The sequence below is a fragment of the Anabrus simplex genome, chromosome 9 (assembly GCF_040414725.1).
Source record: "Anabrus simplex isolate iqAnaSimp1 chromosome 9, ASM4041472v1, whole genome shotgun sequence".
Lineage (NCBI taxonomy): Eukaryota > Metazoa > Arthropoda > Insecta > Orthoptera > Tettigoniidae > Anabrus > Anabrus simplex.
In genome coordinates, this window is record NC_090273.1 from 33,170,727 (window position 1) to 33,242,815 (window position 72,089).

A 72,089-nucleotide genomic window follows, 5' to 3' on the forward strand; every position below is an offset into this window, starting at 1 on the left:
GGATGCCAGGAATACATTCTCTCAGTTTCTCAGTAATAGACATACTGTATAACGTGGAAAAAAAGCCCCAAATTCTGCAAACCAACATTCCTAAAAGGCACTATCATGCAAGTTAGCATTACATATGCGCCAAAGTCACAAGAAAAGTCATATTATGCAATATTAAACGTCCAAATATTCGCTATTAAATCCAAAATCTTCAAAATATGCATTATGCATGAATTTTGTCCTAAAAAGGCCAAAACATGCAAACATGCACGGAAAAGAACGGTTATTTGGAATCGTTAAGTCATAAAACAAATATTTGCGAAGTTTGAGAATTGTAACCAGCTTATTTAAAAACATGCATTTTCATGGAAATCCGGGCTCTACTCATAAGATTTGTACTACTTTAAAAACTTTGGCTGCACATACTGAATTTCTACCAGCCCTTAGATCGCGACTGCTCTACGGAACGTAAACGGCATGCCTGAAGACGGTTCAAGTAAGCGTGCACATATTGTTGCCATCAACCGCAGAAAGACATGTTTTCTATTGAATCTCACAATGCACTGTGAGAACACACAGCAGGCGTCACTGGTGGACGAGGAGAAGAAAGGTAATTTAGCCCACGTGTTCTCCACTGAATAAAATACTAATTTAATCTCGGATGATCCAATTAGTACACACACAGTTATACTTGAAAGTAAATAACAATACTTAACTAATTATCGGTTATATACAAACATGCCTCGTCCTCAAAGCAGGCCTGCACCTTGCTGGTATTTACCTGAAACGGGCGATACTTGAATGAAGGCTCTCATCTTTCACTTGGCCCGCATCACCGTCACTTCACCCAGCACCTACAAGCACACAGGTTAGAACACAACTCTGTTGACTATCACAACACACGACTGCTATACACTTGGCTCGACTCCAGACAAGACCGCTAACTCGCTACGTGACTGTTACCGGGCGAGTTGGCCGTGCGGTTAGAGTCGCGCGGCTGTGAGCTTGCATCCGGAGGACAGTGGGTTCGAATCGCACTCTCGGCAGCCCTGAAGATGTTTTTCCGTGGTTTCCCATTTTCACACCAGGCAAATGCTGGAGCTGTACCTTAATTAAGGCCACGGCCGCTTCCTTCCCACTCCTAGGCCTTCCCTATCCCATCGTCGCCATAAGACTTATCTGTGTCGGTACGACGTAAAGCCACTATCTACTTGACTGTTCCACACACACACTGAACACATATCATTCGGCAACACAACAACCAAGACAACAGGTGATACTACTACAACTCTCCGCCACGACGACACCTTCTCATCATTCACTCCGTCTGTGGCGAACCTGCCTTTGTATCCCTGCTGGTAAAATGTTAATACACCCAGGGTGCGGCCGGACTAGTAAAGTTCAAAATTCGAATTTCAGAAATTCCAAGGGAACGACAGACGAAAAGCACAATCCAAGGATAGGCCATCACATGCTCTTACGCCGGCTGGGAGGTCTACACCCTGACTCACTCATTCCTACAACAGGCTACAACAGGACTGACAATGGTATGGGTACGTAACAGTACTATTGGGAACAATTAGGAAGGGAATAGCGTTATTTTTGGAGCCAGAGGAACGTCCTTTAAAAAGACTCTTTTCTGTAGATGTTAGGATTCATACTCAAGAACTTACAATCTATTTCTAATAATTTTGAAGTGTTATTGAATTATTTTATCAACTCATGTGTATTTTTATTATTTTAATGTTACAGCCATTAGTGTCTTGTACCTTACCATTATTGAGAAACATTTTCTGAAGGAAAATCGTAAGTTGTTTTAAAGTTCTTTGGACGCATGTGGTCGTTCACTCGCAAGTGGTATCGGACAGAAGAGAATGACCGCTGTTTGCAATTTTTCCGTATCCAATGATAATCTTTTTTTACAAGTTGCTTTTACGCCGCACCGGTAGAGATAGGTTTGTTGTTGCTAGTTACTTTACGTAGCACCGACACAGACAGGTCTTATGGCGACGATGGGACAAGGAAGGGCTAGGAGTGGGAAGGAAGCGGCCGTGGCCTTAATTAAGTTACAGCCCCAGCATTTGGCTGATGTGAAAATGGGAAACCACGGAAAACCATTTTCAGGGCTGCCGACAGTGGGGTTCGAACCTACTATCTCCTGAATACTGGATACTGGCCGCACTTAAGCGACTGCAGCTATCGAGCTCGGTAAAGATAGGTTTTATGGCGACGATGGGACAGGAAAGAACTACGAGTGGGAAGGAAACGGCCGTGGCCTCAATTAAGGTACAGCCCCATCATTTGCCTCGTGTGAAAATGGAAAACGACGGAAAAACATCTTCAGGGCTGCCGACAGTGGGGTTCGAACCCACTATCTCCTGAACAGTGGATACCGGATATAACTGTACTTTGCATGAGATTTGCAACATGTTAGTTTACTGAAAATGATGGTGCTTACAGGTAGAGTGCGTTTGCTTGTTTCTAGTTGCTTCAGTGTGTTAACGACAAGCTGACCTGATAGCTGCCTCTGTGGATCAGTAGTAGACAATCTGACTCACGGATCTTGAGTTCGTGGGTTCATTTCCGGCTAAGATAGTCGATCTTTTTGAAGACAGGTCAAGAATATTAGAACTCCCAATGTACTCTTGAGGGTGTCGGGTAGCACAGTCAGAGTCACCAGATAACATTAAATTAACGCAGGTATAGAAACCGTCCAGTAGAATTCCACTTTCGTTGCTAGATAGCAGCCCAAATTGGCAGGCAGGCTGTCTAGATTGCATCACTTCAGAAGGCCTACAGCTCGGTAGCTGAATTATTATTATTATTATTATTATTATTATTATTATTATTATTATTATTATTATTATTATTATTATTATTATTATTATGTCCGACTAAGAGGCACAGTTGAACTCATTTAGCTGATTTTTTTGCTCTTTTTATCCAAAAATCTCCCCATCCTCTCGCTAATTTTTTTCCTGACTTCTCCTGTCCAAGTGTTAGTTTAATCTGCAAATTGGTCATTACAGACTAGTGTTCGGAATTTACATCTCTCTCATATAATTTCACCGGTAAAATTGACTTCTTGGAGATCTTTTTTAATTTCACGAAGTCAGTTGTTTTTGGTTTTTAATGAAAGGGCCAGGTTGAACATACTTAGTCATTCTATCCTCACTCAATCTGAGAATATGCCCATATAATGTCCATCCCCCGTTCATGAAGATGTGTAAGCTTTTTTCAGCATGACAATATATTTCCTGAGATTTCATTTTCATCCACATTCTATCTCTACAAACTGGGCCGATTATTATTATTATTATTATTATTATTATTATTATTATTATTATTATTATTATTATTATTAATATCGACTTCATGTGGAGAATTTCCATATTCGTATTGGTTCCATAAGTTAGTGCCTTATGCGGGAAACTGTGTGGTGAAACCAGATTGCGTGTTTTACATCGGTGATCTGAAGTGTTCCTTGCAAAGTGTTTTGAGGTTAAAGGCATTCACTGTAATTTAGTTAGTAAAAACCTGTTAACTTGTATAAGCCCACCATAACTGTCATATTTTGATGTTTAGAAAAGCGAAGTAAAGTCATCTGCGTGCAGACTTTGAAGGCCTTTATATTGGTGGAAGGCAACGGCTACCACTGTCCAAAACCTGGGCACTTAATGGGGTAAAGTGATTAACATTACCCCCAGCCGCCTTTGCCCTCAGGAATTAACGTGGTATTCATCTTTTGTGTAGGCTGAGTGAACCTCAGGGTCACGTGCTCCTCCGGAAGTGGGAAATCTCGTCTCTTAATTTTTCCGATTTCCTGATGGGGAATCGAACCCATGTCCTTTCGTATGAACAGAGCACGGCTTTACCGTCTCGGCCAGACAGCCACTTATTTTGCTGTATAGTGTAAGGAACTGTACATTAATCCATCAGATCCAGATTTATATGTTTCTTGCAAGTTTGTTTTGCACTCTTACAGTGTTTCTAAATCCTACAAACCACCAAACGTCTTCTCTAAACCCAGGACGTAAAGTTTCTCTTTTTGTCTGAGTTCTGAATCATTCACAACCCCGTCCTGACCTTATGTTGTTGGGGGAGAGCTATTTCATCGTCTTCTTGGAACGTCACGCAGAGTTTGTAAGACAAGAGTAGTTGAGGGGAGTCAATTTTATGTGGCTCAGACGAATTAACCAGATGAACAAAATTATTAATCCACACAGTACGCCGAAAATACAAGGATCATTATTCAGTAATTAGCTGCGCTGTGGAAGCTTAGGTCTATCTCTGGGGAGGAATAATGTTTACAAAGCACTATACTTTCTTGTATGCGCTAGAACAAGTGGATTATTTCCATCCAACAAGTTGAAGGGGAGAATTCCGAGGGTCACAACTCGTGCTCCCACTCGTTAACTTATATAGGAAACAGCATAATTGCTCCTGACAGATCCAATGTTATGAAAGAGCATACTTGCATATATTAGTAAAACCCAAATTATGAACGGTGATATGATGAACTGGGTTCTACGTTTCAGAACTGCATTTTCAAAAAAAAATTATTGAAATATTATTCTCTCAAGTGTCTCTGTACCTATTGTTATAATTTTTTTTCACAACGTTGAGACTAACTAAAGAGCGCGATTGAACTTATTTAGCAGAATATTTATTTTGTTCTTTCCCCAGAATCTCTTCATCCTCTCGAAGTATTCTTTCTTCCGTTCTTCCGCCCATTCAGACAAGCCAGAAAATATCTCTAGGCAATCTCCAAGGCTAAATAACTTAGTTATGCTACTGCGATATATTAAAATCGATATCTCCCCTATCTTCAAGTTACTAGCATGATGGACTATTATTATTATTATTATTATTATTATTATTATTATTATTATTATTATTATTATTATTATTATTATTATTATTATTACCGAGATTCCGTGGTTCACAGAGGAACAGCGCCCGAGTTGAATGGCTGGACAGGTGATCACTTAGAACAAACAGTTACTTTAACAAAATTGGAAATTTTATTTCTTTCCTTTTTTAAAATTCAGAGAGTGTAATTTAATGACATAACAAGGAACAGTTGAAAAATAGGTTGGGCATATTTACTTTAACAACAAGCTCGTCTGCTCCAACAATGCACTGGGCTTAGAAGTCCATAATCAGGTACAAAATTAAATGGAAGAACTCCAAGCCGTTAACTTACATATGAAAGAGCATAATTGCTCCTGACAGGTCCAATGTTATGATATTATTATTATTTTGTTCAGGCACAGCCCCAGCATTTGTCTGGTGTGAACATGGGAAACCATCTTGAGGGCTGCCGACAGTGGGGGTCGGTTACACTCAGTAACACCTAGTGTGATCCCACTCTGTAGTGATCATACACCGATGGTTACAAATCAGTTTTAAATTCTGTTCCTTAAGGGAACCAAAACGTAGACACGGTTAGCCGAAGAACCATGAAGAATATACAGGGTCATAATTACCCATACTACAAGGCATTAAGAGTAAAAAGAAAAGGTTACATTGAACAGGCCACAAACAAAAGACAAGGAGGCAAAATACCAGCACTCCTTAACGAACAATCGGGAAGAGACAAGAACCTAAGTGGGCGTAAGGTGCCATGATGCAGGGGCTAATCCCATACTAAAACGGGTGACTAAAGGGGGAGAATTTTAAAGCCGAGACAAGAATTTCAAAATTTACAGATTGAGAACTTTAGTCACCCAGCACCAAGTTGAAGGGGAGAGATCCGAGGGTCACAACTCGTGCTCCCTTATATTAAATGTTTTACCAGTAGAGTGTATGAATAGATCCCGAAGACTGCGCAGAAGGTTCTACATTTCAGCCCAAAAGGAAAATATTACATATTAAGAAAACTGCTTAAACCTTTTCCTCGAAATACCTGCCTGCAGAGTCATATGTTTAGGTAAATTCTACCATTGACTTATAACGCTGTATATTTCTCAAGCCGGTGGCACCCTGCCTCCTGACTCTCTAACCTCTGGCAAGTCACACTCTCAATATCCGGAGCAAATCAGAAAAGACGGCACTAAAGTGCTCTCCATAAATCGTTCCGTAGGGAAAGTTCCAGATTAAATTAAAATACAGAGCACTGACAGGCTAAATTTCCATACACACCCCGAGCATGACTGGCTAGAGAACACATTTACAGGTATGTGATAGGCGGATTACATTAGAGGAAGAACATAAAATAATAGTCATCAGAAGAAATCAACTACAACAACAAAAATATCTTCAGCAATTAGTTTGAGTTTAGCCATCAAAGGTCGCTAGAAAATAGATAGCAGAACCATCTAACCGTTGGAATAGACGATTAATGACTGACAGATAAAATGAAATGTTACTGGAGAGTGTTGCTGGAATGAAAGATGAAAGGGAAAAGTGGAGTACCCGGAGAAAAATCTGTCCTGCCTCCGGTTTGTTCAGTACAAATTTCACATGGGATTTGAACCACGGAACCCAGCCGTGAGAGGTCGGCGCGCTGCCGCCTGAGCCACGGAGGCTTCGATGAATAAGAAAAGGACTGCAATTTTTAGGAGTACATAAATAATATATTCTTATTCTTTATTATATTTTATTTGCCGTGCCTATAATTCGTAGTTCATATCCCTAGAATATTTTAAACATTGATTTGCTTGCCTGAAGAGCTAGAACTGTGCATTTTTGGAACATATTAGGCCATAAAAATCTGGGCCTTGGTAAGGACACATTAGAACACGATATGAAATCATATATGATAAAGTGACAGTGACTGTCCTCTAACTTAGGAGACCAAGATTCGAATCCTCGCTAACCCATTTTTCAAATGAAGATTCACGGCTCATAATACTAGAAGTCTCGCGGCTATGGTCAGGATAAGAACAGTGGCGTAAATGCTTGTTTCCCTCATTGATATACTAAAGCCTCTGGAAGGAAATAAGCTCATTAATGTTACGATCGCATCAAAGATTCGAACTTAACCTCCAAACAAACGGTCGAGCATCGAAAGTTTTGTTGGGCGCTGTTGCTTGCGATGTCGTACACAGTCTTTCTAACTGCACACAGTGCTAGACATTGATTGTTATTTCAAATGTTCTTAGAATACAATACACTTTACTGTAATTCAGTAAGCTATTGTTCTTTGATGGGCAGGCTCTGCGGGAACCGGAAGCAATCGAGAACGTTTCAATCTGGTAGACAGTGAGAGACAAGACGAGCGGATCGAAGAGTCGGTGAAGTAGACTGGGGGGAACACATAGAGACGGTGAACAGTGAAAACAGGAAGCCGATGCGGCAGGTACTTACTCAGGGCGAGAGGATGTGAAGGTGGCCACGAGCTGTGCATTATGACGACCTGTTATGTTCTATGCACGCAGACAACCAACGGGCAAGGCGGATGTAACTATCGCTGTATCCACACACAGAATGACTGTCATGATTAGAGTCCGGATTATTACGTGCTGATAGGTTAGAATGCAAACTTACTTAAGCCAGTAACCAAGTATACCCTACACTGTACAACGGTTATGCTGTGACGCTTGCATAGATATTAGGGGTACAGCCTATAGAACTCCTTGAATTATTCTACTCTTCCTACATTATGGTACAACGGGTTGCACGACACTTCCTATAAACCAAATTACTTTGCATTGTAACCTATTACCACCTAAAAATCCGAGGTATAGTCATGATGCATACTGGCATGACTGGGCCCACGGCCGGTGACAAGGGGGGCAGAGGGTGCGTATGCCCAGGGCCCCGAGCCCGCAGGCGGCCGGGGTCAAAAAAGAATTAAATATAAACATTTAAAGTTAAAATAAGTGTAAATGCCAATAAGAATACAAACAATTTTATTTAAAAAGTGAAAAAATAAACCAAGATAGAGCGTGGGGCAGTGTACGACAGAGAAATATGACCTTAGCATTGTTCTTGTTGTTGTTATCAATTTTATTTCTTGAAGTAAATGCGAAAGTATATGCACTAATTTTGCAGCAAAGTGGCACAAAGGTTACTCCACAAATGAACCACAATGCTTGCTACGAAAATACATCAGCTTCACCAAGATTACACCAAATTTGAACCATTGTATTTGTGGGGTAAATATGAAGAAAATTGCACAAATTTTGCACTAAAATGACACCAAGGTGATTCCATAAATAACCCCAAATCCTCGGTGTAACTTTGGAGCAGTTTTGAAGCAACAGCGGTGTTGAAAATAAAGAAGGCTGAAAGAAAAAAATTGCTGTATATTTGATGCAAAATTGGTGTAGAAATAGTCTGATTAATGTACTTCAGTTTTTGTGGCTATGATGTAAAATGTCACTTCCCTTGCACCAACTTCGTTGGTATAAAAATAGTCACCGGGCGAGTTGGCCGTGCGGTTAGGAACGCGCAGCTGTGAGCTCGCATTCGGGAGATAGTGGGTTCGAACCCCACTGTCGGCAGAACTAAAGATAGTTTGCCGTGGTTTCCCATTTTCACACCAGGCAAATGCTGGGACTGTACCGTAATTAAGGCCACGGCCGCTTCCTTCCCATTCCTAGGCCTTTCCTGTCCCATTGTCGCCATAAGACCTATCTGTGTCGGTGCGACGTAAAATAAATAGCAAAAAAAAAATGGCCTAAATTAATGTCCAAAAAATGTGGTGTAATTATGTTGAACTCTGGTGCATTTTCATTGGTGTTAAATCGGTTCATCCATTGTCGCTTTCGCACTAAATTAGCACCACAATACATAAAGTTTGCACCGATAAAAATTTAGCACACCATTTGCCTATTACAGCAATTTTTGGTGCAAACTCCGCCTGCAGGGGCTGATAATCAGGTAAGTATTGGTTATAAGATACGCGCAAGTTCGCAGTTCTGGTCCAAATTAAAAGAGGGGAACCGCGATTTAGGGGCCCGGACCCCTCAGTGGCCCAGGGGTCCGAGAATCCTGTCACCGGGCCTGACCGGGGCAACTCAACATAACGTGCCCTAGAAATAATACTCACTTTAACGGATGTTACGTTTCACTGCCCGCCTGGCAGCCGTGATCCTTAAGGCGTGAAATCTGTATGGTCTGACAGCGTCGTTAGTCGGTTCGAGTCCCGGTGGTCGAAACAATTCTCACCATCAGAATAATAATATAAATAATAAGAGGAAAACTCTTCTAGACCTTAGTAAGGCCTTCGACTGCGTCGACACGGATATACTAATAGCAAAATTACGTGGTCTTAATTTCTCACAAAGCACACTATCATGGATGTATTCCTATCTCTCTGATCGCCGGCAGTGTGTATCTACATGTGAAAATTTCTCTTCATGGCAATCTGTAGAGGCTGGAATACAACAGGGGTCAGTGCTAGCGCCACTCCTATTTTCGATCTTCATTTCAGGGCTAACACAAGTAATTAAACATTGTCAATATCATGTGTACGCAGACGACATACAGATATATACACATGCACATCCTCGTGACTTACCGACTGCAATAAATGATATGAATGACGACCTAGGAAGAATATGTAGGTGGACCGATGACCATACACTAAAAATCAATGCCCAAAAATCGCAGTGTATTCTTTTAGCTACCCAAAAAACCCACGCACGACTTACAAACGTCCATACACACTCAGTAACATTAAGAGGCTCTCAGTTACAATTCAAAGACACAGTTAAAAACTTATGGATGATGATGGATAAAAACCTTAGTTGGAACGATCATGTAACAGGTATATGTCAGCGAGTTTTATTCCTTACATTCTCTTAAAAAACTCAGATATTTACTCCCCCAAAATGTAAGAAAACTGCTTAACCAAAGTATGGTAATGCCAATATTCGACTACTGTGACGTAGTATACAGTAACCCGAACGCCTCACATTCCATCAAGCTCCAAAAGGCACATAACGCATGCGTTCGATTTATTTCAGATATACCAAGATTTAGCAATATTTCCCCCGTATTTGGTAGGCTTTCATGGCTACGCTTAAGAGAGCGACGAAATTTACGAGGTACACACTCTTTTCCTGTTACATCGTATACTGAACCTTAACACACCTGAATACCTTGCCACACAATTCCATTACCTAGTATCACCTTCTAGTATTCCTACCAGATCATCATCCACCGCAGTACTAAGCATTCCCATTCACCGCTCAACTGGCTACAGTAGATCATTTGTAGTCGCCGCCAGCCAAATTTGGAATTCCCTACCTGCTGAAATTAGGAGCGTGTCAAACCACCTCCGCTTTAAGAAACTCTGTCAAACCTGGTTAATAAATAATAATGATTTCTTATAACATAATAGGATTAGATCATAGGTAAGTTATTAGGTTAATTAAAACATTTAATTGATATCGTAAGATATTAAACTGTAGATAATTTAGTGTGTATTTAACTCTTCATGTAGGTGTATGTATGGTCGGACAGAATAGCAGGCTTCATAGCCTGAGTCCCGCCATATAAAACAAGGCAATAAATAAAGTAGAGGTCTGGAGGCTGAAATACAGCACAGGGTAAATAATGGATGGATGAACTGGAAGAAATTGAGTGGAGTACTGTGTAATAAGAAGGTCAGTTGCAGGATGAAAGGAAAGCTCTATAAATCTGTGGTGAGACCTGCGATGCTTTATAGTGCATAAACTTGGTCGATCACAGAAGCCCAGTAGAGAAAGGTGGAAGTGGCAGAAATGAGAATGTTAAAATGGATGACTGGAGTTACAAGAAAGGATAGAGTAAGGAATGATTACATCGGAGGATCAGTAAAAGTGGGATCCATAGGAAAGAAGGTTCAAGTAAGTAGACTAATACGGTATGGACGTGTGCAGAGAAGAGGGGAAACTACGTGGGGAAAAGAATTGGAAACCTCGAAATTGAAGGGTCAAGGAAGAGGGGAAGGCCAAAACTGAGGTAGAAAGACAAGGTAGAAGGGGATCTAAGTGAAAAAGTTTGGAAGAGAGAAGAAGCATTGGATGGACATTTATGGAAGTGAAGAATCCACCAAACCAACGCTGACCCTTCGCGATGTGGGAAAAGGCGAAGTAGGAGAAGAAGAAGAACAACAACAACGTATCTTTCGTAACACCAAACTGAGGCACTACCAGAGAGTAATCCGCCCGGAAGCCCTATACTCCACAGAAAGCTTGATACTGAACACGAAAGGATTGTTGGACAATTTGGAGGTCCAGGTGAGGAAGATCTTGAGGAAGATACTAGGGCCGATCAAAGTAGATGGCGAGTACAGAAGGCGACCAAACCAGGAGCTATACAGTTATACTGAAAAAATCACAGACGTAGCCATGAAGAGGCGTCTGATTGTCTGTGGACATATCACGGGGATGAACCCAACTAGGATGACCTACCGACTTCTCAACTACTGGAAGAACAGGAAGGTAGGGACACCATGGCTATCAGAAGTGAAGAGAGAGACATACAGGAATTGGAAGTAACTGACAACGACATCAGAAACCCAGCACCTCTCAAAACAAAATAGGTTTCAGGACAGATCACCTCTGGACAAAGGAAAGAAGGGAGAAACATAGCCAGAGGTTGCACGAGTATTGCGCAAACATCAAGTCCCTCTCTAAGCGGAAAAGTTGAACAGCGTGGTACTCTGGTTGTCGATTCTAAAGAAGAAGAAGAAAAAGAAGAATGGCAAGTAAAGAATTTCCCTTCAATCACCCAATTGCCGCAATTTTTCCCTGAAAACGGGTTCATTGACGAACTAACAAATCTACTGATACAGTCTCTTGCATTCAGGATCTTTCAAATTAAAACTGTCTGCAGAAGGATTTGATACCGAATTTTTTTAGTACAGAATGACAGCATCCAACCGGTTGTGCTACGAAGCCACCCTAAATAAATAAATAAATAAATAAATAAATAAATAAATAAATAAATAAATAAATAAATAAATAAATAAATAAATAAATAAATATTCGTGAGTTATTGTGCGAGTCGATGTATTGTAGTAGTAGACTTGAGTTTCAGAACGCATCCTGCAAATCAATATTCCAGACAGTCTGATTTTACAGGGAGAGCCGCACATTTGGAAGAAGCAACATTTTATGAGGCGTATAAAACAGTGTTGCTTATCTCTTTAGCTTCGGGGATGATTTTAATACTCGGCGGCATCAGTACGGCATTGTGCGGCACGCTGGCATATCACTAAATGCAATTCAAATCAACTCGTGGCTGGAAGGGTAAAGGCAAGCTTCCTGTCAAACAGTTTGACTTACAGTCTTTGGAATACATCCAGCACGCAGCAGCTATTTCTGTAACATAGGGAGTGATGCATGCCACAACCTTTTAGCAGCACCACATTTATCTTCGCAGTCAAATAAACCGTGAAAATCGTTACCTCTTGTGTGGATATTGGCAGTATGTGGACAATAATAGATAACACACGATACCTTGTTTGGGCAAACATGGGCATAGAGAGAGAGAGATCTTTAGTGACTGAACTACGCCAGGGGGGAGCAGTGGGCGAAAATAAAATTATAAAAAAAAGTTTTCCCCGACAGAAAGGGAGAGTGAGGTTGATACATACATAACAATAGAAACTCCCGTGAAATTTTCCCTCTCTCCTAATCCATCACAGACCATTACGGGCATTAATCACAGGCTGTAACAATGGAAGCGCTCTGCAGTCCAACACCCTTCCTCCCCATTGGCTGGGGCACGAGAGAAGGGAGGTCTGCATTAGCTTCGTGTCTTGTTAAAAGTTACCCCACTGATGACTGGAACACTGCCACCTAGATGATATCATTAAGGGCTGATCCCACAAATCTTGTGTACAATGACAACGCTTCGTCCAGCCTGTGAGGACAGAATTATATTAAAAATACAAAAGAATGATTTATCCATATTTGTAAAGGGGAAAGACAACCCTAATGTACTCGTTATACTGTACAGTGCAGACCGAGCAGTCACGCCGTACTTGGATCGACAAAAATATTACAAATAACTGAAAACATAAAGAAAAAGTAGTTGCCTTCACCAATTACATTTTTTTTTTTGCTAGGGGCTTTACGTCGCACCGACACAGATAGGTCTTATGGCGACGATGGGACAGGGAAGGGCTAGGAGTGGGAAGGAATCGGCCGTGGCCTTAATTACGGTACAGCCCCAGCATTTGCCTGGTGTGAAAATGGGAAACCACGGAAAACCATTTTCAGGGCTGCCGATAGTGGGATTCGAACCTACTATCTCCCGGATGCAAGCTCACAGCCGCGCGCCTCTACGCGCACGGCCAACTCGCCCGGTCAATTACAATTTAGCAGGCGGTAAGTGAAAATGCCGTTCCTTAAATTTTTCGACTTCCTGACTGGGAATCGAATCCACGTACTTCCAGGTGAACCGAACATGCTTTTACCCCGGACAACATGACCCCGGCAGATGGTTTCCCGTGGTTTCAAATGTTCACAGCAGGCAAAGGCTGGGGCCGTAACTTAATTAAGGCCACGGCCGCTTCCTTGCAACTCCTAGGCCTTTCCTATTCTTCGTCGCCGTAAGACCTATCTGTGTCGGTGCGACGTAAAGCAACTTGTTAAAAACAAAAAAAGCATGATCATGCTAAATGCATTCCCAAACCACAACAGCGGTCCGACCACTGCAGCGGAATAATGTTTCGAAGGAGAAGAAGAAAAAGAATCGAATTGGCTTTGAGACCTAATTTGAAACCCGCCTTCCTTAGATCGATCTCCTCGAAGAGATTTAGCAATTTTCAGCCTTCAAAGGATGTCTGTGATATGAGTTGGTCTGGTTTTCTGGTATCAAGTTTCAAGTTTCTATTTGTATAGACTACTGGATGACAGTCATGTCTTAAAGGTCTAACACCATAGTTAACTGTTGCGAGTCCCGTTGGAGGAAAAAATATCACCGTCAGAATGTTGGCCGGCGGGGTAGGAGAGGCAGTGGTATGCAAATTGTAATCACTAGCCTACGCTGCGGGCCAGAAGCCTGGGTATAGTTCCCAACCTCTCCTCGGTGTTCCTATGGAGTGATTCGTTCGTCGAATGAATATGTTAAGCTTTGAGGAGAACCCTGGGAGTTATTCATCATCTTCATCTCGCACACGCACACACACACACACACACACACACACACACACAGAGAGAGAGAGAGAGAGAGAGAGAGAGAGAGAGGGATATGCAGGTCGCTCACGGGAGTCAAATAGAAAGACGTGCACTACGCCTCTCCGGAGGCCATACGATGTAAGCCAATAGACTACAGACTTCGACTTTTATTTTATTAGCACAGATAAGTGAGAAGAGGTTGTTAATAAAGGTTACAGATCTCATCGTATAGTTTTAAGGATATTATTAGGTGTTGTTATAAGGATAATGCAAGGAAAACAAACACCATGACAATATGTAAGTCCATGGAAACACCTGTAACACACACAAAAACTGGCCCTGATAAAATTGAACAAGTGAAATGTTGGCAACATCATTGTACAGCATATCCGTCGGTATGGTGAGAAATTGCCTAGACCTAGGGAATGTTTTCATTCCCCTCCCCAAAGAGGAGGAGGGGGGGTATCTAGAAGGTGACGCCTTCCGTCTGAAAGAAGAAGGAGATGGGTAAACGTCGATGTGTTTATGAAGGGGAGATGTAGGAGAATTAGCCTCTTGGGTAAGGGAGGTGTAGTTAGTCGGTGCTTTATTAAGACATAAATACATAGATACATAGATTTAAATACATGTGTGTTTATAACAAAGATATGAACGGAGATGCGAAGAAGGGAAGGTTCAGACGAGGTTGCAAGGGGAAAGGTGAAGTGCGATGATATGGAATAGGGATGGGAAGTTTACCAGAGAAGGTCAGATGGAGGCGGTGGTGGTGGAAAGTTTCTGGGTAGGGGTGATGGAAAAACGGATATGTGCACTAGGTGGTTAAAGAAGGGAAGCAGGCCGGGGACGTAGACGGCGGTGGGGTGATTTAGGTCGGGTAATAATTTGGGGAGGAGAGCGGGATGGTTATACCCGGCGGTGGCGGCTGTAGAGATGTATACCGTGAGCGATGAGGCGTTGGGCGTCTTCGCGCGCCGGCAAGTGGAGGCGTACTAAATATGTTGGTTCATCAGCGTTATGTATCCTGAATGCTCTTCGCACTGAGAATCCTGCATGGCGGAGTTCCTGGACGATGACATCTGCTGGTAAATTGGGATCCACGCCGCAAGCCGTCGGATGTTGTCTTTTAGCATCCCTAATGAGGTGAGACGATCGCGGTAGACTTGCGACTTCAGGTAACCCCGCAACCAATAATCAAACGGATTAAGGTCGGGGGCCCGTGGAGGCAAAGCATGACATGCCGCGATTGCAGGTGAATCTGACGCCCTCTCTCACGACCGCTTCTTTTATACCGTACACGGGTCTATCCAGCGTCATCTGTTGGTCATTTTGCGAACTTTATTTTGATGTCAGTAAAACCCCATGGTATGCCAGTCATGTGTGTCAATTATTACCCCTCCACCTCCAATATTTCGTGAGGTATTGCCTCGTCAAATGTTAATGGACTTTTGGGTCTCACCGTAGATTGGTGGTAATTGTTTTATTTATTGAGAATACATTGCCTTTACCAGTATTGCCTTTGCTGACTCGAGATTTGCGTTTTAAACTCCCCACAGCCTTCTGGCATGAAATAAGACCTACTTATTGTTGTGGTGTCGGTAATCGAATCCCGCGCGCAGCGCGGCTTGTATCCATTTCTCACCGACAGAGCGGGCCAGGCCACCAGCTGACACTCCACGTCACCGCTCGAGAACCTATATAAGCGAGTGAGCCGGGAAGGAAGGCAGTCAGTCGTCCCACGGCTAGCTACTAGAGATGGGCGCTATCGACTGAATAGTCGAATGTTTTCAGTCGAACAAAAGTATTCATTACCTCCTGTCGAGAAGACTGAACATTCGAATGAAAGTATTCATATAACGCAAGGAGTCAGTCCATGAAAAACATTCGAATGTTTCCAGTCGAAACTTCCCGTATCAAAAGAGGAGAGTCGTACTTTTACGAATTCGACTCATTTTAACGCAATTTTTTACCAATAATTAGAAATCACTTGCATAGACACCCATTAGAACAAAATTGATGTCATATTGAGTGACTTACAAATTTATTCAGAGGGACCCACGTTCGCAGCCGAGGAGTCCACTCCGCTCCACATTAGGCTTAAAAAGCTGCACCACCCGGATATCCCAGGTTCGTATTCCATTCACTGACAGCGGATACCATATCCTTAATGCAGTTTTCCATGGGGTTTTCTACATTCGTTCCTGGCAAATGCCACAATAGTACTGTACCTTGGACGCATACCCCAATCCCGGATTATATAATCACACTATCGAGGAATTCACAGTTGCACAGGTTAAAATCCGATTTACGCACTCGTCCGTACACGGGACTAATAAATAGAGAGATGCCCTTAATACGAACCAACATAATACGAATGGCTTTTCTTGATAATCACACTATCGAGGAATTCACAGTTGCACAGGTTAAAATCCGATTTACGCACTCGTCCGTACACGGGACTAATAAATAGAGAGATGCCCTTAATACGAACCAACATAATACGAATGGCTTTTCTTGGTGCTAAATGCACAGTGAAACGTAGAAAGACGACAACAAGGCTCTATTCCCGAACAATGCTAACAATAATAATATGTAAAACTTGTTGCAGTAGTACACAATCAAGATATATATGAGAATAGCCAAACACAGTACTACTGTATTTTCTATATTATTATAATTATGCAGATTATTTTATAGTTATGCCTTATTTTCGAATAACGTAATTATTATAAACAAATATGTAAGGAAATAAAGAGCACATAAACGACAAGAAAAGATCGCCATATTAAGTAGGTACATATAAAGTGAACATATATATTACATATCCGATGTGACCATAAACCGATAGTTGCATTCGCTTCCGCGTCGCTGTGACGGGAGTTCGACTGAATTCAGTCGACTTGATTTGTGTTGACTGGACAGTGAAACGTGGAGATATGTATGACGGGGACTGCGACTGAATTCAGTCGACTTGATTTGTGTTGACTGGACAGTGAAACGTGGAGAGATCCGTGACGGGAATGCGACTGAATTCAGTCGACTTATTTTCTGCTGACTGGACAGTGAATCGTGGAGATATGTATGACGGGGACTGCGACTGAATTCAGTCGACTTGTTTTTTAAAGTAGTCGACTGTTACGATAGTTTAAACTATCGACTAGTTCGATAGTTATCAATCGATAGTGCCCATGCGTACTAGCTACACCTTACTTCAGATGAGCAGAGGATGCTCTGTATAAGCAGCTTACTGAACAGGTGGACTGAAGCTAGCTCGTGAGGTTTCTACCTCTGGACTCGCTGACAACCCTCCAAACTTTACATTCTTCAGCTCTTGAATGAACACTTCGACATTGCAAGTCAGTTGCTATGCAACATTTCTCTCACAGCGAGTCTTCAGTTAGTTTGTGCACTGGCAACGTGTAAATATTGTATATATGTCAAGTGGGGTATAGTGAGCATTGGTATCACCCAAATATCACTATAAAATTTGTCACAAATGGAACATAATAATTGCTTTTACACATATCAAGTGAAAAATCCCTGGCAAATTAAGAAATATATGTTTTTTGGAGAATATTATGTATACGTACTTTACCACTTTACAAGTACATTTGGTGTTGCGCTCACAGTAACACACGTATGTCTTTTGTCTTACACTTTGAACAATTTCGTGTGTGATATCTGTGTTCACTGAAGTTCTTTGCTTTCGTTTCATTCTTCACTTGTCAATGACATCATTTCATGAATTGTATCGCGATATGCAATATTTAATAGGCGACAAAATGGTATGGCAATGTACATAAGAAAAATTCAGTGGACTAGTGATTTATTGGTCCAGGGATCGAGCTACTTTCGTTCGAACAGAAATAAAAATATTTATTGGTCCAGGGATCATGCTATTTTTCTTTTGACCTCCATTTTGCTGTTTGTACTGGCCAAATATAATGAGAATCTACAGACATAGCACTCCCATTCCACGGTGCTAGCCCTGGACCTGTAGAAAGTAACAAAAGACGGCACCAGCAGCGCAGTACGTCATAAACCAGTCCTGTCTACAAGCCTTAAGTATGTTTTCATATTTCTCAAATAACGACGGTATTTCTTAATTTGCCAGGGATTTTTCACTTGATATGTGTAAAAGCAATTATTATGTTCCATTTGTGACAAATTTTATAGTTATATTTGGGTGATACCTATGAGCATTATACCCTGTCAGGTGTTGTAGTAATATGTTTATGTGACAAAACCGTCCGTTCTGTGAAAATCATTTTTCTTCAGGAGAAGGTGGACTTTGAGTTTAATGCGCAAGTGGCACATATTTCGCGATACTGTATCACTGCAATTCTCCTTTAATGAAATTTTGTTTCGTGTGTGTGAAATAACTCTATTAGTATACAACACTTATATCAACAATGGATTAGCGTATGTAACAGCACAATGGAATTGGTGTCCTCTCGTGTTATTTTATAGGCAAAATAAGTTTCCTTGAGCTGAAATTCATCCGACGATACCAGACGCAAAGAATCTAGAACGATATGAAATCTACTTTAAAAAATAAAGTACAAATATTTTCAATGAATTAAATATACGAATGTCTTCCTTACCACAATATTCGTAATGAGCGCAAGACTCGTACTTATATCCTGGGAGAAAATTACTGTGTATGACAATTCAAAAATATTTAAAAGCTCCCCAATGAGACAATTATTTTAATTTTAATTCATGCTATTGTAATTTTTATCACCATTATATAATTGATTCAACACAATGAGGAAGTTCATTTCAATCTCGCATAAAAATGAAGTTACATTTTAAAAGTCCTCGAGGACGGCAGTGTGCAGAATTTCTTAAAATCAGGAAAATGAGTAGCTAAATAAGAGTTCGTGTACTGAAGGGAAGCTAGTGGGTTGATTCGTTGTTATATTTCTTGCGCAGTGCTGTGTAATTAGAGAATTGTTATCATTTCGTCTTACGGTAGCTGATGAAGTAGTCTGTCTTGTGTAATCACAGGGTTTCTCGTCCCTTAGTTTGATACCAAGACGTCGACAGAGCTGAACAAATACGTGGGCTGTAATGACATGTCTCAGCTCGTGTAATATTAACGGGAGTACAGAAGATTCTTTCATGCTCACAACGCAGTTTCAACTAAGCAATATCACGTGTTAAGTACATCGTTACATCAGCAGAGCGACAGTACGTTCATTAATATACCTTATGAAGTCAGAGACATCGAAGGAAATTGGTCTGGATTTCTTGAACAACTGCACACCTCAGTTGTTGAGCAGCAGAGCTGGAAAACTGCAAGATTCGAAGATCCGAAAATGTGATACTCGAAATCCTTGTTCTGAAAAATAATGGAGTCATGGATATTTTTTTGGGCTTAGGTCACGAGACAGCCAGTAATTTGTAAACTGCAGCAAATTTGGAACGGTACGGAATGAGTTGGCCGACATGCATTTGGCGTACCGGGCAGCATATGGTTTTGGTCGTGCGGTTCAGAGGCTTTACCAGAACGGTTTCCAAACCGATGAGTTCCTCACCACAGTACATTTGTCTTGAAGTCGATAGACGCGTGTTCCACCTCTTGTTTTGATGAAACAGTAAAGTTACCGCTAATTTAACACTGACGTGGGTGTATTGCTTTTTCCTTCGGTGTATGTTTGACATAAATCTGTCTTATGACTTCAGTTAATCTGAATATCTGCGTCACGAAATTATCGATACAAATTTTGAGACACGGTGTTACCTAGCAACCGTGCAGGCTGTGATGTGAAGCATTAACGGATGGCCTTGACTGAGACACATATTATCAAATTTGGGGCGTTAGAGTACAGATAGTTGATGATGTAGACTGTGATGTGAAGTACTGATGGATGGCCATGACAGAGACATACAGAAGGCTCTTTTATCAGAGAGGCCTCATCTCATCGAACTCTAGAGAACTAATTATTTCATTCATGGTAGTTTCATTTGCCCAGAGTGAGTTTCGATGCACTGAATTCTACACTTGTCCACTCCCAATTTCATATAGATGACTCTGGAAAACTATGCGTTATAGATAAAAATAGTTAATGATTTTAATAAGAATAACTTAAATAGAATAACAATGATTAGATCATAGGATCAGTGAAAGTGGGACCGATAAGAAGGAAGGTTCAAGAAAGTGGACTAAGATGGTACAGGCATGTGCAGAGAAGAGCGGAGGACTACGTGGGTGAAAAGTTGAAAATGTGGAAACTGAAGGGTCGAGTAAGAGAGGAGATCAGAAATGAGATGGAAAGAGACGGTAAAGGGAGATCGAAAATGAAACGGTTGGAAGAGGTAAGAAGCATTGGGTAAACTTCCACCAAAGCAACGCTGGCTCTACGTGACGTGGGAAAAGGATGAGGTAAATAATAATAATAATAATAATAATAATAATAATAATAATAATAATAATAATAATAATAATAATAATAATAATAATAATAATAATAAGAAGAAGAAGAAGAAGAAGAAGAAGAGGAAGAAGAAGAAGAAGAAGAATTTGACTTTAATTTATTGAAATACTCATTTCTTATCATCATTTAATTTTACGAAATGGAAATTTAACACCTTTTCTTGCGCTCTTTTGTATGTTTGGGTCAATAAATACCTGTAACATTAATGATTATTTTTGAGTTTTCACATAGAAAAATCACTTAAATCCCTTCCTGTAAGATCGTACTTTTTTTCACAATTGGCTTTACGTCGCACCGACACAGACAGGTTTCATTGCGACGATGGGAGAGGAAAGGCCTAGGAGTGGGTAGGAAGCGGCCGTGGCCTTATTTAAGGTATAGCCCCAGTATTTGTCTGGTGTGAAAATAGGAAACCACGGAAAACCGTCTTCAGGGCTGCCGATAGTAGGGTTCGAACCCACTATCTCCCGGATGCACGCTTACAGCAGCGCGCGCCTAACCGCACGGCCAACTCACCCGGTAAGAAGTGTCTGAAAGAATGTCATCTATCCGATCCCAAAGTTGGGCGGTCTAACTTAGACACAACCCGTCTTACTAATAAACGGTGTATAACTTTTATACAAGATTTATACACCGTTTATGTGAAATTCGTTACTAATAAACCGTGTATAAGCCTCCTGTGTATACATCTGTTATAGTTATTCATTGAATTGCTTATACAGACCAGGACCCTTGTATAAGCGTTGTATAGCAGCGAGTAGCGGAGAAAGAAACGAGTGAGCAGTTTATTTTCGTGGTATTTATTGTCTACAGTAATATAATCGTCGTGAAATATTCGACTTTTCCATTTAACATTGAACACACATTGAAAGAATGGACGATAACGTTGATGATATTCACGATATTTTAAACATAGAAGACATACACCATTCAGAGGTTAGGGAGGCTAGACATCTTCGTAAAGTAAAACACTTTAAAGAGACGGAATGACAATGTATAACTATAAAAGAAATGATGGTTGGGCGTATTTTTGTGTAATAATGTGTTACTGCTTAATTAGACTTTTGATATTGCGAGTTTATTATATACATTATCTGCCCCTACAAAGATCTTTCTCAAATTTGAGTACCTGTAAAAGGGGACATATTCCTCGAGATAAAAAATGGCATAACTTGAAAACCATACGTAATATGATTTCTATACTTTGTAGTTGAATATGCAGAAATATGATGTATAAATGCCTAATATAATATTTTTTGATCAAACCTTTCTTTCAAGCTACAAAACAGTTTTTCCTTTCTCCTGAAAAGTAAGGATTTTGGAATGTGTACCCTTTTCAATTCGCCGATTCAATTACAATTGCTTGCGTTTTCCGTACAACTTTTGATCTTTTCTTAGCTTTTCTATTTTATTTTTTTTATTTTTTTGGTGTTCATTACACAAGCAAGCTGAAGAAATGATGATATCAGTATAAACTAATTTCCAGCTGTCTCACTTAGTGTTGCCACTGTCTTTTCGATATGCCGTGCTACTGCGCGACTTTCCGGAAAGTTCTGCTCGTAGATAACCAGCAGAAGCGATCATAAAGGCGGTGAACGTGCGAGATACGTCAGTGAGCTGCAGGAAGAGATTCCTATGCCTTGGAACGAGTGTATACATGCTGTATAGTAATACAATGCGTATACCTCGTTTATTAGTAAGAAAAATGTATTACGCTTATACAGGGTTTATTCACTGTATAACTAAACAAGAGTTAAACAACTGTATAAGGACTTTTTATTAGTAAGACGGAACGTGTATATCAGTAAGGATCTATTCCTGAAACTGACCCCGTTTATTTGTTACACCCTGTAGACTATAATGAGGTTGGCTAAGTGAAGGGAAGTGGCGAGGGAGGCTAGCGGCTTACAATGCGTGTTATAGCCCACAGGTGTGTGTAATGTGTTCCTTCCTTCTACTCCAACCAAATGAGTTTCCTCTGCGGCAGGTCGCACATTTCCACATTATCAGATGTCGTGAAGGATTAATTGTCATTCTTTCTCTCCTCTGTGTCATTATAACCAAAATAAATCGCCCCATTTATCATATGGCACAACCATAGTTCGGTATTCCATCATTGTGCGCTGACATTGAAGGGACATCGTTTTAGTTTCAATGTTGGCAGGTTTCCACTGTGCACCACCGTTCTCTATTCCAAGGATCAAACTTGAATTCCTGATCCCTTTATCTGCACTCTTAATTGATTCGGAACAAGTGGCACTGGCCTGAATCAAATTAACTGCGCTTTGATCATCCATTCTGCTGTAACCAGTGGTCACGGTGCAAGAATACACACAGGAATAACTGGACGAGTCCACTCTCAAAACAAAGCTACAGCACTTTTCGCTTTTATTTCCATTTTCCGTTTAGTCATATTCCTCATGATCCTCATTTATACAAACCGCATGTATAGTTGAGTGCGAATTATTTCGCTCCTTGTTTGTTCTCCGTACGTCAAACTAGACCTTATCTTTGATTTGCAAGTGATGACAAATGTGTCTCAATGCTCGCAGGCATCTGGAAAAATTGGCGTCACGAAATTAGAGATACAAAAAGTGTGACGCGATGTTACTTAGCAACTGTGCAGGCTGTGATGTGAAGTAATGATGGATGACCATGCCTGAGAGACATAAGGAAGGCTCTTTTACCAAAGAAGCCTCGTCTCATCATACTCTAGAGCAGGGTTCCCCAAACTTTTCGTGTCTGAAGCCCCCTTCGCATATCGCATTCGTGTCCAAGGATTCACTAAGCACAGAACATAATAGGCTCTACTGAATTCAGTGAATAGAAACAAAAGTTTGTAATGTTAACATTTTTATCATCATCATCATCTTGCTTGATGATGATGCTTGTTTTTTAAAGGGGCCTAACATCTAAGGTCATCGGCCCTCCATCATCATCATCATCTACTAAAGGCAATGCCTTTTCGCTGTAGCCACATCTGACGATCTTCTGCTGGCCTCTTCATGTTGCTATATTAACAACATGCCAGCTCCTGATGTACGATGTCCTTGGTCGTCCCCTGGGTCTCTTTCCCAGTACTTTACCTTCAATGATGATTTGGAGAAGAGAGTCATGCCTCAGTACCTGCCAAGGAACTTTCTTTTCCTCTTCTTTATCGTATTTAATAAACATCGATTCACTTTTACGTTCTTTAAAACATGGTCATTTGTTTTTTATCCATACAACTTATATTTGTTGTTCTTCTCGAAAACCACATTTCTGTAGCCTCAAGTTTTGTTTCTTCCTGTTTCCCTAATGTCCAGATTTCGCATCCATCCAGCAGCATACTCCAAACAAAGGTCTTGATTCGTATAATTTAGGACTAATATTTGCTTTCCTGCTTCTTCTTCTTCTTCTTCTTTATCGGTTTACCCTCAAGGGTCGGTTTTCCCTCGGACTCAGCGAGGGATCCCAATTCTACTGCCTCGAGGGCAGTGTCCTGGAGCTTCAGACTCTGGGTCGGGGTATACAACTGGGGAGGATGACCAGTACCTCGCCCAGGCGACCTCACCTGCTATGCTGAACAGAGGCCTTGCGGGGGGATGGGAAGACTCAAAGGGATAGACAAGGAGGAGGGAAGGAAGCGGCCGTGGCGTTATGTTAGGTACCATGCCGGAATTTGCCTGGAGGAGAATTGTGAAACCGCGGAAAACCACTTCCAGGATGGCTGAGAATCGAACCCGTGCCTCCGGGGGTAGCATCTAATCACACTAACCACTACACCATAGAGGCGGACATATTTGCTTTCCTTTAAATTTAAATATAACTTCATGTACATAAAGATACTTCACATACGCATAGAAGTTATAAAACATTGCATTGAAACACTCGGCTAATAACAGTCTGGATCTGGAAACTTACTTGAGAAAATTCACATGGTACAGTTGCTGGATCAATGGAATGGATGGTGCTGTTTACCAAAGACCATGTGTTTTACATACGTAGTCACCCGAACCGAAGATCAGCCTCTACATTAGTTCCGTTTTTGCACTTCGTTTTCATTTGCGTGAGAGCAGAAATTGTACACTCACACAGGCATGTTGTCAAGAAACAATTAAGTGCAACATTTCCTTTCTAGAAATTGTAGGGTACAAGCGATGTCATGGACCTAAAAGTCGATCAGAGACGTGGAGTTGTGATTCAAGGTATTCACAAGATACCGCCAACTTGTACCATTTATCGGCCAAGAATTACATGTAGGACTACTCTATGCAAATCATACAACGGCGAAGATATATGTTCCTAAATTTGGTATAATGATCTATGAATTGTGTGTGTACAATAAAATTTCGCTCATTAAGTACTCACAACTTAATTGTCTGTGGAGCCGCGGGTGCGAGCTGTGTCACACAGGTGGATTTGGTCCTGTTTTATGGGAGGATCCCCTGACTGACGTAAATCATATATGGAGGGATGTAATCACTATTGCGTGTTTCTGTGATTGTTGGTAGTGTAGTGCATTGTTTGAATATGAAGAATATGTCTTGGGACGAACACAAACATCCAACGGAATTGAATGTCAGATTGGTGATACAAAGCTGGAACAGGTTGATAATTTCAAGTATTTAGGTTGTGTGTTCTCCGAAGATGGTAATATAGTAAATGAGATTGAATCAAGGTGTAGTAAAGCTAATGGAGGGAGCTCGGAGTTGCGATCAACAGTGTTCTGTAAGAAGGAAGTCAGCTCCCAGACGAAACTCTCGTTACGTAGGTCTGTTTTCAGACCAACTTTGCTTTAAGGGAGCGAAATGTGGGTGGAATCAGGATACAGTATTTTATTCATAAGTTAGAAGTAACAGACATGAAAGTAGCGAAAATGATTGCTGTTACAAACCGGTGGGAACAATGGCAGGAGAGTGCTAGGAATGAGGTGATAAAGGCTAAGTTAGGAATGAACTAGATGGATGTATTTGTACGCATAAACCGGCTTCAGTGGCGGGGCCATGTGAGGCGAATGGAGGAGGATAGGTTACCTAGGAGAATAATGGACTCTGTTATGGAGGGTAAGAGAAGTAGAGGGACACCAAGCGACGACGGTTAGACTCAGTTGCTAACGATGCAAAGATAAGAGATATAGAACAAAATGTGGCCGCAGCAATAGTTGCAAATAGAGGATTATGGCGACGTTTAGTAAATTCACAGAGACTTGCAGACTGAACGCTGAAAGGCATAACGGTCTATAATGTATGTATGTATGTATGTATGTATGTATGTATGTATGTATGTATGTATGTATGTATGTATGTATGTATGTATGTATATAATGCCAACAGAACGTTACTATTCATTGATCGGTGCAATATTTTTGCATCCGTCTTCTGACGTAAGACTGATTTCGTATGACGAAAGTTGTGACACAGCTACCACTGAAATCTCAGTCTCATTCATCGTTATGACAGTACGGAAGTTGCTGAGGTATGCCTGGTGGTGAGTATTGACATTTAGAACACGACCAGTGCGTCTGAGTGTTATAAAAGATGTTAGAGGGTGTATCATGCTGCAAGTGTACTGTATACGGCAAATTAAACGACACCGAAATTGTATTTAACAAAAGTGCGTTGGTACAGCATGTGTTCAAAATGTGCACCACCATGTGCCAAGCACTGTTCATAACGTTTATAAAGATCACTGTTTGTTTGCTGGTAAAACAACATCTCTCTGGTAGCTCATTTTGTAAAACATATACGGAAGACAATTAATACTAATTTATTAACCATATTTACATCAAATACTTAAGAAGTTCAGACACACAATAGCGCGCGGCGATCATTGCTAACTGCGCGATAAGGGTAACATAGTTAAGGATGGGAACGATATATCGGTTTTTGTGAAATCGATATTTTCATTTCGATTTTATTCAATTTATCGCAGAATATAGAGGTTTTTCATAAATATATCGTTTTTCTTTGAATAATAATAATAATAATACTAATAATAACAAAACTTAAACCTATTAACTATTTTACAAATTCGTAAAACAAAACGAAAAATAATCACCTTTCTTAACTTCAAAAAGCAAATTATGCAATAAACCGACAGACTCCATTCAAGATACTTGAGGAATTTCAAGTCGACAGAAAAACAAGGGAATTGATCAAAGAAATTCTAACAGACAGAACAGCGAAAGTTATATTTTCAGGAGGAATTTCAGAGCCATTCGAAATTACAACAGGGGTCAGACAGGGCGATGGATTATCACCACAACTATTCGATCTAGTTCTGGAAAAAGTCGTTCGAGAATGGAAAAATGAAACTAAAGGGATAAATATTAATAGACTTCTCAAAAATAAAATTCACCTTGATTGCCAAGCCTTTGCAGATGACTTGGCAATCCACTCCAACAACAAACAAGAAGCACTCAAGTCCGTAGAAAAACTTAATGAATTAGCGGCAAAAACAGGTCTGCAAATTTCATATGCAAAGGCAAAGTATATGGAAGGTAAAAATTAAGAGTTAACAACCATCCTCTAATCACTAGATACGGGAAAATCTCCCAAGAAGATAAATTCAAATACCTAGGCGAAATTATACAATCAAACGGGGTAAATAAGCAATGAAACAAGGAAAGAATTACAAAATTACAAAAAGCATACAAAATTGTCTGGAACAGACACAACAACAAAATTATACCCCATAACGCAAAAATACGACACTACAACACAGTTGTCAAACCATAAGCCCTTTATTCACCAGGAACTCTGATAATTCGTGGCAGTTCACAAATAAAAAACATCGAAAAACAAGAAAGGAAAACTGTCAGGAAAATTCTAGGACCTAAATGCGAAAATGTTATTTGGATGAAAAGGAAATCATAAGAAATCTATCAAGTAACAGAAAAAATCACAGACACCATTATAAAAAGAAGATTAAAATTCAATGGTAACTTTCCCAGGATGGATAACAATAGGCTAACAAAGAAAATACTAAATCCCGCAGTATCTCTAAAAATCACAACTGCCTTACAGAAATAAACAAAGATTTTCAGAAAATTGGTGTAAATGAAGAAATCTTGCAAGACAGAAAAAGTCAGAAATCTCATAAACAAACACAAATTTGCTGATCAACCTACATGATAAGCTACAGGATGGACGGAAGCACAGCGAAAGGATGAAGATATTTCGGGAAGACAAGAAGAAACGTTGAGCTAAATAAGTTCACACGCGCTTCTTAGTTGGGCATAACGACTCAAAAAACCGTAATAATAATAATAATAATAATAATAATAATAATAATAATAATAATAATAATAATAATAAACCAAGATCACACAAAAGGAAGCGGACCGGCAATACCTGGTCGCAAGAAAATAAAGAAGCCCACTACGAAAGGGTGAAGAAGTACTGGGCTGAGCGAAAGAAAATCTAGCAATGAATGATGATTATCGTGGTCCATAGCAGACTCTAAAAAAACTAAACAAAAAACAAAAGAATATTGTATACTCATCAAATGGTGGTCCCAGAATTATTGTGCTGAAAGGATTAAACCATAAATATTAATGATAGTAATTATGTAAATTTATGTGACATTACGGATTTTACAAAAACTATTAGTAATATTATTTCTAAAAATTTTCATATAATAATAATAATAATAATGGAAAAAGTAAATTCTTTTAAAATACAGATATTTAGTCAAGCTGTTTAGGATTTATTAATTATTGGTATTATTCATGTAGTAAAAAGTATGTAAAGTTTGTAAAAATTACCGAAACCATCATGAAACCACTGAGGATGACCTACTCTCCAGCTCTGTGGAGGGGAGGGGATTTAAGAAGCTAATCTCGTTCATTCAAGATATACAACTAAAGAGCTAATAGATAAACATTATGCAGCTTATGTATGCAAGTTTAAGACTAAGGTAACATGTTTAGATCATGTTTCATTAACAATGGAAATATGGATGAACATTCAGATAAAAAGACTTTTAGTCGTGACTCTGCACTTTGCAGAGGAGCAGGAATTATATTCAGTAAATACTCGGGTATATGAGCTGAGTGAATCACACACATCAGAATATAAAGACTTGAAACTAGTTGAAGTTATGCAAGACTATGGAGTTCCGAAAAAAAGTAACTGCTGTCGTTACAGACAATGGTGGAAATATAGTTAAAGCTGAAGTTAGTACATTTGTAAAAAATAACCATATAGGCCTATCGCGTTAGCACATGCCTTGAATATGGTGTGCGAAAGTTCCATGTGAAATTCAGAAGGCGTTAAAGACGTAATTTTATTTCAAAATGTAGGGATTTCGTGTTTAACCTCATGTAAGTTCAAGTGATGATCTCAGAAAATTGCAACGAAATTTCTGATGGGCGTTGTTGAAACCCAATCATAGTAGATCAAGTTCAAATCAACAATCGAGCATTGTTGCCAAGACAAGTCCAACAGTCTTTCCAGCCCACTGTTAAGGGCGTCCAACAGAGCAGCCGAGCGGAACACACAATAATCACTTCAATAATACAAATACCACAACAAATACAATAAGAACAATTGTACAAATAAACATATAAGAAAGTCACTGTCCCAACAATCACTGATGAACAAAAGTTGCTGCCAAGGACACGAAAAACGATGTTATCTTCGCCCGTAATTCGGGAGAATGTACAGGTGCGTCATCTGTCGTGCAAACGGTTTCTTTCAACATGCCCCATACGTAGGCACCTGGAACCGTGAGATCCGGGATATGCGAATGGAGTTCCACGAGAAATCAAGCCATCTCCAAAGTGTCGTTGCAGAAGGGTAAGTCACACCCCTATAGTGAGACCTGTAGCCTCATCATGTTTCATCCATTGCCGTTGGACAAAACCGGCGCAAATCGCGCACGAATGGGGTTATAATGAGGTCTCTTTTAAACTACCTGGTCCACTATTTATGGATTCTGAAGCATTCCCGACGAATATTCCATGACCGGATACTCGAGCGAAGTGGCCACGCTATGGAGCCAAGCTCTGTATTCGGGAGACGAGTGGTTTTGAACCCCACCATCGGGTGTCCTGGGAATGGTTTTCTGTGGTTTTCCCCACTTTCAATTAGAGGTAAATGCCGGGGCAGTTCCTATTCATTGGTCACAGCAGATTCTTTCCACCTCCTTATCCAGTCTCATTCACCATCATTCATTTCATCTTCATTATATCCTAAACAGAGGTTGGCGTCAGGAAGGGCATCCGGCCGTAAAATGTTCACATTCATTCATATCACCTCATCACTAACCTTGTATCAGAGGTAGACAAACATTTCATGACCGGACTCACAACACCCGTAGCAGAAGTCGTCCATGATTCCCGTCTGTGGTGACAATTCTTGGGCGCCCTGTTGTCCCCCTTCGTTGAAATAAGACTGATCCTGTAAGACGAAACTTGCAACAACAGGTAACATTTTTCTGTTATTTGTCGTCTCTTTATTAAATCCCTTCTGGTCTTCTTCTTCTTAATCTGTTTACCCTCCAGGGTTGGTTTTTCTCGCGGACTCAGCGAGGGATCCCACCTCTACCGCCTCTAGGGCAGTATCCTGGAGCGTGAGACATTGGGTCGGGGGATACAACTGGGGAGAATAACCAGTACCTCGCCCAGGCGGCCTCATTTGCTATGCTGAAAAGGGCCTTGGTGGGGGTGGGAAGATTGGAAGGGATAGACAAGGAAGAGAGAAGGAAACGGCCGTGGCCTTAAGTTAGGTACCACCCTTCTCGTACTGTTCTTTAACGTGAAACAATCTCGACCCATTCTGACGCCCCATCATAGGACTGGAAACAATGTTCCTTGATAAACACCTTCTTATGTGTTGTGAGAACCATAATTCCAGAAACCAACACAACACTGAGTTCACAATATGCCAGAATATTGTATGTTAAGTCCTCAGCCCTAAGACTGGTTGGATCCTCAACAGCTCCAACCATTAACTGTCATAGATGGCCTAGGCATCACTGAAGAGGCGTAATAGGGAAATTCGGAGTGAGGTAGTTCCCCGTTGCTTTACTCGTTGGGCCAGAAGTTGCTATTACATATCAGTCTGCCAAGTCCACTGAAATGCATGCACCAGCCGATCCTATGAGCAACATTTTTCACACCGTTCACAGCAGCAACTGGTTGCATAAGGACTGGCATTACTAGCATCACTCATATCTCAGACACCTTCACATTGTCAAAGCTGAGGATAAGGCAGAGAGAGATTAATAAAAATCAAAATATTACATACAATAAATAAATAATTGGCAGATGGACAGTAATTTCAGTGATGTTTGTTTTGCAACATTTCGTACTTTTTGGTTCAGTGAGGAAAGTAACGGCAAACTACTTCACTTCTTACGCTACCTCGTACACATATTAAGGAGCCACTATCGGATTTTGCTATTATCTTGTAAGTGCTTAACCATCGGTGGTGCTATTTAAGTATTCAACCAGCTTTAACAGACAGAAATATCCGCAATTATTTGTAGTGTGACAAGGCAGAAGTGACTAACCCATAGAATTCCTGAGTTGACAAATTGAATGTTAAACTTAAATAGGCCTAATCACCATTAAATCTCTGAATGGGATTTTTATCTTGGAACAAACTGTTTTAGAATGTCGGTAGAAGCATAAATTGCATGCCGTAAATGAGGAGAAATTATTTAATACTGTTGCATTGTCATCTTAAGCGAATTCAACGTATTTACAAAATGCAGGCTTTTGCAATTAGTGTATCTGGACCGAGTGGTTGTCATCGATTTCTCATAACAAAATTAACGTATAGGCCCTATACAACCAAATAGAAATATTAGGTAAGGCAAGGTAAGTGTGCATTCTGCCCGAAGGCAGGTCCGAACCTCCGCAGAGGTACTCCTGAGCCTGAGTTTACGTACGGTAGGGTGGCCAGTTCCTTTCCGCTCCTCCATTCCCTTACCCCCCACCAACAGCGCGTGGCAACCCATCCAACTCCTGACCACGCCCAATGTTGCTTCACTTCGGAGATCTCACGGGATCCGGTGTTTCAACGCGGCTACGGCCGTTGGCATAGAAATATTAGCCTAGTTTATTTTGTGTATCTTATAAAATCGATGCATATGATAACTTAAAACAAATTCCAAATGTTGCAATGATGCCAACATGTTTTATTTTATTTATTTGTTTCAGAAACCTGAATCTCCCTTCCATGGCTATCGCTCACTAATCATAAGAACGTTGCAAACCCAAGGGCTACATCAGAATATATATTGCTATTTTGCTTAACGTCGCACCGACACAGATATGTCTTATGGCGATGATGGGATAGGAAAGGTCTAGGATGTGGAAGGAAGCTGCCGTGGCCTTAATTAAGGTACATCCCCGGCATTTGTCTGGTGTGAAAATAGGAAACCACGGAAAACCATCTTCAGGGCTGCCGACAGTGAGGCTCGAACCCACTACTCCCGATTACTGGATACTGGCCGCACTTAAAGCGACTGCAGCTATCGAGCTAGGTAGAATATTTTTACGAGATATGCTTCTACGTAGGAAACATGTATTTCAACACGTCCTTGGACTGTCTGATACGGCAGGACCAGGGCCCACTCTCAGTCACTAAAATCAAGAGTTGAATTATTAGTGATATTTCGAAAAGTACTTGTCAGATGTATGAATTAGTTACATGTCTAAATTCGTAACATTTTGAACAGTTTTGCTAGTTTCAGAAATTACTACAGTTCCAGGAAGTCGGTGTCGATATCTCAGTCAGCAGTAATCCCCGGGAAAAAACACAGCAAAATGTAGCACGAGCCCCTTACATCATTTAAGAATATTCATAACTAGCTGTAGTACCCGGCGTTGCCTGGATAGTTTCTGAATATTTACCTTTAAGATTTGCATTACCAGTTAGTTATGTGTGATGTGAATTGTTATAGAATTCCTTTTTGACTTGCAGATTAATGTGTTATGATCTATTATGCAGTTTTAAAATTATTTAGATATGTTTGATTTCAAGTTTTAGATTATTTAATTTTCGAGTAAAACTTCATCCTTATGGAAGCTTGAATCGACTGGGAAGTATTATTTGATCCTGTCAAAAATTAATAAGTGATAACTATATGTATTTAGCCGTCGCACTATAGATACGATGTACAGGGTTTCAACTGTCAATGACACTGTCCCCCTCCCGCCCTCCACCACTAAGAGATATAAAATCTGGATTGTCACCATTCATCTCAGTGACCCAGAAAACTGTAGATTCGACACTGTTTTCGATTAATTTTATATCTCACTCCCCCTTACCCACACCCCAAAGGGGGCTGACAATAAATTTTAAAAAATTCGGAGTGTCACTAATTATTTCAGCTACCACGAAAACTATGGATTCGATAATATTCTAGATTATTTTTATACCACCCCCCTCGCCCCCTGCCCATAAGGGTGCTGGGGGTGTCTTACCCTCACGCGGTTTGTCTCCTGATACTAACTGATAAGTGTACCAAGTTTGGTGAAATTGCTCCAGTGGTTTAGGAGGAGATTTGTCATTTACACACCCACACACCCACGCACACACATACATCAATTTTTATATATAGTAAGAAGAAGATAATATTTTTATATATAGTTTTTCGATTAATTTTATATCTCACCCCCTTCGCTCCCCACCTGGACTTGCAAAAAATTCGGAGTAATACTATTTATCACAGAGACCCTGAAATCTATGGATTCGAAACTGTTTTTAATTATTTCTATATCTCACCCTCCCCCTTTGCTCCCCACCTAAAAGGGGGCTGGACTTTAAAAAATTCTAGAGTATTACTTTTCAACTCAGCGACCCCGAAAACTATGAATTCGACACTATTCTCGATTATTATTGTAACTACCCCCCCCCCCTTGACCCACTCCCTTAAGGGCGCTAGGTATGGCTTACCACCCACAGTGATCGTCTCCCGATAGTAACTAATACGTGTACCAAGTTTGGTTGAAATTGCTCCAGTGGTTTAGGAGGAGATGTGTCATTTACACACACACTTCCATTTCTATATATAGTAAGATTTTTATACTCGTTCTTCACCCCCTTTCCATCCCCGCCCAAAGGAGCCCTATGAGTGTCTTACACAACAGTATATTTTTTCCAGATATTAAGTCTTATTTGTACCAATTTTGGTTGGCAGCTATGCCAAACGTACATACATAATCTCACTGCTCTAGCATCCTGGAGTTGACGTTGCCATGGTTACCGCAGTTCATTTCTTTATCCGATTCCTAGAGCAGGGGTAGTGTGGTGCCAATATCTCCGTAACGGTTGGTTTTAGGGCCTCAAAACATGGTTTTCGGGCCCGTAGGGCTTACCGAGTTTTGTTCTTTGCGTCCAGAGGATTAAATTGAGCTTTGCCTCGTCCTTATACGACAAATTCGATATTTTGCCTATAATAGTATAAAACCGTTGTGGTTTTCCTATAAAACCCCCGTCTTCTCAAAGATTTTAAAATGATATGCATATCGAAACCTTCCCCGGGGTGAGTATACTCTAAATATGAAGGTTGGTTGAGATCTATCCAGCCGTTTCGACATGATGGTGGAACAAACAAACAGACAAACAGACACGAACAACTTTATTTATAAGACTATAATGTATTACAAGTTATTTCAATGTAACATCATCTTATCGCCAGAATAGTGAAATGTGGGGGAAATTCCGTATGTCTTTGCTTTGATTTAATCGACCTGATTTGTTCCGAGTGGGACTGACTTCCATCTTGCACGAGGTGGTACACTTCAAGTTGTGGCGTTCTTCTTGACCGAGTTGTGTCTTATTCAATAAATTAGTGTGGCATTAGCGTGTGCTAGAGTTGATCCTGATATCTTATGGCGATGGAGTCCCCTCAGCGAGGTGCCAAGACTGTGCGCCCTGAGGTGATGTACTCATCACTGGCACGACATTCTCTTCTTCATATGCAAATATCAACCTTCCCCTTGCTTTTAAATTAGCTGTTAAGTTGACCAGAACACGGTTAACCCGGGGAGATCTTTCACCGATATAACCATGCACTTTAACTACTTCCTGTGTGAAGTAATCTTAGGGCAGACAACTACCACCATATTATTTATGTATTTATTTAATTAAATCATCTATATATTAAAAGAGTTTACTATAAACAGCTTTGGCTAATCCGTCCGTCCGTTCTACCGGACCGATTTGCTTCATTTTGATTGTATTCTCTCCGGAATTACCTGCCAGTGAATCAAGAGGCATTGATTGTTAGGTCTCTTAGTTCAGGCAACTTTGAGTAATAATAAAATCAAGCTTTAAATGATCACTCCAATAATTGCAGGCGAAGGCTTATCCTAACCCGCAATACATTCTGTACTTAGCAGGTTGCTAAGCAACCGACACCTTCATTAATATCTATGTGATTTTCATCTTTAGTAATGTCATTGCATGCAGCCATGTTTGATTACTACCTGTCAAGCCAGAGAATATACAAATCCTCTGATCACGTAAGAATAGTATTTCCTGCTAGATATTCTTTGATTCTCTAACCTTTCCCAGCTTTCAAATATATTCAACAAAAACAGAGCGTTGCTAATAACTTACATGCTGCTAAAAAAAAAGTCTACGCACAAACAGACCCCATCATGACATATATTGTCTGGTAACCCCTGTCGAAGGATAACCTAGCTGCATTAGAATGAAGGCCATATATTTTTTTTAAAGTTCTCTGCCTGTCAAAAAACGCTCCTTAGGACTAACCTATGAGCTCACAAGACAACCGTTCTATATAGAAGAACTGAAATTAAAAATACCATTGCCTTCTACCACACAATACCAAGCTTTATATCGAGAACTGCAGGATAGAAAAGCGAATATATGGATAGAATTTTACCAAACAGACGGCATCATGTCAGAAAGGACTAATACGAATTGCGGTACTCCACATCGAATTCCTTTTCAGACTTATTAAATGGTAATAAAACCATTGAAAAGGGCAGGCAAAACAATATGACTATTACAGGCATATCAAGACGAGTTATCTGACCTATTTATAACGAATGCTGTGGATCAGCACGGGTCACCTACTTAATTATTAATTCATTCTTCCCGGGTTTTTTTTCTTTTTTTTTTTTTTTTTCTTTCCATTTCTTGGAGAATTGGCACTTATCTCGAGTTGCCTATACTAAGACCCACGAGGGCTGGAGTCTGACATTTAGCGCCACCGGCGAGAAAAAGTTGACTAACGCAGTTCGAAAATGGTCTGTTAATAAGTTAATCAGTGGCTAGTTGTACAGTTCTATTCTGTATTTAACATGTTCTTTTGTTGATGTTCTTTTTCAGAAACTGATGATTTTTAGTGACCATGAAATCTAATATTTATTGGCATCGACGTGTTCTTTCTCAAATGCTGGCATTATTAGCACGAGCTTTGGAACGGTTCAATGTTTATTGAATTGCATTAGGCCTACATGCTTTATTAAACACTCACCTGTATAAAAGGGTGATATGCCGCAGATGGAGGTAACTGTAACAATGCAGCGTACTTCGTAATTACTGCTTTCGCCGCTCAAATGTCAGAGTCCAAATTTCTTGGGCCCAATTATAGTTTTACGCCCGGATGCTCTTCCTGACGCCTACCCTAATGGAAGATATGAATTCACTATTTTGTATTTCTGTGGAAGTGCGTTGTGTGTGAATGAAGAGAAGGCTTTTTTTTTTTGCTACTTGTTTAACGTCGCACTATCACATCCAAAGTTTTTGACGACGGAGGGGCGGGAAAGAGCTAGAACTGGCAAGGTAGCGGCCGTGGCCTTAATTAAGGTGCAGTCACAGCATTTTCTTGGTGTGAAAATGGGAAACAACGGAAAACTATCCTCACGGCTGCCGACAGTGGGGCTCAAACCCACTATCTCCCGGATGGAAGTTCACAGCTGCGCGCTCTTAACCGCACGGCCCAAAAAATGTAACATGTTAAATAAGCAAGTGTAATCTTTCACGAGTTCGTATAAACTACGTACATATTCCAAAAAATCATAATAATTTGGCAGACAATTGTAGATAGCGGCAAAATCAAAGATATGATATTCAAAGAGCAATGGAGAGGGATCATCACGAGTTAATTTTGAGTGAGATTCCTCTGTTTAATGTCCCTTATCAGTGCTACTGCCCATGCGCTAGTTCACTGTGGCGTCATTGAATATTTTGAGGCAAACTCATTTCTATGGAATCTATGACCCATTACAGAAGTAGAAGGAACTACGCTCCTCTGTATCGAGGTCCAAAGAGTCTGTACGCAATTGGTAACTCTTTTAAGACATTCCTGATACACTTACTGACATTGCTATTTTCTCCACTTCCGTCCCAAAGATTATGCAGCCCTACTTGATGCTGCGCTGTGACATAAGGCAAATTCTGTAACAGGTATCTCATAGAATTAGGAAATTAATGTCAAGGACTTGCCAACGAATTCTCTTGACTTGAATCCAATAGAAAAACTGTGTTTGGCACAGAAGAAAGATATTAAGACCGAAGAAGTTATTACCAAATAGAATACGTTCATACAAATAGTAAATGAGGCTTGGAGAAGCCACGAACTGACAAGAAAATTAAGTTCAAGTGATTACAGCTAAGGCTGACTTCACAAAGTACTAACACTGTAATTAGTTCAGTGTGAAGGAAATTGGTGAAATTGTCCTTTTCTAGGAAATGTAAAGTAAACCATGTAAAAAAAAGCATACATTTTAGGAAGTGTAATATTTCACAAGTCCGTATGTTATACGTACATATTCCAAACAATCATAATAATTTGGCAGACAACTGTAGATGGCTGCAGAATCACACAAAGATATGATTTGGTCCCTTCTTCAGATGGAAAGGTACGGAATCGCTTGTAATCGATTTTGCTGATTTGTTAATATGTTGTTTGTCTGTCATGCTTCGGCTCGGAGAATGATTGGATCCTCACATAGCACCACTGGAAGTCATGCTTATAAACGGAAACCGTGGCCTTAAATAGTGGTGCAATAATGAAGCGTACAAGGCATGATGAGGAGCGAGGTGGTTTCCCATTGCGTTCGTCACTGGGCCATAAAGTGCTATTGCAGTACGACTAGCCCTGTGAGTAACATCTAGATGCACTTGTCGTGTTCCGAACGTCATTATTCAGCACCACCCATACCTCAGCACCTACCATACCGTCACAATTTGGGTCCAATGACCTAGATTTTAAGCCAATTTAAACAACAGGCATCTTCGTACCGTCCAAACCATACAGAAGTTAAACTTCAGTGAAAGCTGCATCTTTCTCCGGCTTGTGTCAAGGGACAGACGCAAAAGTGCTGCATCCATTAGAAAATAGCAATAAGTGTTTATACACTGAAGGGGGTTTTAAAAAAGGATGTTCGATTTTCCGGCAGAAAAAAACGTATTTAAAGGATCAAATTCCCCCTCAAAAAGAAATGAACGTTATTTTTCATTGATTTCGTTCAATACAAAAGCTGTTATCATATCTGAGTAAAATCAACATGGAAACGTCCCGCTTGATAGTATACGAAAAACATATTAAAGTTCGTTGAAATTTATGGTGGGTTTTATTAAAGCCGAGCAGTGGATATGTTCATTTTTGAATGCTATCGGCCTACTCTTCACGGGAGTATTATAATGCTCCTACACCAATAATCGTTGGACGACAGTTCGGTCAATACATTTTCGCGTGATTATTTAAGCTGTTGCTAGTGTGGGTGGATGAAGACAGAATTATTATTCTGCCAAGTTATCTGCTGTGTCATCTTAATGCGGATCGAGTTCGTTCCCCAGACAGTTTGAGTAGCTCTAAATCATGGAGACAGCTTGCTCCAAACTAGTGATATATTACAAGAGTTTCTCTCATGTAGCTTACTCGTTAGTTAACATAGCGCACACATACCCCGGGAGATCGTCCGTCCTCTACACCAATGTAACAATTTGCACGCTTCACACTATTATCATTATGGGCATTATTATCATGATTATTTCTTCGTTCTTGACCAGCTGTGGAACACGTGAAGTAGGCTAACTTCATGATTTCCATCCTCTTCTAGACTTTCTGTCTTACCGAGCTCGATAGCTGCAGTCGCTTAAGTGCGGCCAGTATCCAGTATTCGGGAGATAGTAGGTTCGAACCCCACTGTCGGCAGCCCTGAAAATGGTTTTCCGTGGTTTTCCATTTTCACACCAGGCAAATGCTGGGGCTGTACCTTAATTAAGGCCACGGTCGCTTCTTTCCCTGTCCCATCGTCGCCATAAGACCTATCTGTGTCGGTGCGACGTAAAGCAACTAGCCAAAAAAAAAAAAAAAAAAAGACTTTCTGTCTTTCCAGTATTTATTCATTCTTGCACTATGTTTGCTCCTTTTTCCTCAATAGAGACTTATTTTCTTTTCTTGTTCTCTTTCTCCTGGAAGCCCCAAAACCCCTTAATCCATTTTATGAAAATGGCTCTATCCTAATATTTCGTTTCGTATGATACCCAACTTCTGTGAAATTTCGATGAACGGTTAGATTTGAATTTTGGGATTTTTATTGAAATTATCAAATATTCTCTTCATTAGCCTCTCTGGATTCATCCGGAGCAAATAGCCATAGAAGATAATCCCCCTTTTTAATACTCAATAAAAACTTAATATCTTCCAATTTCTTCAAATTAAGTACTTTATTTATGCTTCTCCTCCATTCACTTTCATTTTTCTTTGGACCACGAATTCTTCATAGTACTTTCCCGTCCTTCTTTTCTAATTCATCAATTTCTCTTTTCTTTAAAAATTTACCACCAAACATTGAGCTGCATACAAGCATTTCCAGTGTTGTGATCGTGTAGAAATGATGAAGTTTCGCTTTTATTGACGATTATTTTTATCGCAATTGATAAGCTAGTTCCACTTTTGGGATCATCATCATCATCATCTTGAGATCTATAGTCATAACATTAAGAGAAGATGTGATCTGAAAGCTAGCTTAGGGAGGAAGTAGGGCTATGATTGCCATGGAAATGTCAGCGGACCCCACTGCGATCGCCATGGAGACTAACCCGCTGTCCATTTGGAGTTGCTTGGGGTTTGCAAGACCTTTCACTTCTCAGTAACAGAACTAGAGTAACCCCTCCCTCCTGTGCTGTCAGAGTGCTTCTTTCAATATTAGGACTTCCTTTCCCCTCTTTCCCTTACACGTCTTAGGCTCGTACCTTCATTCTTCAAGAGAGAGGTAGTGAATAGTTTGGGCGAGCTGTTGCTCTAAGTACATGGTAACACTATCCTAATACTTTTAGAAACTACCACCACCCCCGAAAATCTGTTCAGTGTCAGTGTGTTCGCCAGAAAAGGAAATAATAACAAAGCTTAAAAGTAAATACTAAACTGGATTTCCAGGTGTTTGCGGATAATTTAGCCATTCTAAAAGACCCTGTGGAAACGGAAATAGCCCAAATGAAAATTGTCCAATCCATAGCCATCGAAAGTGACGTGAGTGAACATCACCAACGCCACAAGATTTAAAAAGAACACAAAGAAACAGGATTCAAATACCTAGGAGAAGAAATTCAGAAACTCGAGAATAGAATACTTTTACAGAAGAGGTTCAGGAAAAAGGATATTGTCTACAATGTATGAAGGAAGGTTTGCCGACTTAACACATTGCTGACCGGATACTTGAGCTTGTCACATACCCTGTGGACCGGATATTGTTCTACTAAACATACTAGGGTGCACTTGATTATAAAAATGTAAATAAATATTAAACCAGTCAATATTTTATCTTTAAAGTTGGTATGGGTTCTCTCCAATGCCCCTAGTAGTAGCGGATCGGCCTTTACAAAACCATCTTCAGCGTCAATTCCTAACACATCATTAATGTTTACATCGTTGTCGTCGTCAGAATCACTTGAATAAATAAGTACACTAGGTAAATTACGGCCTGTAGAGGCTTGAATATCACTTCCAATATCACTCTCGCATTCAGTTTCCACTAATTCATTGCACTATTTCCATTTGAACGATCATCGGCATATAATTCCTCTAAAATATCGTCGTCAGCTAACACCGTATTCCTCGGGTGCTCCATCTTGTCATTGACTGAACCGGCAGAAAGAAAGTCGACGTTTCGAAACTAAATCAAAGAATAAAAGAGGCCGTGAATAAAAGAAAAGTGGCAGATATACATCTACGATTTATTCTACTCAATGTGCACGTCCGAAATAGTTCAAGATATGGTCAAGAGATGTCACAGGAAGACCGAAAACAATGTTGTGAATAAAACCGAGATTTCTCGGGGCCCGTCACCTACCGCTGGCGAGCGTACTACGAGATATAATACTGACACAATATCATCAATTTCATCTGACCTAATCACCAACCCCGCATTAGAAAACGGGAGTAAGGTGTACATACATACTGTGACAAAATATCACTGTTTAAATCCGATGATCTGTATGCGGAAAATCCCCGTAACTATCAGAGATTGGTAGAGAAATTGAATGTCAAGAAAGGAACCATGGTAATAACAATAACGATGCCAGGCCGAAGAATTATAAACGGAGAAATGAAATGGCGTATGGATTTTAGTGCCGTGAGTGTCCGAGGACAAGTTCGGCTCGCCAGGTGCAGGTCTTGTGAGTTGACGGTCTTCAGCGACCTACGCATCCTGATGAGGATGAAATTGTGATGAAGACGACACATACAAGACGACACATCCACCTAGACCCCGTGTCGGCGGAATTAATCCATGATGGTTAAAATTTCCGACCTCGCCCGAAATCGAACCCGAGACCACTGTGACCAAGGGCCAGCACGCTAACCATTTAACCATGAAGCCGAACATAAAGGGAGAAAGATACCATAGAGGACTGACAATAAACTTGTCACTTTACGCCTCAGGAAGACAATCAACATTTGCATCACCAGGAAGACTCATTGAATGACTTTCTCGTGTTCGTGTATCTTGAGCGACACGTCACGATAATTTGTATCTTCCGTAGTAGGCGCGGACGAGAATCAAAACTCGTGTAAGATTAACTATCGAACTCTCTAAGCCTTTAAACATATACACGGTATGGTAGCCTCGTAATTGCCCTTCGAGGCACTTACAGTTAGGTAATCATAAGAGCGCTTGTCTTTTAATTTGCTTAATTAAAATATATCGCCTTCAAATATACAATATCGCTACAACTTCATCTCTTCATGGTGTGAGAGAGAAAGAGTACGTGCCTTTAATGAATGACAGTACTAACGGGCAGAGGGTCGTAAATTTTTTAGTAGAGACCATAAAAACACACACTTGAAAACAATCATGTAAATATATTTTGTGCTGTAGAGTAACGGTTTCGTTCAGGGGTGTGCAGATCAAACCACCCCGTGGTGACGCAGAGGTGTATAAAAATGAACAAGGAAAATCTATCGTGTGGTGGACACCGATTTTGTCATGTTTTCTTCAAGGTTCGAGGCTTCATCGAGTTTTTGAAAATTTAATTTCAAAATTACCTTTACTCTTGGGAAATCGCTTTGGCAATGAAATGTTCAGTTACCTGTTTCCCCTAAGCAGTAAGTAAACTTGTGCCCCATCCCGACGACAGTGGGGCAGGAGATGGTGAAACGTGATATATACACCTATGTACATAAAAACAGAACACATCGAAAGACCAGAGATATTAAGTTCATATTCACAGCACGTGTTCATTAGTATGTTCTACAGGAACGATTAGCATTTCAGTCACCTAAGTTCAGCATGGGTCCTCCATGGGCACTGATAACTTGTTCCATGCGTGATAGCATCGGCGCGTATAAGGCGCAAATGGCGTCCTGGAGTATAGCCATCCATGCTGCATTCACCTGGTTCCACATTTCATCTTCGGTGGCTAGCACAGGGTCACAATATCGCACCCGTCGTGTCATCATATCACACACATTTTCGATTGGCGACAAGTCCGGTGATCGGGTGGGCCAGGGCAACAGCCTGACATATTGTGACAACAAGAAGGCATGTGTTCGTTCAGCAACATGTGGTCGCGTATTGTCCTGATGAAATATAGCGTCTGGGGTGTCGTGCAGAAAGGGTGTGGGTACGGGTCACAGGATGTCATTCACGCAGGTCAAACTGGTCACAGTGCCCTGGACACTCACCAACTGTGATTTTTGGTTGTACCCAATAGCACCCCGTACCATAAGGCCTTGACTTGGCGCTGTATGCCTAGTGCGAATGCAATCAATGTGATGCCTCTCCCTTTGTCTGCCTTGAACCAAAATACGATCATCATTTTCAAACAAACAGAACCTGGATTCGTCCGAAAACACTACCTGCTGCTATTCCTGTCCCCAGTGACGTTGTTCCATAAACCATAGCAGTGTAGCATGTTTATGCATATTAGTCAAAGGTAGGCGGAGAAGTGGACGACGTTCCGGTAACCCAGACCGTAATAAACGGCGACGGACTGTCACTCCCGATAGTGTACGACGTGTTCAGGCGGGATTCCACTGAGGCAACATTTGGGCGACATGGAGCATGCGGCTGGCAACAAATGTTGCTCTTTGTAGCATGCGGCTTGTTGTCAGTCGGGCACAAAATATGTGGTATGCTACATGTGTTGCCGGGTGCAGCATGCGTCACTTGTGGAGACTTGCCGCCAACTACGAACGTTAAGCAACAATTCCACGGATGGATGCATCACGTTCTCACATGCCAATAATGCGCCCTCTTACAAACTCACTATTTTGACGGTACGGTTCTCGCATACGTCTGCGAGGCATCCTGTACGTCTGCACAAGTCACACAGATCCATTACCTTCGGTTTACAGCGAAAACAAGAGCCGCAGGCACATTTTACTAGTCGGTGGTGGTGCGCCGAGATATCTAAGTGGACCATGAACCTGAGGCCCCACGTGATTCAAATGCTAATATTTCATCAGAACATACCAATGCACATGTCCTGTGAATATGAAGTTATTACCTCTAATCGAAACCGACCCAACGTTACGAACGTAACACGACCTAATAGGTTGAAAGTCGGTTTCGATTGCAATGCGGTCGTGAAAATTCAATATTCATTCCTATCTCTAGTCTTTCAACGTGTTCTGGTTTTTATGAATATGAGTGAAATTCAAAAATCAGAACTCGGCAGATTCAGGTTTCCTCAACATGGTTGCGAACATGCACCGACTTGACCCTTGGCGTATTCGTACATAAATGTTGCAACGTCAAATCTGGTCAGTTGGTGAGCTCACGCAGTGTGCACTGGGTGCATGCTAGTGTGTTTGAGCTGGTATTGTGTAAACGCGAAGGAATTGTGGAACGAAATTAACACGGCTGGTGTATCGAAGGGTGAGTAAAAATATCTTTTTCTTTTCCTGCCGCTTTTTCCCACACCTGTGGAGTCGCGAGTGCGAATTCCGTAGCACATGTGGATTTTGCTCAATTTTACGGCCGGATGCCCCTTCCTGACTCAACCCTCTATGGAGGGATGTAATCACTATTGCGTGTTTCGGAGGTGGTTGGTAGTGTGGTAAGTTGTCTGAATATGATGAGCAGAGTGTTGGGACGGACATACACACCCGGTCCCCCAGCCAGAAGAATTAATCAGAAACGATTAAAATCCCCGACCCGGCCAGGAATCGAACCCGGGATCCTCTGAACCGAAGGCCAGTACGCTGTCCATTCAGTCAACGAGTCGGAAAATGGTGAGTAAAAGTATAACGTCATAATATTCCGCAAATGTATCTGTAGTCGTACAAAGATATATGTGTCAACTGTTGACACAATTGCCATAAATGCATGAAGTGATAAAGATTTAGACACCTTCCAAATACGTCCAAGCATTTTTTTTTTGTTGCATTGCATCGAGCATACATTCTACTTTAAGTATACAATGAGAAACTTTGCCCGTTTTTGGCCCATTCGACAAAAAACGTATTGTTCGTGCGTTCTTCAGACTTTTTTCAGAATCTCAGTTAAGGACGTTAGACATAACTAGAATGAACTTACAGTATTTAGTGTCATGAGGGAAGCAGGGTACAAGAATATTCAAAAACAAATATGTTTCTTGAAATAACACGTTAGAGTATTAACTATTTGTCCCGAATCCTCTGAGAATGAACTCAAACATATTATTAATCAATTTGAGTCTTATAATAAGGAGAAATGCCTTTGCTGGCGACATGCAGTGTTTACAGTGCACTATGTCTTCTGGTATGGGCTATATCAAAATTGTTACTTTCATTGACCTGTCTCAGTCTCATCCTTGGTTTTGACAATATGAAAGTGACTGAGGTATGAGTGATGTTAGTAATACCATTGTTTATGCAGCCAGTCCCTGTTATGAATGGTGTGAAGATATCCCTCATAGGGTCGGTTGGTGCATGCATTTCATTTGGCTTGGCAGACTGATATGTAATAGCAGCGACTGGCTCGGTAAGGAAAGCAACGGGAAACTACCTCACTCCTCATTTCCTTAGTATGCCTCTTCAGTGATGCCTAGGCTATTTATGACAGCTGTTGGCGGAGCTGCAGAGGATCAAACCAGCCTTCGGGCTGAATACCCAACATACATACATACAATAAGGAGAAATGGTCTCAATCACATAGAATGTACAGTAAATTTATTAATATAAATGAAAGATAGCTTCATATACCACAGTGCGTTCCTATATATATAAAGTCAGTGGAGAACAGAAAAGAGGTCGTCCATCAGTGCTTTTTACGGAAGCTTCTGACTGCACTGAACGTAAGGGGACCCAAGAACTGCGGGAGACATCACTACCAGCAAAGAAAATTAAAGAACTTCTGATAGTTTTAAATATGATGTTGCCTGAGCAAGCGCAGTGCGCAACAGGAGAAGATAATGCTACTGAGGAGTCTTCAGAATCATTATATTGATAAGAACTGCGTCATACAATGCTGACAAAAAATCACAGATAAAGATAATCATTAGGTGTTACCTTACCTCATTGACGAATGTTGTACGTGCAAGTTTTGCAACAATGCTGGTATAATGCATTGTAATTCGAAGTTAAATAAACAAATATTGTTATATTTATCGTTATTTATGTTATCTATTATCCTTTGTTATCAACTCAGCACATTACTGTTTAACTTGAACTGTTTAATATCAACACTGGAGGCCTTCTGCCCCACCGTGCGACGTGGCGCAGGTATTTTTAGGCGCACTCCCAATAAAGGTGAGCTGCATGTACGACTTTAACCACATACCGGCCTTCCTGCCATTCGTAGGTTTCTGGCAGTACCGGGAATCGAACCCGGGCCTATGAGGAAGGCAGCTTGTTGTATGTCCGGCGCTCCCTTCTCGCTCCGCCAGCCAGCTACACGCGCGCCAGGTGTCATTCTTCTAGCCTCGACGCGCAGCCCTCAGTGCGCGTGCCTGGACCGTCGTGTGTGTACTATAAAGAGGAACTCCCAGCCTGTCCTGATGCCCACTTGCCCCGGTGTCCAGCTCCAGAATACACCCTACGTCGAGCACGGAGGCTACTCCTCTTGAAAATGTGCTTCGGCCAGGTGGACTGAATTTCTGGCAGTACGAGGTCTCACCTCTGGTCACCGCTCCTCTTTCCCATTCCGCTGCCCATATCCAGTCGTACTATTACATACCGTTATATTTCCCTAATTAATGCAAGCTCCCTTGGTTTCGCCAAGTAAGAATTCTTCCAACATTGAACTTGCTTTTATGAACTCAGCAAGGAAGGACTTTCCAAAACATTTATGTCAGTACTTCTGATAGTTTTCGACTATCGACTTTTCATATCACAAGGACTATCTTTCGAGATAGTAGTGGATGTAAATACTGCAAACTTGTATATAGTGTACAAAAGATAGACTCTTTCTCAAGATTCCTAATTCATTTTGCTTCAAGTTAAATTTCAGTTTTATTTGTGTAAATAGTGTATTTTGCATTTGAAGCGAATAATAAAGTTGTGTTTTGTAAATCTCAACCTTGGTTACAACACAGCTGGTGGCCATGATCGTTACATCTATATGGTCCGACACCGTGCTTTGCCGGCGCGAGTTCCGTTGGTGAAAAAGAAATGTCACCATCAGAATGTTAGTCGGCAGGGTAGGGGAGGTGGTGGTTTAGGCCTATAACTTATAATCACTAGATAGCGTGTCCGGCTTCATGGCTAAATGGTTAGCGAGCTGGCCTTTGACCACTGGGTCCCGGGTTCGATTCCCAGCAGGGTCGGGAATTTTGACTATAATTTGTTCATTCCGGTGGCATAGGGGCTGGGTGTATGTGACATCTTCATCATCATTTCATCCTCATCACGACGCGCAGGGCGTCAAATCAAAAGACCTGCACCTGGCAAGCCGAACTTGTCCTCGGACACTCCCGGCAATGAAGCCATACGTAATTTCCACTTCATTTGCTAGACTGCGTGCCAATAGCCTGGATTCAATTCATCATCATCATTCCATCACATCACATCCACACGCGCAGGTTGCCGATGGACGTCAAAAATAAATCAACAAATAAATAATACCGAGCGAGTGGCTACATGGTTTGGGGCACGTAGCTGTTAAATTGCATTCGGGTGATTGTGGGTTCGCACCCCACTGTTGGCAGCCTTGAAGATGATTTTCCGTGGTTTCCCATTTACACACCACGCAAAGGCACACCAGGTAAAGCAAATGGTATTAAAAATAATTTTTTGTATCGCAAACTACGTTCTGACGGTTTTCGGAGACTCCGAGGTGCCAGAACTTTGACCCGCGGGAATTCGTTTACGTACCAGTAAGTCTACCAACACAAGGCTGACGTATTTCAGCACCTTCAAATACAACCGAACTGAGCCAAGATTAAACCTGTCAGGATGGGGCAGGAGGCCAGCGCCTCAAATGACTGAGCCAATCAGCCCGGCTCGAAGTAAAATAACCGCACCAGGAGAGTCGAACATGTCCTCGGCGCTCCCGGCACTAAAAACCACATGATAAAAATATAAATAGTGGGAGTTAAAATAACCTGTCAGAAAAAATATGGACGAGAAAAAAAACTGGGGGAAATGGTGCAGTTTCGTGAAAATAATAACTACGGAAAATCTTTAAATCCTATTATTATTATTATTATTATTATTATTATTATTATTATTATTATTATTATTATTATTATTATTATTATTATTATTATTCTCATGTAAATGGAAAGGGTAACATTTGCAATATATCTCCATTAGACCTCATGAGGAAATGTGCTCCCACAGGATATTATAGTGACAGATGTGTAAGTCCCTTGGCAGCGTCCATTATCATGCTAATGCAGACAAATAGCACGCAATCAGGCTGGTGTAGATTAATAAAAGTAATTCTGCATTACTCCTTTGATATAGTTATTTCTTCCTCTTCCCTCACTACTAATTAAAATGCAGAGAACTGTCGATACAAAAGTCCCTGTACATGTCACATGTTGCCGGCATTATAGTATCGTTGTAATGAAACCTGACGCATGAATTTAACTTCTCCCGTTATTTACAACTGTTCTCTGAAATATATAATATGCAGTGCTTTGCCAAACAAATGGCGACTGGTTCTAGACAGAAACGGATGTTTAAATAAGCATTAGTTCATACGGTTGGTGGTGATGGTGATTACTCTTTTAATAATAATGTTATTGGCTTCACGTTCCACTAACTACTTGTTCGGTTTTCGAAGACTATGAGGTGCCAGGATTTAAGCTCCGCAGGAGTTCTTTTACGTGACAGTAAATTTACCGACACGAGGCTGACGTATTTGAGCACCTTCGAACACCACCGGACTGAGCAACGATCGAAGATGCCTTGGGGTCAGAGGGCCAGCGCCTCAAACACTCAGCCCGGCGATCACTCTTTTAAGAGGAGGATGATGATGGTAATGCTAGTTGTTTATAGGGGCCTAACATCTAGGTCATCGGCACATAATTGTATGAAATGAGACTAAATATAATGACAATTTAAAAGTCCAAAATCATCCACTGACAAGCATTCAAAACGTGATGACGAAGAATGGATATGAATTTAAAACATCTGTGCATCCGATCTGCAATGCTCCACATTACCAGAAACTAGCCTAAACAATAGTATTACTGACCAACGGACGGATTCTAAAGTACAATCCTGAATCGATGATGCTTGTAGTCGAAAGGGGTCCAAATAAAGTACAATCCTGAATCGATGATGCTTGTAGTCGAAAGGGGTCCAAAATCCATCGGCCCCTCATAATGGTACTTATCGCTAGGAAAGTAGAACCGTGGTATTTGTCATGGAGCGGTAATAATAAAAAATAGCGTTGACTCGCGGTATTCCACACATTATGGTACTACTCACCGGTAATGTAATACGCACATGTAATACAGACCTATGGTGTTTCTCACATTGCGGCGCCATTCACAGGCAACGCAAACCTATGGTGCTCCTCACATAGGTGTACTAACCACAGGGACTCATACAACCCCATGGTGTTCCTCACATAGTGACTACTAATCATAGGTAAGGCAGACTCACGGTGTCGCTCATATAGTCGTATTGACCGGGCGAGTTGGCCGTGCGCGTAGAGGCGCGCGGCTGTGAGCTTGCATCCGGGAGATAGTAGGTTCGAATCCCACTATCGGCAGCCCTGAAAATGGTTTTCCGTGGTTTCCCATTTTCACACCAGGCAAATGCTGGGGCTGTACCTTAATTAAGGCCACGGCCGCTTCCTTCCAACTCCTAGGCCTTTCCTATCCCATCGTCGCCATAAGACCTATCTGTGTCGGTGCGACGTAAAGCCCCTAGCAAAAAAAAATAGTCGTATTGATCACAGGTACTGTAAAACCCACCCTGATTCACACATTGTCGTTACTAATCACAAACTTATTGTGTACCTAACACAGTGGTACTACGCGCAAGTAAAAGCGACCCATGGTGTTCCCCACGTGGTGGTACTAGTTACAGGTAGTCTCGTGGTTCTAATTCGATCATCGCTTGGTCGCCCCCTTAAGTCGCCTCTTACGAAATGCAGGGAAAACTGAGGGTGTATTCTTCGCCATCGTCCCCCACCCAGAGGGGGATGTGTGTCAATCTCCCAGTTAATATAGCTTCCCACTACAGACCGCATGGCCCTACAGATCAGAGAGCCAGGCCAGCTCTCCGTGCTCACCAAGGTCGTCCCACACACCGTGCGACCACGACCACGGTAAACACTCATGTGCTGTATATTGATGTCAGTCTTTTGAGGAGATATCGTGAACGCTTAAGGTACACTATTTCCCGGTTGACCTGGTTTGACGGAGATTTCAACACGGCCGTATCCTGGGCCTCTTCATCTGCAACGTAACTATCACCAGTGAAGGGAAAAGTACAAGACTCAAGTAATTGGACTGAATCACAATTACAAATTAAATTTTCAATAAGTAATCAGTAAAATTACGCGCTGTCTGGCTGAGGCGGTAAAGGTGTGGTTGATTCACCCAGAAGGACATGGGTTCGATTTGCCGCCAGGAAATGGACAAAATTTTCGAAACGAGATTTCCAATTCCGGAGGTGCATATGGTCCTGAGATTCACTCAACTTACACCAAAATTGAGTACCAGGTTAATTCCTGGGGTCAAAGGCGGCCGGGCGTAGAGCTGACCACTCTACCCCACCCAATGCCGCGGTTACGGATAGCGGAAGCCTTTATCTTCAACCCCTCCAAGGGCCTTCATGGCCTGAAATGAAATTGTTTTTATCAGTAAAAATACAATTACTTCACAGAACGTAATTCCTCAGGAATACACTGACTTTCGTTCTCGCATGAGACTGACCAAAATTTGCACAAAAAGAAGACATCGAGAGAGATTAAGTGGCTCTCATCACTAAGTGATACGTCGGAGCTTTCCAAACGATATTTCTTTCCTCTAATTTAGTTAGCAACTTACAGTATTTCAAGTAATTTTACATTTACTTAATAGAATAACTGGTTGTTATAATGTCCATCGGTAAGGCTCTATCTCTTGGGGAAAAGTATATATTTGCATTTGTTGGAAAGGCACTTGAAGGAATACCTGTTTGACTTACATATCATCGACAGTAGTGATCGATATTGTAGGATAAGTTTGATATCTTGGGAAGTAGTGGAGAGGTAAGAAAATACTTCATTAGGCACAAATGAAGCTATTGGATCCGCTGTCTGCCTCTCTCTCTTATTCTTATCGTTCCCTGAGATCTGAGAAACGTGACCTCCGAGGAGGCTATTGGTCAGTTGTCTTCATCTCTTGTGGTCCTCCATCAGACGTGCTGCACCAAAGATGTTCTATCCAGTTACACTTTTCATAATGTTCGACCATGGACGATCTTCATTTCCGGGAAAATGTGCAAGAATTATAAGTTTTTCTATGCTGTCATTTCCACATCGCACAGTGTGTCCAAAGAATGTAAAACTCTCTGTTTATCAGCCGTATGCATAAGTCTTTTCCGGTTTCACTAAGAGATGGCGCCAGCGAAAAGTACGCAGCGTATGAATTTGACACATACGTCAGTTTGTTCGTCTGATATTAACTACCAACACACAGAAGTTGAGTCCGCCAAACACTAGCGTCTGTGTTGTATCGGTCAGTGATCATGTCGACGTTTGTGGCTGAAAAAGAACATTTGCGGCACGCATTGCTTTTCTTTCTTAATCAAAAGAAAAATACTGTGGAAAGTCATCGTATGCTGGTAAAAACATATGGTGAACACGCTCCTTCGATTAGAACATGTGGGACATGGTTTCGACAATTTAAGCGTGGTGATTTCAATGTGAAAGCCACCGCGCTCTGGTAGACCACAAAATTGCGAAGCCGAGAAATCTCCCGGCGAAACCGTTAATGCGCAACGCTATCGCCAACAAAGGATTAATTTAAATCACGCATTGATCGAAAGACGACCGGAATGGGCCAGAAGACATGGCAAAGTGATTTAGTTACATGACAATGTGCTGTCTTACACAGCAAAACAAGTGTATCTCTTGGATGGGACGTCCTTCCGCATCCGCCGTACTGCCCCGACCTGTCACCATCTAACTATCACCTCTTCGATCAATGGGGCACGCGCTCGCAGAGCAGCACTTCAGAAATTTCGAGGAAGTTGAAAAATGGATCAACGATCTTTTGTCGCAAAAGACAAGCAGTTTTACTGGCATGGTATTTATAACTTACCTGAAAGATGGGCGAAGTGTGTAGAAGCCAAAGGCCAATATTTTGAATAAACAAAAAATTAATTTCCCTTTGTAATTTACGTGTTTACTTTACCACAAAACCGGCAAAGTCACATGCATACACCTGGTACATAGCGATGATAATATGATTCTGAGGTTGAGCGAAATGCTCTCCAAGGTAGGCGTGACATTCTTCGCCAGCACCACATTTCAAAAGAATCGATTTTCTTCAGTTCTGTAGCATGACGATTCCACGTATAGGCTCCATAGAGGAAAACTGAAAATATCGGGCTGGGTACCACTCTCATTTTCAGTGGGAATGAGATAGAGCGATCTTTCCAAAAATGGGACTGATTCGACATTACATTGTTGGCCATAGCTGTTCTTTTCTTAATCTCAGGAGCACAGCTACCTGAACTGGAAATGACTGAACCAATTTGAGACGTTGTCCAATTCCTTGAAGATGTCTGTGCTGGCTAATTTCTCGGCTCTGCTGTAGGTGAAGTGGAAATGTTATATTTATCAATACTAAACTATTTCCCCGTTTCTGTTTCCATGCAATGTACGATACGGGGTGTATCGTAACTATACCGGCCAAAAAATCAGAGATGCTCATCTTGTTATGTTAAGAACGATGATGCAATCGGATTGGCGGAGAAAATGTTTCTTCTCGAGAAAATGAGGTTACTTTTTGATTTGCGGGCGCGTGATTCAAATTGACGAACTCGCTATGTTTGCTACGACCCACGAACAGAAATTGTTTCTAAAGGTGGGAGACCAAGGGGAAGTGTTACTAATTCAATCACGAGAAATATATCTAATGCATCTGCAGCTGAGTGCGATTCTTAAGATACTCTATGTGGAAAATGTTTTGGTTCTTATTTGAAAAACGTTCCGCTCTATACTGGTACAGATGGGATCCACTGTGCATTTTGTTGTGACTGGTTTGGAGACACTGTTGATTTAGACAAATATCCGGCAAATCACCGCAGATAAGCTCCAATGGTTACAGCAACAGACGCTCAAGGAACTTCGAAGGGCATGTTTATCAGGAAAATTAACTTACCGTATCGCACTCCCGGAATGTATGTTTGCATGACGTGTTGGAGCACTTCTACAGTATAATGCATTTAGGGGTCATTGCCCTTTACACTTTAGCATTGGAAAATGAATCCATACAAAATATGTTCTGATAGACTGTACGTCCGTAAGTGGCTGGAAGGCGTGACCAGTCTTAAGGAAAATAACGGATATGTAGAGTACTGTCAGATACGCGTTATTGCTCGCGCATCGACGAAGGATGCTTGCTACGCCACGCCTGCATTATAGTCCCCTGGGTAAATCTAGACTTCACTGGAGAATTCAGGTCATACGGGATCTTCAGGATGTCTATGGAGGAACAACTTTGGGACTTAGAGGATGGCAAACACTTGTGGGCGAGCCTAACATGTTTCCATGTTGCAATGGCCATGTTTTTAATTGTAATTTATAGTTATTATTATTTCTTCGATTTTGGCCTACTTCGGACCACGGAAAACATATGACTTGCTCGTTAGTCTTTTTTCTTCTCCCAGAACTTTAACATTTTGCTGTGGTTCGTGTTACTCTCCTCTGACCGTATGTTCATGGACTTTTCATTTTGCTTTTCCTCCAACCCCTTGAATTTATCAGTTTTAGATTGAAACATGTCTCTATTAAAGATTTCTTTTGGATTGATGCTAACTTCCACCATGTCTTTTCTTGTTCCTTCTACCCATTTATATTATTATTATTATTATTATTATTATTATTATTATTATTATTATTACCTACTCCAGCGACCGTCAGCCTTGTCGCAGCTCCTTCGGTATTACCTGAAAGGGGATGACTAAGCCAGCTCGGGGAACTTCCCAGCCCGCCCGAGGACATACCACGGCCCTTCCTCTATTGTTCCCTTCATCAAGTTTCTCCATGTGATCTCCAGCCAAACCCTGAATGTTCCAGTGGCCCAACATCGAGGAATAAATACAAGGTCCCTGCGAGCGAGCTATTGTTGTGGTGTCCGAGAGACCAGTGTGTAGGTCAAGACGACAGAACGGAAGTCTGTACTGAGTGTTCGTGTATTTCTGCATGAGTCAGTGGGGGAAGCCACTATCGCGAGTGTGAAGGTAAATGGACCTGTGTTAATGTCGATGTTGTGAGTATCGTCCTGCTGTTGAAAAGATAAGCGGTTTACCTGTTCACTGCATATGACTGTGTGAATTACTGATCTGTCTGCGGAATCGAACCAACGAACAGTCATCGTGTATTGTATAGCCAGTGGCACTGTGTTCAAATCCAGCGGTCTACACACAGCTGCTGTATGAGCTGTTTGACTGGAATTGGGGAAGTGAAAGTGAGGCTTAAATGTCTGCAGGTAGACGAACGGGCTAGACGTCCTACTGTGCCGCAAGGGAGAGGCATTTGTGAATAGACTTGTAATTATTAAATGTGGCCATTCATAACTGGATAGAATTGTGTGTGTTTAAATATGTGTGTATGCATTTATTAGGTCATACTGAAATAAATTAGAGTAATGAAACAGATGGAATTTTATTCGTCACATTATCATTACTATATACATATTTTATCCAACTAGTAAGTCCCATGCTTCCTTCTGAACATCAACTTTAAATTTCACATAACAGACTCGTTGGTGTCAGAGCTCATAAAATCCTGTTTTTCATTAGACACGACTCACTCATTTCCAATTTTATGTACCACGTATTACTGCGTGTGTGGACGCATAGTAGCTAACGGTTAAATGAAAGCGACGTAAGCCAAGTGGAAATGATGAGAGAACACAGTGAATTCACAGTTCAAAATATTACACCACTGAGCTTACGTAGGCTCCCAACTGAGTGATCATAACCTAAGAATTTCCATACATTTTCTTTCATGGAGTGCCATAATTAATGGCACAAATACATGTGTCCTCGAACGAGCCGTCTGCGAGATCATTTAAAAGAACTTCTGGTTACCAGCCACCACTGAGCTGATTGTGTGTAAACGTCATCCTAGTTAGGAAAAGGTAGCGGTACAACATGAAGAAAAGTTATTAGATACTTTGGTAGAACTGTACTTGTTTTTAATGAACAAGAACAGAGTCTTACTTAATATGTACAAGGACGACGCACTGAAATCGTCCTTGAACTGCGAGTAAGAACACTGTGCAGTCATTGTAACACGTAACTGTAAATGGGACACGAACCGACTAAACACGGTGTTTGCCCACGTAAACCAGACGCTTTAACGATCCGGGACACCAGGCGGGCATGAAGACAAGAGAACATTCGTAACTGATCATGATACACAACAACAGTGAAAATTAATCGCCGTCTGTGGTTGAAGTAAACATTGTTGAGGATGAAGTGATTTTCAATGGCTTCTATCACACTATTTCGCGGGCGAGAAGAAACTCTTTCGCAGCGTTTAGGAATTGGACGTCTCGAAGAAGTTTTGCAAAGTGTAATAATAATAATAATAATAATAATAATAATAATAATAATAATAATAATAATAATAATAATAATAATAATAATAATAATAATAATTTTTAAAAAGGAAAGAAATACATTTCAAATTTTAGAGTTTTAAATTAAATTTCAATCATTTCTCTGTCCACCTGTTCATGTCAGTACCGTCTTACACCTCCGTGCTCCACGTAAAGTCCGTAACAATTATTATTATTATTATTATTATTATTATTATTATTATTATTATCCTCTGAGGTGTAGTGGTCACTTTGTTTAGCTACCACCCCCGAAGGCCCGGGTTCGATTCCCGGCTCTGCCACGAAATTTGAAAAATGGTGCGAGGGCTAGAATTGGGTCCACTCATCTCGGTAGGTCAACTGAGTTTAGGGAGAGAGATCCCCACCTTAACCATCCTGGAAATGGTCATCTGCGGTTTCCCACTTTTCCACAGGGAAATGCCCGGATGGTACCAAACTTAAGGGCAGCAGCCGCTTTCTTCCCTCTTCCTTGTCTATCCCTCCCAATCTTCCCATCCCTTCACAAGGCCCCTATTCAGCATAACAGGTGAGGCCACCTGGGAGAGATACTGGCCCTCCTGGACAGTTGTATACCCTGCCCCAAAGTCTCACGCTCCAGGACACTGCTCTTGAGGCGGTAGACGTGGGATCCCTCGCTGAGTCCGAGAGAAAAACCAACCCTGGAGAGTAAAAGGATTTAAAAAGAAAGAAAGAAAGAAAGAAAGAAAGAAAGAAAGAAAGAAAGATTATTATTATTATTATTATTATTATTATTATTATTATTATTATTATTATTATTATTATTGGTAACCATGCCACTTCTTTTCTGGATCAGATTATTGTTTTCCCTTGTTTCATTGATTTTATTCCCTTTGTTTTCCTTTTAGTTAAATTTCTCTTTATGTAGCTATTGTTCTCTTGCTGTATTCCACTCCGTGTTATATTTCTCTCCAGTTTGTTTCTTTTTTATTTTTTTATTTTTTTTTACATTTTGCTTTACGTCGCACCGGCACAGATAGGTCTTTTGGCGACGATGGCATAGGAAAGACCTAGGAGTGGGAAGGGAGCGGCGGTGGCCTCAATTAAGGTACAGCTCCGGCATTTGTCTGGTGTGAAAATGGGAAACCACGGAAGACGATCTTCAGGGCTGCCGACTGTGGGGTTCCAACCCATTATCTCCGGTCTTTGAATCATCTCTTTCTCTATGCTAATCCTATTTTCAGTAATAACCCTCTCCTACTGAATTCCATACCCTGTCCACCTAGTAGAGGTAATAGCGTAGTTAGTTCACCTGGAAGGACGTGGGTCCTATTTTCAATCAATTTTTGAAACAGAGCCCTATGGTTCACTAACTTGTAAGCCTACACATGTTAAATCCTGGGAACAAAGGTGACCGAATATACAACTAACCGGTCCATCCCGCCCAGTGACAATATTATAAACAGTGGCCTTCATGACCTGTACTGAGATGGACTGGTTTTCTTCTTCGTCTACTCAGTAGCCTACCATTCGCAACACAACACTATGCTCCATGCTTCTTTTGTTAGCAGTTTCGGTTCTCCATCCAGGCTGCACAGTTCACTACGGACGAGTTCCCATTATGAAAAGCACTTAACGTAGAAGAATTCCACTAATTATCTGTGCCTTTTTGTTTCACGTTCCACAGTGGCAACAAAGGTCACTTGTGATGCGACTGACCTGACGTGTCACGTTCAAGAATAGACTGTGTGACTGCGACAAACAGGCCGATGGTGGGCGCGGAAGACATTCCTCTCACACTTAGCGAGTCCTTGAACTTCACAGCCGCATCTTCTCTGTTTACAGGACAGTTCAGAGGCACAGTACGGGAAGGAATTCTCTGAACTCCTGTGGTTTGTAAAGCTTCCTTCTTGCACCATGATTGAAGGAAGGCACTGTCTGTGATGGACAGAACAGATGCTTTAGATAGAATACTTGGTGATGAATCTGATAGGCTGAGAAACCTTCCTTACATTTGTTTATTACTGCTGGTTTGATTATGGTGTTGTAAGCGGTTGAGTTTAGTTTTCCTTGAGAGATTATTCTTGTTGTAGGTATCTTAATTAAGTTGCAGTGGCATTTACTGAGGGCTACCACGGCTATCGGTGAAGCCCAAACCTCAAATGAGAACTTTGGGAATCAAAAGCACATTATAATGTAAGCATCTGACACATTGTTCCATTTAAAAAACTTGAAAGCAATGAAAATAGAAACGTCGCACGTATTTCTCAGTGCAAGACATCGGAGACTGACCTTGCAGCCCTGGCTCTGCGTACCTCTCCCACGCCTCACCTCGCGCGGCGTACTGCTGAATGTCCGCTAGGTGCGGGCTCCGTCAGATCGCCACTGCTAACGAACAACCAAGCGTTCCTCATCAGATATACTTTCTCACCTCATACTTCTGACTTAATTATATAGAAAACAGATTGCTGGTATTTCACTCCCATTTACTTCTACATCCTTGTAGGAAGACACTGCGGGGCTGCTGTTATAGGAGTAATATAGTTTTCTTTTTTAGGTGGATCTGCTAAAATGAAATGCAATATTCCAGGTTTAGTGCTCTCTTTTGTTGGTTGGAATCGAACCTGTGATCATGGGTCGGACACCATCACTGATCTCCCTAGGAAGCTAAAAAAACAGTGAACCACGGATACGACCGCTGTATTATTCAACATTTTAATATAATTATTATTATTATTATTATTATGGTGCATGGCATCCTTATAGGCTTGGTGGAGACCTAATGAGGATGAATGAATGGCGAAGATGATATAAATATCCAGGACCCACGCCAGGGGAATTAACAGTACAAGAAGTTTGATTGTGAGAATTGAACCGGGACCATCAGACCAAAGGCAAGCATTCTATCCATTTAGCCACAAAGCCGGGCTTTAATTTGATAAACCTTAGGCTACCATCTCCACTGATCAGCTGTTGAGCATTGACAGCAGCACAGGCCAGAGCAGCAGCTTGTGAAGCAGCCTTGACAACACAGCAGGCTTCTCCGTTGGCTGCAGCTCAAAACACTTAAGACTTGGGTGCTCACCAAACCAACCATCGAAAAGGGATAACCTAAGTCTAGCTGTAGCCCACGTCTTGATCCCAGCATACGTCACCGGGCAGTTGAAATGTTAGTTCCATTTTTTTTTTTTTCTCTTGATCTGGTACCTTATCATTGTTAGAGAACTTCGCTTTTTCCAAATCCATGTTTTGTAGACGTTTTTACTGATACATTTTTCTTATTTTTCTAAATCTTTCTTTGTTTTCCTTGTGTTTTCTGTTTAAGGACTACATACACACCCAGCCCCCGGGCCAGTGAAAATAACCAATTAAGGTTAAAACATGTGGTCATCTGCAAGTCCTATTAGACGTCTCTATTTGATATATATATATTGTAAATACAGCAAGATCATATATATATATATATATATATATATATATTTTCAATCGTATAGATCCATTTTGCGGCGCTCACAAGTAACCGATCGTGACAAATGAGTATTCAAAAGAAAGTAAACAGATATTACCAGGGACGAATTGCATTCTAATTTCATAAATATCGATAATTTCTTTCAAAATGACTTTTAAAATATTGTACGAAGTGTGCGATTTGTGAATACTGCTGCTGTCCACTTCACATTTTGGCCGCTGCAAGTTTGTTACAAGGTGGCCAAACAAGTCATTCACTCTTCAAATTGCCCGTCCCAATTTTAGATACATCAGTTTCAAGCTTCCGAAGTTACTCCAAGCAAGTGGACGTCATCCGTAAAGCTACTTTAATTGTTTGGGATGAGGTCTCAATTGCACCCGAAGATGCGTTGAACATTGTCGATCGGCTATTGAAAGAAATGTGCAATTGCATAGCTCCATTTGGAGATAAGACTCTTCTGTTCGGTGGAGACTTTAAACAGATCCGGTACTGCCTTTTGTAAAACAAGGCAACCGAACTACTATTGTTGAGATTATTATTTATTTAGCGTATGGTATATAATAATAATTTCGTGTGGCTATTTCTAGCCGAGTGCAGCCCTTGTAAGGCAGACCCTTCCATGAGGGTGGGCGACATCTGCCATGTGTAGGTAAATGCGTGTTATTGTGGTGGAGGATAGTGTTATGTGTAGTGTGTGAGTTGCAGGGATGTTGGGAACAGCACAAACACCCAGCCCCCGGGCCACTGGAATTAACCAATGAAGGTTAAAATCCCCGACCCGGCCGGGAATCGAGCTCGGGACCCTCTGAACCGAAGGCCAATACGCTGACCATTCAGCCAACGAGTCGGACTATTTAGCGTATGGTGAATACAATATTATATACAATATGTACAACAACCATCTCAAGTTCATAACTAAAGTTCCTTGTCAAAAGTTAAGAGCCAGAAAAGAGCTTTGTTTGAAACACAGTGTAAGTCCTCTATAAGCATGCAAAGGACACTCAAATGCTATGTGATCAACTATCAGCTCCTCTTCACCGCAATCACATTGCGGTGATATCTTCCATCCCCATTTGAAAAGAGTGGCTCCACATCTACCTTGGCCGGTCCTAATTCGGTTTGGCGTCCTCCACTGCCGTCTGGGAAGGAAAAATCCATCTGGGCACTTGCAGAGGTTCTTAATGAAGTGATGGTGTGGTAACGAGGATTGCTGTTGCCATTGTTCTTTCCAGGCATCCGATACATTAAAGGAGGTGTCCTGCAGATTCAATGCAGTACGCAAGAAGGGTGTTTGAGTTTCAGTCGTTTAGCTGGAGAAGCTTCTATGTCAGAATGATTAGGGAGGTGAGGATTGTTTTTTGTTTTCTTCCATAAGTTAAACAGTGACAGAGATCTTCTTAGGGATGGAGGTGGTATGTGACATAGGGTGGGAAGCCAGTGTGTGCTAGTTGGTCGGATGCACTCTGTAATGATACGCACTGCTTGGTTCAGCTGGGTGTCTACTAGTCCAGTGTGAGCACTGTTAAGCCAGGTTGAGCAGCAATATTCAACGACGAAATAAGAAAGTACAAGAGCAGTGGATCTCAGGATTTGAGCATTAGCATCCCAGGATGTACCCACCAGCTTTTGAAAGATATTATTCCTTGTCTTGATCTCGGCTAACACATCACAGAGGTGATTCTTGTAGGTCAAAGACCTGTCCAGGTTGACTCCCAAGTATTTTTGGGTTGTTACAGTACTGTAGATTCTCTCTGAACTGAATGGTTGGTTTGTACACAATGTTTCTATTCCGCAAGTGGAAGGTAGACACAACAGTTTTATGAGTGTTTGGTCTAAGGTTGTTCTGACGAAAGTAACTGTGTAGAATCTTTAAGTCTGTTGTAAGCATCGACTCAGACTCATCGAAGCGTCAACATTAAACTATGGCTTTTATGGTCCAAAATTCACAGTAAGCAGTTGAAAAAAACAGGAGAGCGAATAACGCTCCAATTTTCAGTGATTGGTTTCTTAAGTTAGGGAACAGAGAACTTGAAATTCTAACTGAAATATCTTCCTAAGCAATGTTATGTACCGGAGTGTAACATTGTACGCAAAAGTATTCAGCACGCAAGAAATAAATGATGACGAAGTTATTCACTTTGTAGACTGTGTTATTATGTGCCCTAACAATGATCATTGCGAAATAATTAAAAATTACATTGTTCAAAGTATAATTCGAGGCGAAACAAAAACTTATTACAGCAGTGATTGTAAGCGAAGGTGATTTTCAGGAAACCCTTTACTCGGATGAATTTCTTCACACTATAAATCCCTCCGGCCTATCGTCACACAAATTAGTGCTAATGAAAAATACTACTGTAATGCTTATTAGAAACCTCAATGCTAAAGAAGGCCTCATCAACGGCGCGAGAATGATCTTAACTCAGTTGCATGATTTTGCTGTCACAGCAAAAGTTATCAGTTCAGGAAAAATTGTTGTAATTCCCAGAATATTCCTAACCGCATCGGATACCACTATCCCCTCCATTTGACGCGAAAGCATATGCATATGTTATGACTATTAATAAGTCTGAAGGCAAAACATTCCTAAGAGCAGGACTGCATTTGCCCGAGCCCGTGTTCTCGCACTTTCTCCGGAGTTAAATCTTTCAATAATATGTTCGTTTCTGGCTGAAAAAACGAGAAACAAAATGTACTGGAAGACTGCATTGTCACTTCCGAAGTTGTATTTAAGGAGGTACTGTAAATATAGACATAATAATTTGTTTTTGTTTTTTTTCTTTTTGCTAATGTCTTTACGTCGCACCGACACAGATAGGTCTTATGGCGACGATGGGATAGGAAAGGCCTAGGAGTTGGAAGGAAGCGGCCGTGGCCTTAATTAAGGTACAGCCCCAGCATTTGCCTGGTGTGAAAATGGGAAACCACGGAAAACCATCTTCAGGGCTGCCGATAGTGGGATTCGAACCTACTATCTCCCGGATGCAAGCTCACAGCCGCGCGCCTCTACGCGCACGACATAATAATTATTGTAAGTGGTGTTCTATAATAATTTTCATGAAATAAGAAAAAACGCGACAACCTTTTTCTTTAAGTCTCTCATTATAAACCTAATCGGGAAAGTGTGGTTTACGAACATGCGAGTTTTCTCGCACGGGTTCGTTAGTCGAATGCAAATTCACAGATTTGTTAAATAGTTTCAATTCTGTAACACTATTATTTAAAACGGACTGAGACGTACAGTGGCTTAGATTGACATTGTAAACACAACACCATCAGATGCAAAACACAAATAAATACTTCAAATGCCTTAATCCGAAATATCACCCTCGTGGCTACATCCCTGTCAGCAGTGCTAACACAGACATCAGTTACATGAAAAGTATATTGCTGTTGACAAAGAGCTTAAGATCTGCAATCACAGAACCTCATGCTCTGTCTTCATGAGAAAAGAAGAATTCACTTGAAATTAAGTGAAGTGACCTAACTAAAGGTGTGGCAGTTAGGGTTAACAAAGAATGAGAGAAGAAAAGAGAGAGAACTGTACAGTCACTGTCAAAATGCGTGTGAATGCTCGCTCATTAACAGGAACGACTGGCAAAGAAGAGAAAAGGAAGTAAAAGAGGAAAAAGTGAGAGAGAACTTTTTATTTCCTTTTCTTACAGTCGAACAAAGAAGGTAATTAGATTCAAGCTGAAGATGAGTTACATTCTTGGCCATTTTGAAGGGTCAAAGGTTGGGGGGAAAGTGGCGGGGGGGGGGGGATACTGGAATATTTAACTTTAATGGCGTACTATTAGAGCTCTGTGGCACCATTTAGGAAAGATTTTAAATGAAAATTCGCACGTAACCTCACATTTATATGCATGTCAAAATGATTTATTCCTCAAGCAGATGCCAGATGAGGGAAGAAATAAAAATTACCGGAGAGAAAGAAGAGAGAGAGCGACATCAGATAAATCAAGAACACTAGAGTATTAGGAAACAGAGAGCATGATATATTTTATAAAAGACCGCGAAATGATGGAAGAAGGAAGAAAAAGAAATGGAGATTTCAGAGCAAAATTAGGTCATTCAGCGCAGGAGAAGAAAGAGTTTGTAAAAGCCCAGTTAACGATAGCTGTCTGGTTGCTTCAAGACATTCGTAGAGTTAACATCCAGAACATCCTAAAATGGTAAAGATGACAAACTTCTATCATTCACCATTGATTTGTACTTAGACCTGTCGCCCAGGTGGCGGATTAGATTACTTCCTGTTTTTTCTTTTAAAAGTTGCTTTACGTCGCACTGACACAGATAGGTCTTATGGCGACGACGATGGAACAGGAAAGAGCTAGGAGTGGGAAGGGAGCGGCCGTGGCCTTAATTAAGGTAATTTGCCTGATGTGAAAATGGGAAACCACGGAAAACCATCCTTAGGGCTGCCGACAGTGGGGTTGGAACCCACTATCTCCCGAATACTGGATACTGGCCGCACTTAAGCGACTGCAGCTATCGAGATCGGTGATTACTTCCTCCTGAAACAATAATCACCACCACCGAACAACCTAAACTCCTTAATGCTTTTACTCAAATAAAAAGCTTTCTACAATATCTCGTTCTCTGCGATACTAAGCTCAGCCATATCCTGATTATTATTATTATTATTATTATTATTATTATTATTATTGAACAACCTGTTTTCCAGTCATTGACCGGGTCAGGGATGGAATGAATGAAGCAGATATAGGCTATTAGTACGATGGGGTCGCCACTCCCAAAGTGATTTATGAATGACTGATAGATGCTATGAAATGAGGTTGGAGAGTTTTGCTGGAATGAAATATGACAGGGAAAACCGGAGTACCCGGAGAAAAATCTGTCCCGCCTCCTCTTTGTCCAGCACAAATCTCACATGGAGTGACCGGGATTTGAACCACGATATCCAGCGGTGAGAGGCCGACGCGCTGCCGTCTGAGCCATGGAGGCTTATTATTATTATTACCTATATAATAAAAAGTTTACTAAAATAGCTTGGCAAATCCGTCCGTCTGTTCTACAGAACCGATCTGCTTCATTTTTCTTTTATTCCCTCCGGAAACACCTGCCAGTGAATTATGAGACCTTGATAGGTATCTAATTTCAGCCCACTTTTAGTAATCATAAAATCAGTGGTTGCCTACTTGTACTTCCTCTTAAAACAATAATCACCACAAAAGATCATCAATCATTAAATTATCACTCCAGGCGAATGATTACCCTAACCCGCTGTACATTCTGTACTTAGGAACTAACACTTGCATTAATATTTATGTGATTTTCATTTTTAGTAATGTTATTGCAAGCAGCCATGTTTGATTACTACCTGTCAAGCCAGAGAATATACACTTATTCTGATTATGGAAGAATACTATTCCCTGCTAGATACTCTTTGATTCTCTAACCTTCCCCACCTTACAGATATATTCAACAGATGGCAGAGCGTTCTTAATAACTCACATGCTCTTAAGAGAAAAAAGTCTACACACAAACAGACCCTATCATGACATACGCCTTAGACATTATCTGGGAACACATATCGAAGGATAACCTAGCTACACTAGAGAGAGTGAAGGCTATGTCTCTTAAAAAGTTCTCTGCCTGGCATAAACACACCTTCGATACTTATCTACGAGCTGACAAGACAACCGTTCTATATAGAAGAAATGCGATTGAAAATACTATTGCCTTCTACGACACTGTACCAAGCTTTACATCAAGAACTCCAGGATGTACAAGCTAATATGTGGATAGATTTTTACCAAGTAAGCGGCATGCTGACGTCAGAATGGATGAATTCTGACTACGAACTACGGGATACTATAACGCGTATCTTGTTAAATGTTCATAAAGCTATTGAAAAGGGCAGGCCATGGACTATGAGTGCGATAGGCATATGAAGACGAGTTATCAGACCTATTTATAATGCATGCTGTGGAGCAGCGCGGCTCCTCTAATTATTATTATTATTATTATTATTATTATTATTATTATTATTATTATTATTATTATTATTATTATTATTATTATGCCTGGCACCATTTGGAAGTTAAAGGTCAAACATCCAGCAGTAAGAATGTGAATATTATAGAGGAATGGAATGGCGTATGGCTTTTAGTGCCGAGAGTGTCCGAGGACATGTTCGGCTCGCCAAGTGCAGGTCTTTTGATTTGACTCCCGTAGGCGACCTGCGCGTCGTGATGAGGATGAAATGATGATGAAGACTACACACACACCCAGCCCCCGTGCCAGAGAAATTAACCAATGAAGGTTAAAATTCCCGACCCTGCCGGGAGTCGAACCCGGGACCCCTGTGACCAAAGGCCAGCACGCTAACCATTTAGACATGGAGCCGGACAATATTACAGTAAATTACTTTCAGAAGAGGATTTCTTTCCAGAACTGAAGGCTGATCGAGGTATGATGCTCGCCATGTCATTTATTTCTCTCCTCTACTATATGGGAATATTCTGAGAAACTTTAATTAGCAAACTTCTGGTCATTAGCTATTAAGAAATGTCTTAACTTGCCTTGTATGATAACACTAGTGTGCCACGACGTTCTGTGTGCGGTCCGTCCTTAATGCTATAAGAAGTGGTAAAGGGGTATGCGTAGTAGCTCCATAGGAACGAGATTTTGCATGGCGGGCATCTGCAAGACTACCATTCTTCCAAATTAATTCCCTTTTGACCGCCACAAAAAAAATGTTTTCACTGGCTACCTCTGGTGTCAGTAGTTTCATTAACTTTTCCATTTTCTACCTTGAAAGCCTAGAAAGCGGCCATGAACGAGGGATGACAGTGGGGCTTGAGCGGCAGTGAGTCTAGCGCCGGGTATGTCTTGGTACGACCGTAAGAGGGCAATCCATGGGACATGGGATTTGCTTGATATGTTAGCGGAAGATTTCCCATAACTTCTCCTTTACGGAAGGGCTGGAAATAGCTGGCAGAGTCTTTCCACCTCAGGTTATTCCTGTCCTCTCGTACTGGGCTATGTTCCAGCGCTAGTAGTTCATTGTGGTCATTCGTCAAACAGATAGGTCACCAGGGGATGTGAGACCACACAAAACAAGTGCACACATTAACACAACATTGCTCGCACCATCTCACCTCGAACGATGCAAATCTGTTCCATTCTATTCTATTGGCTGTGAGGCGTACTGCATGTAAATGAAGAGAAGTGCATAAAGTCGAACACAAAACTCACCCAGCCCCGAGCCAGGCGAATTAACCATACGCAGTCAAAATTCTCGGCACGTTCAGGAATCAGTTCCTCTGAAACGAGGGCCGGTATGCTGACCATTTAGCCAACCAGCCGGACTGAGATAATAATAATAATAATAATAATAATAATAATAATAATAATAATAATAATAATAATAATCCAGATGTACTATTTGCTGATAAGGCTAGAATAGGAGGACTACATATCCCACAGAAATTGCCTGCTGAAGCACTTGCCACCTGGAGACAAGAGCAGTAACAGCATCGAAGTTCACAGAACTGGCAACAGAAGTACAATGCTCATGAAAACTTCACTATGTAACCATCTTTCCAATAATTTTTTTCAGGTACAATTCATTAGCCACACACTACACCCAACTATTCGTACATGCATCAGTAATGCCATCTAACGGAGGTGAGTGGCATAAGAAGAGACGGCACACACATCAGTTTACACCAATAGTCTGTCGGCCCATTGTTACTGGTGATACGGTGTTGGGAACATTCAAGTTCATAACAGTTTCTTTTCTTCCGGCTTGAAGATTCAGGGCCTGGGCTTTCAACCCCGCCTTACGATTCCTTGTCCACCCATTCATCGAGTTTTGACATAAATATGTCTGGCGGTTGTTTGAAATCAGCAGCCGTTGAGGGATGATATGACCGAGAGATATATTTTAGATCATTTGATTTTCGCAAAGGGAAACGTGATTTCTTTTTATTCTCATTTTATCAGTCATCCTCATTATCTTCCTAATGATCTCCCGGTTTTGCACCTTATAAAAACCAATCACGGCCACACACATCGTCATCGCCAGTTACTTCCTTACCATGAATATTGAACAATATCTCTATGACAACGAAATTCACCGTTAATGGATTTCGAAAAATTCGTGAATATCTTCGTTACTATAGCCCGTACGCTATAAACAGTATCGAATATAAAAGACTGGAAATAGGTTTTTCTATACTTCCTCTTCTTATATACACTTTCTGAGTGGAGTAATATTTCCTGAGAATTTGGAAGTTTGTGAGCAATGTAATAGTCATTAATATCTCTGTTATTATTCCCGGTACGCATGAAACACACAACACTAGAAAATACAGTATATTTGGTACGAGACTTATCATGTACAGATTTCCGATTCAGACAAAATTAACGCGGAAATTTGACTTTTTTGTTTTGGCCCCTCTAATATTTCTACGCCACTGTAGACTAATAATATAATATTAACTTATACAAGGGGCTGCCTGGCCGAGGCGGTAAAGGCGTGCTCGGTCCACCCGGAAGGACGTGGGTTCGAATCCCCGTCAGGAAGTCGTGAAATTTAGGAAACGAGATTTCCACTTTCGGAGGTGCACATGGCCCTGAGGTTTACTCAGCCTACACCAAAAATGAGTACCAGGTTAATTCCTGGGGGCAAAGGCGGTCGGGCGTAGAGCTAACCACTCTACCCCATCAAGTGCCAAGGTTACGGATAGTGGAAGCCTTTACCTTCCACCTCTCCAAGGGCCTTCATGGCCTGTACGGAGATGACTTTGCTTTGCTTTGCTAACTTATACAGCCTAGTGCACAATCCGGCTACCCCCGAACTTGAATATGGATTCTCAAGAAATTCTTTTTTGCAATTTCCCCCGCGACGTCGTAACAGACAGAGAGAGAAAAAATGAACTGAACCTACTTTAAAATTTGTACACTGTATCTAATCAGAGATAAAACAAAATTTGAGGCAAAAATCTGAAATGTACAGATAAATATATAGTTCTGAGCAATTTTCCTGTAAAACCGTCCGTAAGAGCGATACATCGAGTTTATTTTATTTTTATTTATATTGTAGGTAACGGTCGGACAGACAGACGGACTAAAATTAAAAGGAACCCGACAGAGGCTGTTATTTGTACTCTCCCGTAATAAAAACCAAAACTGAGGATGACATCCAAAAGGTACAAAGAGAAAGGTGATTGTATAGACATGACGAATAGAATACCTAGTGAGATCACTCGGTGAGTTCAAGCGCGCTCCCGCAGAGCGGCGCTAGTAGAGCCAATCACCAACGCTACACGGTCAGTTATTTTCACAACTCTAAGGAATTGAGTGTTGTATTTGGTTACTTGTGTTACTTGTGTATCAGTGAAAAACATGGAACATAGTGAAAAGCGAAAGCAATGTTGTGGTTTACATACTCAGAAGACTTTTTTTAAACAGAGCAAATAAAACATTAAACATACCGGTACCCCAGATTGCAAATAACACTTGACACACTCGTCAAGTAAAGTAAATGACAAATTACCCACCATAACTAGTTTGAGGCCACTTTTGGTAGTTTACAAGTAAACTTAGCAGATTGTCGAGCTTGAAGATCTCTTCGGATTTTTCTCGGTCTGAAGAAGAATCGGCACTTTAAATAGTCTGTAGATCAGTTTAGGAATAACGTCCAAAGCGTATTAAATACAACAGCCAGCTCCTGATGGCACAGCTGAAATCGCCTCAAGTCATGACACTCGTAAAATATATCGCACCACATCGAACTAAATGAGCACAATTTTTCACGATTTTTCTTTCAGGCTGGAGAACAATGTCACACTCAGATGAACGTGTTAGAAACATCATGCCACTGCCGGATCCGTAATCTTTATAATTACATTTGCGGAAAAATGCAGGTCACATATTCTGGTTTTGGCGGATAATTTCTTATCTTACCGTGGAATAAGTCTCGCCCACTTCGCAAATTTTATTTTCTTTCCGTGGTGCAAAAAAAAAAAAATTACAACTCGGAACGAAACAGTAAGACATTTTTTGGAAATGATAGAAAACTCGTCGATTGCACACAAAAAACACTGCACACACATTAACAGAATTTCGGAAAATATCAAAGCAAGCAAATTCCCTCTATAAGCCTTAAAATTATCACCATGGCTTTACGCACGCACGCGTGAGTTGTAAATACTATTCTTGGTCCCCACGAAGAAATATCTTTGGATTTTTATAAGAGAACACACGAGATAAAATTACGGGAAAATGAATGGAGGAAATTTCATGAAAGTTTAGGATAATCGTGAGTGGGTCTTAGCTGTATCTCTATTATTAGTCAAGAAAGTTACTTTTTCTTTTCTTTTTAATTTGATGGTAATCTATAGTATTAGTTAAGGAACTATTGTTTTGTTTTCTTTTCCCTTTGATGGTTATGAACAACTTCTTCTTCTTCTTCTTCTTCTTCTTCTTCTTCTTCTTAGGACGCCATCTCCCTACGAAGGTTGGCGATCCAATTGATTATAACTCGTGAAAGAGCGGCTCGGAAGACCGTCCATACCAGCGGCACAGTTCTTTAAGCCAGGAATTTCTTCGTCTCCCCACAGAACGCTTTCCTTCAATTTTTCCCTCGATGACGGGTTGGAGAAGTCCATATGGCCGTACTGTTCATTAAGGGACTAACTTATTTATTTTTACTTTCCCTTTGATTAATATTTTATTTTTCCTGTTTAATTGTGATTAATTGCAATATTAGTCATACGCTAAATAAATAAATAAAATAAATCTCTCGAGTGTAAGAATTTGAATATTTCGGTGTGTGGATTACAGAAAATTGCAATGAAAAGAAATCTATTGTATCAGAATTCCAGAAAATGGACACTGCATTTCGGTTAACAAAAATGCCTACAACAAAGTAAGTCTCTCCTGGAACTGCAAAATCTGACGCTGTACTATAGTAATCAAACCCGACGCTCTCTACGCATCAGAAACTCTCAATCTCAAACACTAAGAGGGTAATTTCAAGTGAAAGGGCGTGAAATAGAAAAAATACAAGACCGAGAATCAAAGGTGGAGTACATTTTCCGAAACCAACTGCAGAGATGTATGAAAGAATCTCCAAAATTACAGACACAATGCACATGCACGAAGAATACAACTCATGGGGCACTTAGAGAGAATGGACTCAGACTGACTCACAGAATTTACACGTTCGTAAAGAATAAAACCACTAGAACAGAGAGAGACAAAGGCCTGAAAGAATTAGGATCACCAAATCTACTGGACGGAAATGAATTCAGATAAAACACACTCACACGGGGAAATTGAGGATGATGAGAGAAAGACTGACATGTATGGTCCCTGCAACGAAAACACACCCATTCATTACATATGAAGGAATACTGGGCTACAAGGAAAAGCCAACAAATGTTGAGTTCGCGCGATACTAAGTGACCCATACTGAACGAAGAATAATAAATAAATAAATAAATAAATAAATAAATAAATAAATAAATAAATAAATAAATAAATAAATAAATAAATAAATAAATAAATAAATAAATAAATAAATAAATAAATAAATAAATAAATAAATAAATAAATAAATAAATAAATAAATAATAATCAGTATACTAACACTTCTACGTCCAAAATAGAAATATGAACTAGATAGGAAATACAATTCGAAAATTAAAATATCCTGAAATATTGCAATGAATATTTGCCATGGGATTATCAGTTTATTACAAAACACGCACGGATCACAGAACAGTCGCGCTGGTGGACAGAATTCTCTGGTAATTGTACTGTAGTTCAACGACTGCTATGGGAATCCCCACAATTGGCAGGCTAGCCTCTGATTATAATTATAAAACAACAAGAACTGCGCTTTTCATATTCAAAGATAACATACATGTAATAACTATTGAGAGGAAAGTGTAATATTCAATTCTGAAAATCGATATCTACGTAATGAAATGTTTTATTATCTTATGTCCGTACTGTTTGTTGTTAACATATTGCCTGCTCACTGTACTACTGTTCAAAAAAGCACGCTCACAATGGCGAACTAATCAACACATTTCTGCATTATACTTTAAATTAAAGTATTAGAAGTGGACAGCAAAAGTTCTCTTGTCTTTCCATGGGCGAAGTACACGTTCGCGTCGTTTTGTAAAGCTCTCAAAAAAGACGGGACGTTATGTACTTAAGTCATAACTAGACTCCGGATTGTCGGGAAGTAATACACTGGCGAAAAAATCCAAACACAATGAAATAAGGAATGTAAAATACGGAAATTTTGGCAGTATATTTGTCGAGGTAACATATTTAACTGATTAAAGGTACAAGACTACAGGTTAAGAACTGCGCGAGAAAAACCACCGCAGATATACCATGCTGGTCCATGAATAACCGGTGTAATCACCTGACTGTTTAATGCAGGCATGCAAACGTCCATGCGTTGTGTCTTACAGCTGCCGGATGTCAGCTTGTGGGATGGAGTTCCATGTCTGTTGTACTTGGTCGGTCAATACAGGGATGGTCAATGCCGGTTGTGGATGAAGTTGGAGTTGTCGTCAAATGATGTTCCATACGTGCTCGATTGGGGAAAGATCGGGGGATCGAGCAGGCCAAGCCAACATATCGACACTCTGTAGAGCACTTTGGGTTACAATAGCGGAATGGGAGCACGCATTATGCTGTCAAAAAACACCTCTGGGAATGCTGTTCATGAATGGCAGGACAACGGGTCGAATCACCAGACGGACGCACACATCTGCAATCAGATTGCGTGGGATGTTATTATAGGAAATTGCTCAACAGACCAGAACTCCCGGTGTAGTTCCAATGTATCGACGCCGCAGACAGGTGGAATGCAGGCGTTCACCTGGCCTCCTAACCAATGAATGGCCATCGCTGGCACCAAGGCAGAACCAACTTTCAATGGAAAAGACAACGGACCTCCACTCCATCCTCTAATGAGTTCTCGCTTGACACCACTGTCGTCGCAGACGCGGTGCTTTGGGGCGTCTGGCTCGGAGTTGTCCTTCAAGTAACCGATTTCGAACAGTTCGTTGCGTCACTGTGGTGCCAACTGCCGCTCGAATTACTGCTGGAGACGCAGTCCGCTGCGCCATAGCAATACGCCGAATAAGGCGGTCCTCGATCTCGGTGGTGCCACCGGGACGTCCAGAGCCCGGTCTTCTTGCGAGCGTTTCTTTCTCGTGACCACTGCTACCAGCACGCATGCACAGTGGAGACATTCCTGCCCCAAGTCATTCTGCAATAGCGCGGAAGGAAAATCCGCCCTATTATACCGCCTCGTTCAACCACAGTGAGCTGTTGATACTGGCCACTTCGTCGTCGTAAAGGCATTCTTGACCCACTCACAGTCACACTGTTGAATCTCACAGGTAACTAATGCTCTGGCACAGTACAGCCCGTATTTAAAGCAAACCTGAAGTACAAAGTCATGGGGCCGCTACTAGCGCCACACTATTGGGATTTGCGGGAGATTTCTTAATTAATTAATGTTATTTGTTTTACG